Raw genomic sequence first — 72089 nt, 5'->3', positions numbered from 1 at the left:
TCCCAAGTGCTTGGCATTGTTCAGGAAATTGTATGTGTAAAGCAGACCTGCCTGCGTCCAACTTCGACAAGGGAACAGCCGTGCAGGGGTGCTTGAAACTGAAACAGGCTTATGTGTCCTATGATGTGCCCCAGCAAGAGCCATAAATAATTGTGACAAGTTTTTTTTCCCATCCCATGTGACAGTCCTTGACTCTGCCTCCTGTCTCCTCTCCCCTCTGCCTCATAGACTAGACCTGCCAGGCTGTGTGATGATAGATGTTACCGGGCAGCAAATGACAGCTGGATAGATTTTTTAGTTGGTGCTTTAGAGGGAATCAGATATGCTGTATAAAGCAATAAAAAAAGCACACTCACAAGGTGGATTAAAAATAGCTAGCACAGCAGTAACCCACTTTGTTGTTTATCAAAAGTTAAATCTTACATGGTAAGTCCTAGTGATGTGTTAATTTTTCAGGCTTCTGTCAGAGTGACGCTGACGACAGCCCCTAAAAAAAAAAAAAAGAAAAGAAAAGAAAGAGAAAAGAAAAGAGCAGGGATAAAAGCAGTTGACCATTTCTGTATTATATATATAGATATATATCTATATATATCTATATATATAGATATATATATCTATCTATATATATAGATATAGATATATATTTGTCTAATGGGACGAAAATACCTTCTTTTCTTCTTTAAATGGTATCGAAGGAGAGAATTGGGCTCTGGGTGCCGTGCCATATTGCTGCGATTTTTTTTCCATTCTTTTCGATCTTGAATTTAAAACATAAAATTGGAGACGTTGGAGGCCTGGAATTATTCTACCCTTGTTCAATTAAATCATTATTATTATTTTTTAAGCATTGCTCGTCTTCCTCCACACACTCTATTGATCTAGATTCTGTGTAACAAATGGTCTGGTTTCCCAACCACCTTGGAAATGTCATGTAAGCGTCAACAAAACTACTTAGTGTATGTTTTATAAAGAATTACAGCCTCCTCCGGATTACTCAGACTTTCATCTCGGGCAAGCCGGCTTGGCTACCTTGTGTCTCGATGGATGTGCGGAGGTGCTAGGACATGATTCAGTGACCCGCCCCGCTCCCCAGTTCACATTCGTGACAGCCTGTCATGTGCTTAGTCACCGCATTTCTGTCTTCCCCTGCGCTATACGGGGGGTGGCTGTGCTGTAATTTAAGAGTGCCCAGTATATCAGATCATGACTATTTTCCCCCTTGATTTTTCTGATGGATCACGTTAGCAAGGCTATAGCTCTCACCTGGCAGCATGTGGGCATGAGGAGGCTAGGAAGCACAAAATGTTTCTCAGAAAAATATGTCGTTCGGGCTCTGTACCAGGCAAAAGGGATAATTTGAGTTCCGCCTCTCTAATTCAAATTTGGGGATAGTTCAGCACCAGTACGGTCGCATTCCCGGCAATATCAGCGGTGGTGTTTATTATTTTGATTGTTGTAGCATTATCTCTATACAACAATGTCCATAATAAAATGTACATTCTGTGGCTCTATCGCTCAACTGGTTCATTTTTTTCCAGCAGACATGAATTGATGGGATGTAAGAGTGGCACGAAAATATAATGAAATGGTCAACAGGGCAGGTTTGAGGATCCTGTTGCCAGAATTCAAATTCCATGTCATTTTCTTACTTCCTGGGCGGCCTTAGCGAGTTATTCCTGGGCGGCCGAATAACTCCCTGCGCCTTAGTATCTTTATCTGGAGAATGGGGGTGCTAACTACCCCATATAATACCGTTGTTTCGAGGGCTGAATTGTCTTGGTACAATCCCTGACAGCACGTGTTGAATAAATATTATTTTAGTTATTACAATAATTATTACTTAGTATAATCATTACTGGGGTGGTTTCACGCAGGTTACCCGCATCTCTCTGCTCCTCATCTTTCTGATTTGATGACTGTGTGTTCGATGGGTGGATGGAAAGTTACTTTAGGAATGGAGCCCTCTCTGAGCTTAAAGAAACCATAACAATATACACTGATTCTGTGTAAGTAGTCTTTGATAAACCGTCCTAGTGTATGGGAGAATATTCTATAGATCACTGATAATGCTTTTTTGGCAAATATCGTCTGTTCCTTAATGGGAAAGAATCTTAAATGAGATGCTTTGTGTAGACATAGATAGTGGAATACTGAGTTTTTTAAACGTTTATTTATTTTTGAGAGAGAGAGAGAGAGAATGCGAATGCATGGGTGAGGGAGGGGAAAAGAGAGAGGGAGAAAGAGAGTCCCAAGGAGGCTCCACACTCAGCATAGAGCCTGGTGTGGGGCTCAATCTCACAAGCATGACATCATGACTGGAGCTGAAATCAAGAGCTGGCTGCTTAACCACCTGAGCCACCCAGGTGCCCCTACATGAATTTGCTAGTCAGACTTGCTTTTCTACTCTTCCCTGCCCACCATCTAGCTACCTTACGCAATGGTACCAAAGACCTCTTTGAGTTGTAAGCATAAGACATAGGCAGGTTATAATCTGCTTCCAGAATCGTTGAAAAAAAATTTTTGGACTGTGATTCATAGTGAGGGATACAATCATTGTGACCCAGCATGTGCGCACATACGTAATATACGTACATTGTGTTGAAGTGAATGTTCCACAGAATGCTGGTTCTCCTTCCCACATGGGATACAGTCTGGTATTTTCAATTCCTTTCTCTGTCATTAAAAAAATTTTTTTTAATGTTTATTTTTTAGAGAGAGAGAATGAGCAGACTAGGGGCAGAGAGAGAGGGAGACACAGAATTCGAAGCAGGCTCTAGGCTCTGAGCTGTCAGCACAGAGCCTCATGCGGGGCTCAAACCCACGAACCCTGAGATCATGGCCCAGGCCAAAGTCGGCCGCCCAACCGACTGAGCTACCCAGGTGCCCCCTTTCTCTGTCATTTTTAAAAAGTAGTGCCCTAGACCAGAAGTTGGCAAACTTTTTCCTGTAAAAGGCCGGATAGTAAGTATTTTTGGCTTTGAGGACTAACTCCCAACTACCCAACTCTGCCACTGTAGAGTGAAGGGATCATAGACCGCACAATCAGATGAGCATGACTGTGTCCCCCAAAAGACTTTGCTTATGGGCACTGAAATTTGAATTTCATGTGTTTTTCTTGTGTGCGTCACTAAATAGGACTCTTCTTTTGATTTTTTTTCAACCATTGACAAATATAACAATCGTTCTTGAGTGGGGGGGGGACGGGCAAGATGGGTCAAGTAAAATGGGAGACATAGGCTTCCACTTACGGCAAGAACAAGTCAGGGGGAAGAGAGGTAGCTTATGGGGACCAGGGCCAATGGTATCGTAACGGTGTCGTATGGGGACAGATGGCGGCTCCCCTTGTGATGCGTTGTGCACCTGAAACTAATGTAACATTGCATGTCAACCATACTGCAATTGAAAAAAAAATTAATGTAAAAATCCGTGGAAACATGGATGGAAATTAGATTCTATGTTTTCAAAGCATTATTTTTTTTCTGAAATATTCAACATTGTCTACGAAAATTATAAAGCCGATGCAAAAAATTAGCGAGTATTAAAAATACTAAAATTAATGGGCATGAAACATTTTATTTAACTTTTTGAATCTGCGTAAACCTTATTCTATATGTCAATAAAGTTTAAAACGACTGAAAAAATAGCCACCATCCTTAACTTGCAGGCTGTAGGGAACAGAGAGTGGGCTGGATTTGGCCCCTGGGTCGGAGTTCGCTGACCCCTGCGGTAGTCCAGTGAATGGACTTGATGAACCCTAGTTTATAGGACACTCTTCCTGAGTGTTTTCCAACGCGACTTTGAAGAGATAGTTGGGCAGGGGTGTAAATAGTTGCTAATGGAAAGCCAGCATTGTTGTTCAAGTGGATTTGTGAGACCCCAGAGTGAAAGAAGATGTTTACCTTTAGCAGAAGTTCTGTGACCCAGTGGCTTACCCCACACCCCACGACTGTGTAAAAGCGGTCCCATAAGGCTGCCACCTCCTGTTGTTTGACCACCGACCCACTTCACAAAACATCTCTGGGACTTGGGTTCGGAGTGATATCCTTGTGGGAGCCCTATTTCAAAGCAGGAATCTGGGGAGTCACCCTCTTTCACTGGTGGCAAGCGTTATGCGTAGGGATGCATGGCACTCATGAGTAAGAAAGTTCTTTGGCTGTGAGTGGTGTCTCAGTTAAGGAACCCATTTTGGAGGCTCCTCTGTGCACAGTACTGCATAAAGCACAGGGACAAAGTGACAAACCTAATTCTGTATTCTTTTTAAAATTTTTTTTCAACGTTTTTTATTTATTTTTGGGACAGAGAGAGACAGAGCATGAACGGGGGAGGGGCAGAGAGAGAGGGAGACACAGAATCGGAAACAGGCTCCAGGCTCTGAGCCATCAGCCCAGAGCCTGATGCGGGGCTCGAACTCACAGAACGCGAGATCGTGACCTGGCTGAAGTCGGACGCTTAACCGACTGCGCCACCCAGGCGCCCCCCTAATTCTGTATTCTTGGGGGATTTACGGATGAATTTGAACTTGGTTAAAGGCAACAGGTCAACACCTACACACACACACACGCACACACATACACGCAAACATGGTCTCATTCAAACGGGAGCCTCAAGTGTTGCTCATATCACAATAGGGGTAGCAACGAGAATCCCTACAAACATTTTACCATTTTGTAGTTTTCCTGTTGTTTTCACATAGGTCATTTTGTTTGATTCTAACAACAGCTTTGTGAGACGGAGGGACCGGAGGTCGTGAATCCATCTTAAAGCAGGAAAATGGAGTAACTTCTCTGAGGTCCCACCTTCAGTGAGGTGCCAGGCTGAGGATGCAGGTCTTAAGAATTCTTATGGTTTCCACTAACAGTAGTGGAAATACTTTGAAAAGGAGGAAAGTGTCAAGTGGGTTCTAGAAAGTCTCATGGCCATAGATTCTCAAGAGAATCTGGAGATTCTCCAGGTGTACTGCAGGTGTATTTGTGTGTGTGTGTGTGTGTGTGTGTGTGTGTGTGTGTGTGCGCATGCACACCCTTACACAGGTAATGTTGATTTTGGAAAAGAGCACAGGAGTGGAAATATAAGTTCTGTGCAGGAGACAGCAAAGCCCTTTAAAAGGACCACCGATGGTTGCTGAATTAAAACCAACCAAGGAACCAACCCAACAAACCAATCAAATTACTCTTTAAGCCCTGTCGCCCCAAAAAGGCAATTCCAAGTGAGAACCCTGGAGTTAAAATTCACCTCCTGGGGCGCCTGGGTGGCTCAGTCGGTTGAACGTCTGACTTCGGCTCAGGTCACGATCTCACCGTCCGTGAGTTCGAGCCCTGCGTCGGGCTCTGTGCTGACAGCTCAGAGCCCGGAGCCTGCTTCGGATTCTGTGTCTCCCTCTCTCTCTGCCCCTCCCCTGCTCATGTTCTGTCTCTCTCTGTCTCAAAAATAAATAAAAAAACATTAAAAAAAATTAAAAAAAATTCACCTCCCAATAACCACCCTGGCACCAGCTTCCTGTCTCACAACTGTCGGATGGTCTACTGTGAAACCGTTCGAGTAACATAAAAACTACCATCAAATCCTTTGACGTTGTGTCTGAAATTAGCCAGCAAATTAGGAAACGAGGAGAAACGTTGTTCACCTTTGGCCTGTCCCCAAAAGATGAATTGAGTGCCAAGTCCCTTTATGATTCTGTTTTCTCCAGGAGAACTTTCATGAAGATAATTCGTCTCTGTTGAAAAAACATTTTAGCAGCCTTGAAAAAGAAGGTTTGCGTAGTTCAAGAAGATGTAGATAAAGGGGGCCCAGTCACTTCAAGTTTTTGGAAGTCGAGAGGGCACCATGGTTTCAACTCTATGAGTAGTGAAAAGAGGCGACAACTGACCTGAGGTCATGGCACTATTTCCAGTGAGAGAACCCTCCCCCCCACCCCACTTCGAAAAAGGGTGCTGCACATTTAAAACTCCTATCTCCTAGTGCCTGGGGATTAAGTGTTCCGCACAGCCCCTGGAAATCTGTAATGTTAACAGGTTTGATTATTCTTGCCAGCATATGCCTACCTTCCACAATTTTGAAAACAGGGTCGAGTGAGTTGGTTGCTTTGTTTTCTGTTTTCTGTGTTTTGCAGCGTGAGTCTATGAATTGATGGACATCAAGTGCAGCTGACTTAGGGAGTTAGCGGTTTGCTCAGCGATGCCTAGGCGAGCGAGGCGCTTGGTTAGGTCCCAGCGAGGCCTTCCTGCCGGCCCCATCCCAAGTAACCTCCACCTCTCAGACACTCTTCAGTACATCTTCCGGTCTTAATTCCTTCATGTCCCTTACAGGAGCCTGATGTCATCTTGTTGATGCATTCTCTACTGCCTGTGTCCATATTGTCACTTCCGTGAGAGCACACCCCCCCCCCCCAGTTCTGCACGCGGGGTCAGCAAACCATGGCCCGCGGGCCGTATCCGGCCTGCTGCCTGTTTTGTGTGGCCCAGAAGCTAAGAATACGTTTTATATATTTTTAAATGGTTGGAAAAAAAAAAAAACCATCAAAAGGATAGTATTTCGTGACCTGTGAAACTTCTGCGAAATTCAGGTTTCAGTGTCCATATGGAAAGCTTTACTGGCACCCCGCCACGCCCATTCATTTATGGATTGTCTGCAGCTGCTGCAACACACAGACGCAGAGGTGAGGACTTGTGATAGAGACGGTCTGGCTGCCACGGAGCCTAAAATATTTCCTGTCTGGAGCTTTGCAGACAAAGTTTGCACACCCCTGCTGTGTGCCCAGCACCGTGCTGGGTAATGCATAAGCGCCCAATAAACGTGGCAGGCGAATGAACCAAGAGCCGAGTGTGGGGCACGTTATTTCCCCATGTCCCTTCCCTGCCCCTCATAAACAAGGAAAAGGAACAGATGACTTTTGACCGCCCCCAGTTCAGCAAACTTCCCTTCCCCAAAATGTCAGCTCTTAATCCCCTTAATAAAAAGGCCCGTGTAACCGAGAGAATACATTCAGAATCCTCCGCAGTACAAGAAGACGGTCTGAAAATAACAAGGGGAAGAAATGTACTAAACGCATCTGCACACACACAAAGTTGCTAGGGAAACATAGCAGTTCCCTGCGAACACCCAGCACCATCACATTTATAAAGAATTGACAAGGGCTGACCTTTGTCTTCTCTTTTTCTGCCTGCTTTTTACCAGGCACAGAAGAGCCCTGTGGCTTGGATGATGCTTTTGATAGGCAGATTTTTGGATTCTGTGCTGTCTGCCGGATGAGGGGGTCCTGCTTTACGGCTCTGCTAAGACCTAGAAAAATCTTTTATGAGTGTCACCTCCAGAACGACCCAGTGTATGCAATTGAAAGGTGCATTTTCACATTGGGATTTGGCTTCTATAGTCCTGAGGCGAGAAATGACATATTTTGTTGCATTATTTAAATATTCCTGCTGAACACCAAATTAAAAATATCCATTAAAGGTTTATTTGATATCTTCCTAATTATTGCCCATTGCACATTTGACAAATTCTTTACACATTTTAATAATTGCGACTTTCTTTGGAAGTGACACAAAAACAATTACTTTTTCGAAATTCCACTGTGTATATGCTTTTGAAACTACATAGCCATTAAAAACAGTCTGTCGAATTAAAGGTTGGGCAATTAATTAAGTGCAAATTCTGTAAAACTGGACCAAGGAGAAAATTCATCAAACCTATGAAATATGACCTATCTTGTCCAAAAGACAAATATGTTTAAACAAAAGATGAAAATTGATGACAAAATTACGGGTAGCAAAATGCACACAGAGCAAATATAAGACAGCTGTACTTGGTTTCTGCGTGTTGGGTTTACCCTTACAGGATTCATGATTCATTACCTTCGTGGTCTTGTAAAACTTTGCGCAGTTAATCTCCAAAGTACTGTATCTGGAATAATAAAAGTTCTCAGGAAGAGCATGGAAGGCTGTTATATTAGCGACTTGCTGGTCTGTAGAGGAGCCTGATGAAACGCAACCCAGTTTGGGGACCGCAGCCCAAGGGGTGGGCCCCCCGAGGAAATTGAAACCCGGGTTGCCCGCGTGGGCGCTTCCTTCTGTTTCTCTCCTTTCGGACCTTCTGGCGTGGCCTTGCCTTCCTTCCTCACTCACATGAGTTTTCAGTATCAGAAGCACCCACTGCACGTTCATCTAGAAAGGACTCTGCCCATGATAGGGCTTTGGCTCTTACCAAAGTGACAGTGCTTGGCTCTCACCATTGACAACTGCTGGGTGTGTTCGGAGCGTCCATCGGGCCACCAGGAGGCAGAACGGTATTTACACGGGCTGGGTCTGTAAGGGGCCCCGCACTCGCGCATTACAAGTTCTGGGTATTACACTCACTGAGCGTTCAGGGTCAAGAATCCACATCAATCCTTGTGCGAGGTGGACGGAAGAGGGAGGTGGATTTTCGGGCTGTGGGGATTGTTAAGGATACAAGGCTGTTATTTCCATATTAAAATGTAATGGTCTCATTAAAGTTAAAACCACTGTTAAACTTGATTGAGTAAATTAGTTAATTAACCATAGCATCCAGAACATTCCTCCGGGGCATACCTCTATTCTTCAAGATGCTGAACTCAGCTCAGAGTATCTTATCCAGGGTAGTATGATAACACTCATCGTGGACTGACTTATGGCAGAATCTGTTAAAAAAAGAAATCAAAAGCTACAAGGTGAGGGTGTTACTCGGTGTTAAAGGAATATGAAAATAGCCTCCAACGAAAGAATTTTATTTTTATGCTGAAATCTCTCAAGATTTTCTTGATTAAAAAAAAAGCACCTGATAAGCAGTTTGTGGAGTGAGTGTTTTAGCCAGCAGACTAGAGAGCTTTTTTCTTCTTGATTATTCTGCCTCACTTTCCTTCTCTTTGCTTGAATATCCAAAGATATCTCTGTGGGGTCAGACAGAACTTTTCCAAAGCTTTTTTTTTTGGGAGGGGGGCGGTTTGTGTTTAAGTAAGTGGCTTTGAATCAGGGTTGCAGTGAGTTTTTGTGGGTGAATGAATGGACGGGGCAAATTTAGGAGACATCTCAAATTTGCTGTTTCAAGCCTGGTCTTGAAATGTCAGTTCTCATTGGGTTGGCTACCCATGACGCAGACGGCTGAAGGAACCATTGAAAGAAGTTCCTGAAATTTGATAGCAGTCAGCCCAATTCCTGGTATGTCTTCGTTTCTGCAAATATACAATAATAATGATGAGCAACTACCTCCTCAGGGTGTTGTAAGCGTTAAATGCGGGAATACATGTAAAGTGCTTAGAATAGTATCAGGCATATGAAAATTCCCAGTAAGTACTGACTCTTATTAGGGTCACTAGAGTCAGTAGAGATTGGAGGGTGGACAGGGATGAAGAATGGTCCAGAGGCAATGTGGCCAGAACATTTGCTCTGCTCATCACCTCCCAGATAGGCTTTTTCTTGGGTGCTGTGTGCACATAAAGGGGCCAGGGAATCAATCTCCAGACACTGAATGGCCAGGAAACCTGGGTTTTATGTGACCTGTCTTTTTTACCTGCTCTCCTTGAACATAATGAATGGCCTAATCAAAGCCTGGGAGGGAGCGGTATTTGGGGTAGGGTCCTGCAGATGCGGATATAAAGGTTGACTCTCAGAAAGACAAGTCTTGTAAATCCAACGCGTAGAGGGGTCAGAAATAAACAGTAAACCAGAACCTGGACGTGACTGATCTTCTCACTCCATAGATACATATGGTGCCTATTTACAGATTTAAAAAATATTTAAACAATTTTTCATAACTATTAAAAAATAGAATTTTCTATCTCCTACCCATTTAGGTTCCCCTAAAAAGGAGAATTTGAAGGATTTGAAAAGCAATCGTTGATTTTTGCTGTTAGGGCAGGAAACATAGTGAGAGGTTTGAGGAGAGGACACAGAAAAGGGAGGGAAACGTATGAAACGGTTTCCAAAAAGTCAACCAGGTCAGATGAATTATTTTCTAAAACTACAGGTTTGGAACGAAAACCAGGTAGCAGGAAACCTGCCAAGCTAAATGACAGACCTGTAAAATGAATGACGGCATTTACCAGGTGCTACATAACGTCTCTGTAACAACCGTGTGATGAACGGGCTGGTGTTATCCCCACTGTGCAGGTGGCAAAACCAAGGCACAGAGGTTAAAAGACTTGCCCAAGGTCACCAAGCTCCCACGCAGCAGTGTTAGGATTTGAAACGATACAGTCTTGCCTCAGAGCGCATCTGGTTACCCCTCTGCCCCGCTGCCTCGGTTTCAGTGCCCCTCGCCGAAGGTGGGAGAATTCTTAAGTCCCCGTGCCTCGCTTGCCAGTGTGGCTCAGGGGTCAGATGGTCTTGGCTGTTAGCTCCTGCTCTTTAATTATTCTATGTGTGATCTCGGAAAAGAGTATTTATCTTCTCGGAGCTTTCGTTTCTTCACCTGTGACATGAGGATAATAACGGGGACTATCTGTGGGTAGGTAGGAGCTGCCTCCCTGGTGTCTCCAGGGCTCACCTTGGAAGCACTTTGCTGTTGAGAGGAGACTCTCGGGCCCGCTGGTAGCTTCTTCTTTCAAGCATCGGCATCTCTGCTTGGAAGTTCTCTCTGCCCAGCTGGCAGTGCTGGAGGTGATGCCCCCAGGCGCGACCTCTAAATCATGGGGGTGGGAATTGATGGATAAACATCCTACATCCTCACCCCCCCCCCAGGGGGACGACACTTTGTCCCACACATCTCTCGGGGGGGGGGTGGATCCTGAGTTAGATTTGGCTCCAGACACCCCCGGTGGCAACCAGCTTATTATAGCACCCTTTATGGCTTTCCTCCCTTCTGCAAGTCCCCCTCCCAAGCCTTCGCTAGATTCCCGCCCTAACTTCTCAAATAAATGCCTTCTTTCCAAATCCTTCGAGTTCCCCTTCGGGGAGAACCCGAACAAAGGCACCAGGTTTTAGGTGGGTTAGGAGAATTCAGCGAAACAATGCGTGTAAATAGTGGACGGCTGGCATGTTGCAAATGCCCAAGTTAGCCGTCCGTCTCATTATGTATCGATCATGATTTCATTATCGGAAGATATGACTGAATTGAGAAGCTGTCATAAAGAGTCTGGTTCCCTTTTCTGGATGCTTGACGGCTGACAACTTTTAAAACTCACGTAGCCTTTTTCTCCTGCCCCACATCTGGGCAAGCGGATAAGAAAGCCCAGGCGATCCCTACTTGGTTGCCGGCAGGAATCTTAGACCACACATGGAAACCCTCGTGGAGATCACCTCTAAACCACCACAAAAACCCCAAGTCACGCTCCTTTCTTTGTTCTCCCAAGGCCTTTTGGACCTGCTCCGAAGCCTCCCCTGCTCACCCAGAGAGCCTTATTATGCAAGTAGTAAACCTTTTCATACGCGCCTGATACGTATGCGGTGTCGTCAGTCTTGACATTTGAACCAGATTTTAGGTGAGCGTCCATCCTGTTTCTGTGGAGTGGCCACAATACAAGCAAGTCTGGTCCTTACCACAAAATGCACCACAGCACTCCCTAAGATAACAAAGACATCTGGGAGGTTTAAACATTGGTGTTATTTATTCAAGGAGGGGCTCATGGGGGCAGTGGCGAGGGTTCAGGGCAGGGGTCTGGAGCTCAATGGCAGAGACTGAAGGGATGAGTCATGGAAGGCTGATGAAGGTCGAGACATCGATCCGTGGAGAGTGAGCTCACCATTCCCTTCTCAACAGCAAGAATAAACAGATCTGGGATTCATACACAGCTTTTGCTTAAAGGAAGGTGTACCTTTGTGACTGTTGCAACACATTCGTCGGACACGGACACGGACTGGGATTTCCATGAGGAGACTTGGTGTTCCAGGGCGCAATCTGCATTGAACCTTACAGGACAGAAATTTATTTGGGGCTTAGGCCAATGGACAGGGAAGAAATACTGATCCTCAGAATGCAGCAAGACCATAGATGTTCTAAATTCGTATCCCATCGTTTGTAGAAAAAGAACCTCCATTTCGGTTTTCATAATTTCAGACCAGGTTGTCCCAATCCAGGGCACTGAATCAGAATTATATAACTTAGGTCCTCTTAGGTCCTCACCTCTCCAGTCAAGCGTTGGCACGTGTGTGCAAATTTAAGGGAAAGGCTGTTTGCTTCATGATCCTGTGATCTTTAATTTTAACCTTTAAATTTAACAAACATTTCATCCTGATAACTTCTTAATGGACAACGAGGGAGAATTCTTTCCAAGACTGTAAAAATCTTAATTTCACCCTATAGGTTTGTTTTAACTAATAAAAAATTCTGCTTCGTATAAACATTTAAATGTGAATGATGTTAGTAGTCAAGGATACTGTGCAACTAGTTGCTGGAAACATTATACAGATTTATAGATTTCGTACATTTCTGCACATTTAAAACATGAATGAAGTTAGGATGTTACAAGTAGACTTTTTATTTCAAAAATTGCTTTAAAACCAAGGCACTCCTTTATACAAAAATTACAGAGAGAGGGGCGCCTGGGTGGCTCAGTCGGTTGAGCAGCCGACTTCGGCTCAGGTCATGATCTCACGGTCCGTGAGTCTGAGCCCCGCGTCGGGCTCTGTGCTGACAGCTCGGAGCCTGGAGCCTGTTTCAGATTCTGTATCTCCCTGTCTCTCTGCCCCTCCCCGGTTCATGCTCTGTCTCTCTGTCTCAAAAATAAATAAACGTTAAGAAAAAAAATTACAGAGAGATCGCTCATGAGAGAGACACAGGTGACATGTATAGGCTCATGGTTAAAATGCAATCACAACAAAGAAGTATTTGGCAGGAGGAAAAAAATACCAGAATCCCAAGATGTTCGAATTCTGGCAATCCTTGCTGTAATCGACAGTGCTCGCTGGGGAGACAAATTAGAGCGGGTTTTTTGTTTTTAATTGGGAAGAGAGTGGGCATGGACTGAAATAAAAGTAGCAGAATGTCATTCCCTCTGTGACAAGTGGGTGCCTGTGTTCACCCTTGTTCCCTTGGAATTCCCATCTCCTACACGCCGGTGGCTCCCTCTGAGAAGCTTTAAGTCTCAGCCTGAGGGATCACTCTCACCACGGGAATGTGAGCCCGTGCTTGTGGGCACAGTTGGTACATAAATATCTGAGCCTTCTTGCCCTTATGTAGGAGACTTCTGGGTTGTGTGCCTTAAGTCTTCCCAAAGCCCTCAGTAGGAATGAACCCCAGTTGCTCACAGCATCGCTCATTCATTCATCCTTTCTGGAAAGGCTCCTACCCTTTGTTCACTGCCTTATATTCCCCTTCATCATGATCCTGGGATCACCCTCCAGTCCTTGTCTTTCTGGGGGAACCAACCTAAGATAACTTCCAGGAATGCATTTGTCTGGTGTCCGTTTTTTGCATCCATCCCTCCTTTCCTCTTTCTCCCCCTCGTATTTTTATTTATTTTTTAAATGTTTATTTATTTTTTTGGAGAGAGACAGAGAGAGAGAGAGAGAGAGAGAGAGACAAAGACAGCATGAGTGGAGGAGGGGAAGAGAGAGTGGGAGAGAGAGAATCCTAAGTATGCTCCGTGCTGTTGGCACAGAGCCCGATGCAGGGCTTGATCCCACGACCTTGAGATATCACAACCTGAGCTGATATCAAGAGTGGGAGACTTAACCCTCCGGGCCACTCAGGCACCCCTCCCCCTCATATTTTTAGAATTTTTTAAAAATATAATTTATTGTCAAATTGGCTTCCATACAACACCCAGTGCTCATCCCAACAGGTGCCCTCCTCCATGCCCATCACCCACTTTCCCCTCTCCCCCCGCCCCCCATCAACCCTGTTTGTTCTCTGTATTTAAGAGTCTCTTATGGTTCGCCTCCCCCCTTCTCTTTTTGCAGCTGCCCTCCTATTTTTAATACCAGCTGTGTGCACAGTGTTGGTGGAGGCTAGGAAGCTTCCAGTCAAGTAGACGCTAGTGAGAGAGACAGATGGGATAGTAGATACCGAGTTCAACCTTTGGGAATTCAACGAACACGAAGTATGAAAAGTAAGAGACAGAAATAATGATTTCAGTGGCTGTTATTCCACTCAAAAATGCAGACCCTCGCTGGAACATGAGGTGGGAAGAGGAAGCTGGGGTTTTCTCAGGAAGCCTCGGGTTGTGTGTACCTCTCAGAGAACATCTCCTGTTGAGTGCGATTTCTCACATCTAAAGATCCAACATGCTTCTGTTTTTCTTGCAATGTGGTCTTTAAACGCGAGCCAACTACTTTATGAGGGGCCTAACTGAAGGCACAGTGGTTTTTTTCCCACCATGGGGGGGGGGGGAACTAGCTGTGACGGTCTGGGCGAGACTGTCTGTCCCTCTGTATCACGGGACCTTCGTAAGGGATTTTGAAAGCTATTTTCTCCTTACATAATCTTTGCTCCAGGCTGATTTCTCAACCTGATTCTCCGAAGATGTGACTCCACCCTTGTCACAGGGCAGCGTGGTGGATGTTTTCGGGAAGGCCTGTGCTGACACACGCCTGCAGACCCGTGGCCCCTGGTCAGCCTGGGGAAGACGTCTCAGAGCAGGTGGAGTTTGGATGGAGTCTCTGAACCGAGGAGCCATTTGCCCAGGGTTTGGCAGAAGAGTCTAACGCAGCTCTTAAACTTTTACCGCACAGTGTCGGCTTTGCCTTCCTCAGTCCCTCTACCCAGATCTTGTGGATTTCACCGAGATCTTGTGGATTTCACCGCCGTCAACATTGTAGACCGTCTGTGGCGCGTGGCTTGGAGATGATGAGACAGAGGTTCCCCCAACCAGAGATTCATTTCAGACCTCTGATGCGTGGACAGAACAACCCGGTGGGGCACTTTCCTGCCTGGCTGTCGTGTCTCCAAAAGATGTGTTAGGCATGTCAACCTGCGAGCCTGGGTTCTCTGAGAAGCAGACGTGGGGCAGGGTGGACACCCATGAGCTCACTGGGGGAAATACCTACAGAGGACAACAGGAGGGTCCTGGAGAGATGCGGGGAGAGCCACCAGCCTGCGGGAAGGGTCTGATTCAGGTGAAGAGAGGTGGGACGGAGCCTTCTAGTGAGTAGCGCAGTTCTGAGAACGTTCGACAAGGCTGATGAGCCACAGCGGCCTGGTGGGCGAGGACCAGTCTCCTGGCCTCAGTACCCTAGCCTGCGGGAAGCGTGGCCTCTGTGAGAACGTGGTGGCGGGTCGGAGCACAGGGTCTGGGCTTGGTGGTCAGTTGTGCCCCACTGTCTGAGAGGCCCGACTTCACGGCCACCGTGATCGGTGCTCCCCCGGCTGTGGAACACCTACCACAGAGAGTACTTGAAACAGTTTTAGGTAGTGCGTTGAATTGTTTGGTATTCAGATTATTCTTTTGATAATTCTCATTCATTCTGGCACACGCAGGAGAAAGACTCAGGTGGATGTTATCGTTTTTAATCCCCCCCCCCCCCTTTTAGCAATAGGCAAGCCTCAGGCTTATAAACTTTAGCAAGTTACAGTATCCAGATAACACTGAATACTTGTATTCGCTGTTTTGTTTTCATGGGTATTTATCATCCTGGGGGATTTCAGTGCATCTCCATTTATGGCTGATGATACTGATTTTCAATTTCTCCTATTCAAACACATTTTTTTTCTTTAAAAGTAAATCTAAGTAAATAAATGGTAATCAACTTAAATAAAATGGGAAGTAACTCAATGGAGAGCAGGGGGTCTTGGGGAGGGGTGTGGGGGGGGGGAGCTTATGGCGTGTTTTACAGATGCCTGCAGTTTGGATAACCTTGACTTAGGTCGGGGTTAAGACCAAGTAACTTGCTGGGTCCGGCTTCTCTCAAATTTTCGTAGCAAATGCTCCCCGCCTCACCATTTTAAGTTATGCCCTTTTCAGTCTCGATGGGATCACTGAAGGGACTGTCCGGTTTGCCAGTGTTTTCTGCGATCTCGTGGCTGGAGATGTTCACACTACTGCTTATCCTTTAAACAAATCCCCAGAGGACACATCCAGCTTGAATTTAGTTCTAGGGGGATCAAAAGTATTGTCTCTGAACGAAGGTGTATACTTTTTCCTGTCAGAAAAAGACAAGTATACCTGTCAGGATGCTTGCCTTACCTTCTAGAATCCTTAGGGCTGAATTTACTGCTTTTCTGTTCGCATCTGTTTCAATCTGGCATCTGAAAGCACACCCTCTCTCTAGGTCCTTCAGAGGACTCTGTTATTTAAAAAGATCTGCAGAAGTCTCTCACGTCCCCGCGCCCTACCAGATGGTTCCACTCATGGCCACGCGGACTGGCGACCTGCCTGTATCAGCTAGAATAAGCAAGGTAGCACTCCGATCATAAACCAGCCCCCAATGTTAGTGACCTAAGAACAAGAAATGTTGATTTCTTGCTCAAGCCTCATGCCTATTTCTTTTTTTTTTTTTTTTTAACGTTTATTTATTTTTGGGACAGAGAGAGACAGAGCATGAACAGGGGAGGGGCAGAGAGAGAGGGAGACACAGAATCGGAAACAGGCTCCAGGCTCTGAGCCATCAGTCCAGAGCCTGACGCGGGGCTTGAACTCACGGACCTCGAGATCGTGACCTGGCTGAAGTCGGACGCTTAACCGACTGCGCCACCCAGGCGCCCCTCTCATGCCTATTTCAAGTGAGCTGGGGGCTCGTTCTTAAATCTCCTCACTGAGAGAGCCTCCAGACAGAGCCTTTATTACCTGCATGGTTTTTGGTTGTGAGGCCAGGGGAACAAAAGAACACGGGTGTTTATTCATATTATTCAAAAAGCATCACCAGAAGAGGGACGGAGGCCACGTCCGTTCGTATTCCATTGGCAAAAGCGAGTGTTGGGACCATGCTGAACTTGGAGGAGGCGAAAATAGGCAATTCTACCATTTTCCTGAAAGGTGGGGCACTGATGCATTGGTGAGTAGCCCTCGATATTCCCACACTGCCATACCTTTCCGCAGCCCTACGACCACCTCTTGATATCTCCGAGGCTTCCCGAGTCAGCCTTTGCTCCAGTCCATTTGTCTGACACGACCTGTGTTTAGTCATTGCTCTTCCTTCCTGTGATTGTCATCTAATCTTACTGGTGGTATTTTAACTCACATTGGACAACATCTGTGATCCCTTGTTCCCCCAGTGCACCATTCAAGCAACGTTTTTGTTCGTAGCGGAGTTTTATTGCTGGTTTGGGGGGCAGTCAAGGGAAGTTACAACCCAGGGTAGCAAACGGCCTCAAACGGTTGAGTGTATACTTTGGGTAATTTGTTATTTTTATTGACTTAACTGTTGTGTCTCTGGTGCCCAGAACAGGGTATGGCACAGAACAGGGGCTCAATAACCATTCGGTGAATGAAAGCGTTCACATTATCCTGGACGTTAAAAAAAATTTTTTTAATGTTTATTTATTTTTTTTGAGAGAGAGAGAGAGAGAGAGAGAGACAGAGTGTGAGTGGGGGAGGGGCAGAGAGAGAGAGAGGAAGACAGAATCCAAAGCAGGCTCCAGGCTCTGAACTGTCAGCACAGAGCCCAAAGCGGGGCTCGAACTCACAAGCTGTGAGATCATGACCTGAACCGAAGTCAGATGCTTAACTGACGGAGGCACCCAGGTGCCCCTATCCTGGACATTTTTAGATCTTTTCCTGTCGCGTGGAGTTTCCCGCAGGCTGACACCTCCTGAATGCCTCGCGTGTTTTCTGGAATCTCCTTCCATTCTCCTTTTCTTTACATTATATCTTTTCTTTTCATTCCAGACGCCTCACCTCACAGACTCTAGATTTGCCAGCAAAGGGTCATCCTTGTTCATCTTCTTTTTTATATTAAAGTATTTATCCCTTCCTATGGTTTACTCCAGACTTCCATACTATGACCTGAAAGGTCCCAGGTTTATGCTCAAAGTATCCTACCAAAGAAGTTTCCTAGGTTAAAAAAAGAGGGAAGGGACCTTCCAAGGGTGAATTACATCACATGCCTTGAAAGCAGACATGATCGCAGTCAGTGCTTATTTTCAATACTATTTATTGTCTTTCTGTTAAAGTATATTTTAATTTGAATCGCTTGTGCCAAGATTTTTTGTTTTTCAGAGCAGGTGCATGTATCAATAAATAGTTCATTCTTTTTTATTGTATTCTTTCTGCTGTGTGGATAATACCACATTTTGTTTTTCCATTCACCCGTTGATGTGCATTTGGGTTGTTCTCATTTTTTGGCTATTGTAAATCATATCGCCATAGGTTTTCATTTTTCCTTAGAGGGGATTTGCTGGATTATATGATAAGTGTATGTATTCTTAACTTGTTGAGAAACTATAGGTCTGTTTTCTAAAGTGACTGTATCATTTTACCTTTCTACCAGTGGTATTTGAGGGTTCTAGGTGCTCTCCATGCTTACCAATTCTTGGTATTGCCAAACATTTATATTTTAGTTATTTTGGTGGATTTATAGGAGTGTCTATCTCTTTGTGATTTTGATTTGCATTTTGGTAATGACCAAGGATGTTACATACATTTTCGTGTATTCCTTGATTATTTCTATGTATTGTTTTCATGAAGGGTCTGCTCAAATCTTTCACCTGTTTGTTTTTCCACCTGTTTGTTTTCTTTTTATTGAGACATTGTTTGCATATTCTGGACACGGGTCCTTTGCAAGATGTATGTTTTGCGACTATTTTTCTCTAGTACTTTATTTTTTTCTTTCTTGTACTTACTTGGAGTTTAATTTGCTCGGCTTTTTCTAGCTCCTTAAGGCAAAACTTAGGTCACTGATTTTAGACCTTTCTTCTTTTTTGATGTCAGCAGGGAGGACTACAGATTTCCCTCTGAGCCCTGCCATAGCGGCATCCCCCCAATTTTGATATGTTGTGTTTCATTATTGATTTCTGATTTAATTCGGTTACGGTCAGAGTACATATTTTGCGTGGATTTAATTTCTTAAATTTCTTGAGACTTTAAAAAATAGGCTTTTTAAAAATAGTTTTAGATTTACAGAAAAATGGAGATCAGACAGAGAGTTCTCATATCCCTTGCACCCAGTTACCCCTATCCTATTATTACCGTCGTATATTAGTATGGTATGATCGTTACCATCAGTGAACAAATATTGATACGTTATTGTTAACTAAAGTCCTTAGTTTATTTAGATTCCCTTTGTTTTTATCTGTTGTTCCTTTTCTGTTCCAGGACCCCATCCAAGATGCCACATTACACTTAGTTATCCTGTCTGCTAGGCTCTTCTTGGCTGTGCTAGTTTCTTGGACTTTCCTTATTTTTCATGACCTTAAAAATTTTGAGGAGTACTGGTCAGATACTTTGTAGGATGTCCCTTTATTGGAATGTGTCTTGTGTTTTTCTCATGATAAGACTGGGATTATGGGTTACTCAGAGAAAGATGACAGTGACAAAGTATAGTTTTCACAATATATCAAGGGTATATGATACCCATGGTTGACAGCTGTTGATGTCAGTCTTGATCACCTGGTTGGGGTGGTGTTTGTGAGGGTTCTTCACTATAAAGATACCCCTCCGATTCCATACTTTATACTTTGGAAATAAGTCATTGTGCACAGCCTACACCTAAGGAGTGAGGAGCTAGATTTGCTGCATGTAGAAGTCTCGGTTAACTGAGCCTCCCTCCGTATTTTGGATATGTCATTCCAGTATCTTCCGGCTTCCATATTTCTTGTGGGAAGTTAGTAGTTGGTCTCATCTTTGTTCCTTTGGATGTCACATGTTTTTCTCAGGCGCTTTCAAGATTTCCTTACGGTTTTTGGTGAGCCGTTTTCATTAAGCGGGGGAAATGTGTTACTTCTTCCAGAAGCTGAAGTTCCTGTCCCGCTCATGCTAAACAGTGGGATGATGGTAGTGAAAAATGTGTAGCCTCTAAGTCACATTTAGAGGTATCACTAAGACATAACAGTTACTAAATGATGTTGTGGTTTAATTTGGCCACTTATTGATTTAGTTGAGTTCTCTAGAAACTTCTAGCTGAAAAAAAGGTGAAATTGCTACAGGTAAATTTGGGTTCATGTACCTCTAGGATCTCTCCTTTCTCCTTCTACTCCCTAAGTAATTTTGTTGGCATTTTGCAGAAACTTGCTAGAACTTTCACTTTAGTGTCTGGGTTTGGGGCTCTTACAGGTTGGTATATAGCCTTGACATTTCCAGAAGACATGACCATCATGTGAAAACTATTATATATGGTGGGGAGGAGGGGAAGACTTTCTTATTTTGATGAAACAGTTCTGAGAATAATCTTGTTGCCGATTCAAACCCATTGTCACGGTTTTCTTGTTGGGCACAACATCTATTGGCTGTTATTGGATCCCTTCGTTCTTAGAGGCACCATGAACAACCTGCCACTTTGATGACAGCAGAATTGGATAGCAAAAGAATTCTATTAGTATTCAATCTCTGATGGTAGAAAAGTCATAGAGAAAATAACTGATATTGATTGACAACCTACCATCTGTCAGATGTCATAGTAGACCCTTTACATACTTTTCTTCTTTTTAAAAAAATTTTTAATGTTTATTTTTGAGAGAGAGAGAGAGAGAGAGAGACAGCACGAGTGGGGGAGGGGCAGAGAGAGAGGGAGACCCAGAATCCGAAGCAGCTCCAGGTTCTGAGCTGTCAGCACAGAGCCGGCCGCGGGGCTTGAACTCATGAAGTGCGAGATCATGACCTGAGTCAAATTTGGATGTTTAGCCAATTGAGCCACCAGCTGCCCCCTTTTCTTCTTCTTCTTCTTTTTCTTTTTTTTTTTTTTAAGTTAATTTATTTTGAGAGAGAGAGAAAGTGAGCGCAAGTGGGGGAGGGGCAGAGAAAGAAGAAGAGAGAGAATCCCAAGCAGGCTCCATGCCGTCAGCACAGAGCCATTCATGGGGCTCAATCCCATGAACCATGAGATCATGACCTGAGCCGAAATTAAGAGTCAGATGCTTAACGGACTATACTTTGGTTCTTTTTAAATCCTTAACACAATCCTTCCAGGTAAGTATTAATATATCTAGTATTCATTATTTTCATAGAAGTTAAATTTTTTTTTCTATTTTTTTTTCTATGCAACTGATGTATGGCAGCTGGTGTATTTGGCATCGCAGAAGGTTTTCTTATGTTTGAGCCCCAAGTGTCTATTATTCCTCTGGCCACAGTTTTAGTCAGTAGTGGTCACATGACCTAGTCTGATCCCATGAGAGTCAGCCCCAGAACTTTCACCTCAATTGTTGGAGGGAGAGATATTTTATTTTACTGCTGGCTTTGACCATGGGAGAATCTCACCCTATTGATGCTAGTGGCCATGTTGCTACCCCACAAAGCCAGAAGAAGAAAACCTCGCTGACAGCACAGGGATATGGAAAGAGTCAGGTCTGGCTAAAATTGTTTAACTCTTGGGCTAACTCATACCTGAGGACAGCTACATCTCTATCTTTTAGTTACATGAGCCAACAAATTCTTCTTTGGCTTGAATCAATATGAACAGTTTTCTGATGGTTGCAAGTGAAATGGCCCTGATTCGTACAACCTCTTTCTCTCTCCTGCACTGAGCAAAGCTCAGCAAAGGCTTCTTTGGAAAGCAATTGCGCTGAGATAAAAACAAAATATTTAATTTTTAATTTAATTTAATTTAATTTTAATTTAATGTAATTTAATTAATATTTAATTTTTAATGTTTAATCCTGCAGTTTGAGGACTAAGTGTCCTTGGACCAGTCCTGTCCTCTTCCTGGGCTTTGAGCTTCTCTTTTAGGGAATAAATTCATTTCTCTGTAAGTGGATTAAACTCTATCTCTTATGGCCTCCCTTGGTCTAAAATTCTCTGATTCTGGGAAGTACTTATTTCAAAGTGAAGTGTTACTGACTTTAAGATTTAATAGCGGTTATGAGATTGAGGTTTATTATTTTTTTTACACTGGGTTTATTAAAAATGTTTACTTATTTATTTTGAGAGCGAGAGAGGGAGTGAGCCGTGGAGGGGCAGAGGGAGAGGGAGACAGAGAATCCCGAGCAAGCTCTGCACTGTCAGCATGGAGCCCAATGCAGGGCTCAAACTCATGAACTCTGAGATCGTGACCTGAGCCAAAATCAAGAGTCGAACGCTTAGCCAATGGAGCCCCCCAGGTGCCTTGAGGTTTTCCCTTTTTAAGCTTAGTTTTTTGAGAGAGAGAGAGAGAGAGAGAGAGAGAGAGAGAGAGAGAGAGATTGGGGGAGGGGCAGAGAGAGAGGAAGAGGGAGAGAGAGAGAATCCCAAGCAGGCTCCGCACTGTCAGCATAGAACCCCATGTAGGGCTCAGACTCATGAACCGTGAGATCATGATCTGAGCGAAAATCAAGAGTTGGACATTCAACCAACCGAGCCACCGAAGTGCCCCAAGAGATTGAGTTTTAAAGTCAGACAGACAGACACACACACATTTGAAACCTGGATCTGCCTCTTACAGTTATATAACCAAAAGTGGATTTCTTAACCTGTTTACCTGTCAATATTCCTAATTACAAAGGGAGATGTAATTCACAGGGTGGTTGATTAAATGAAATAATGCATGTGTAATCATATACGGTAAGGACTCAATAAATGATAACTATCATTATTTATTACTCCTTCCCAACGGCATCTTTATCTTAAAATAGCATTTCCCAAGATGTGTTTGGTGGGAAACAGTCCTGCAAATGCCTGCACAGAAGGATTCTGTAGTCAAATACATTTAGGAAATGCTTATGCTCTGCTTTCCCTTGTTTTTTCAAGGCACATTAGCATATTAAAAGCTCTAAAAAGTTCTTCAATAAATAAACCTGCTTAAATTTGTTGATCCAGCATCTCAAACCGTATTTGGCTACACAACACTTTCCCCTTCACAGGTGCATACCTATTAACATATATTAACAAGGAAAAGAGTTGAAACCTTGAAGGTGTGATTTCAGGCATCCATCAATGGGTGGGAGCAGTGGAACGGAGCATTTTGGGGGAATCTAGACCTTCCCAGATGTGAGTGCTTACTTTTAAAGTTGATTATTGAAGTGTAGTTGACGTGCAACCTTATATTAGTTTCAGGTGTGCAACATAGTGATTGTGCAATTCTGTACATTATTCAGTGCTCACCGTGCTTTGTGGGGTCACCATCTGTCACCATAGAACACGACTGCAATATTGTTGACTCTGTTCCTTATGCTGTCCTTTTCATCTCCATGACTTAGTTATTTTATACCTGAAGTTTGTAACCCTTCGACCCCTTTACCGGTTTCACACATCCCTCTCCCTCAACCTCCTTTCTGGCAACCACCAATTCTCTATACTTAAGACTCTAGTTTTTGTGTGTGTGTTCTAGATTCTACATGTACGTGAAATCATATAGTGTTTGTCTTTCTCTGTCTGACTTATCTTACTTAGCATAATTCCCTCTAGGCCCATCCATTTTGTTGCAAATGGCAAGATTTCCTTCTTTTTTTTATGGCTGAATAATATTCTGTTGTGTATACAGACCACATCTCCTTTATCCATTCATCTATGGATGGATACTTGGGCTGCCTCCATACCTTGACCTTTGTAAATAATGCTACAATAAATATAGGGGTGCATATATCTTTTGGAATTAGTGTTTTCATTTTCTTTGGGCAAATACTCAACAGGAATTGTTGGATCACGTGCTATTTTTATTTTTAACGTTTGCAGTTCCTATTCCTTACTAGAAAACATGGCTTTATCCAAAAATGTAGCCCACAACGGAGGTTGGCAAACTGTGGCCCCTGGGCCAGCCACCTGGTTTTAGAAATAAAGCTTTATTAGCACCTAGTTGGATCTGTTTGTTTATGGATTGTCTGTACCTCCTTCAATGTTACCAGGGCAGAATTGAGCAGTTGTGACAGACACTGAATGGCCTGCAAAGGCTAAAAAATAGTTAGTATCTGGCTCTTAAAAAAAAAAAATGTGTTGACCCCTAACCTGATGACAAGATTACATCCGTAAGAACTACAGGAACTCAGAGTAGTTTTTTTTTTTTTTTGTCCATCTTGGTAAGTTCTTCTTTTTTCCAATTCATAAGGTGACATACTATATCTTTACATTAATAATACTATTGAAAAGATGTCAAAAGAGTTCACCAGCTGTTTTATTCAAAGGGAGCAGAAAAAGCAGGAAATTTCCTGAAAATAGAGGAATTTGTAGCTCACAGAAATTTAATTGGCCTTCAGCTTTCTTGGCCCTTAAATGAGTAGTTCTTGTGGAAATGACGTAGTGGCCCCATTTTCTTATGAAAATTTGTCACGTTCTCTTCACGGAGTATCCAGTTGTCCTCCTAGGAATAAATGACACATTATGGGATGTTACTGTATCTTTTGTCATGTCTAGTGAGTCGCGCGGTTGAATCAGTTTTGGGGTAGCAGTGCCACTGAGGGGGAAAAGAAACAGCGTTTAAAACCAGGCTCCTTTGGCCCCGTAGGTTTGAATGCGTGGCCAGGACCCCATCAGGGGCTGTCGAATGAACCTTCTGAGAAGAGTCACCCAACTTCCTAATTTGTATCCTATCATAAGGACTTTGAAGGAGCTCCTAGAAATAGCTGGCTGAAATTTCTCTCTTCCAGTTTTGGGAAGACAGGAAGAAACCGTGCTTTATCCTACAACCTAGGAATCCTTGGTCTCACAGAAGACTTGAGTTTGTGGTTGCAGAAATTAATTTTGAGTTCTGAGTTTTAAGGGTCTCTGTCTATCCATTCACTCAACAATCCACCGAGAACCTTCTCTGTACCTCACACTGAGTATGTAGAGGGGCGGGAAAATTAGACAACATCCCTGACTTCATGGAGATGCAAAATCTAATGGAGAGAGATATACCGCAAAGAAAGTACTCAGGTAACTGTGTAATTGTCACCTGTGATGAATGCTCTGCAGTGATACAGGAGGGATCCCTTAGCTGCACAGAGTGGTCCAGGATGCTGTGTCTGAGGACGTCACCTAAACCCTGAAAAACACCAGAGAACGGGGTCTACCTGGGAGAAGGAACCTACATTCTGGGTAGAGGCAGCAGCATGAGGGGAAGGCTTTTATTTTATTTTAATTTAAGTTTTTTGAGGGGAAAGCTTTGAATCTGGTGGCTGCGATTTGGAAGTAGACCCTGAATTCTGATCTCGACGTATTCTTGAACTGGTTGAATTTCAAATGACTTCGCCGTTCCTGGCCTCAACGTTTCCATCTCCTAAGCGGCAAGGACAACTTTGACGTGAATCCTTTACAGAAAACCGTGGGAAATCCTGTTCATATTTTTGATCAGAATTAATGGGAGAAAAATAGCTTTCATGTTAGTGTCATCTCATCTATGAAAGTCTTGCATAACGGTGCCAAAAGAATCTTAACGGTCACTCAAGCATCCTCAGATTTGTGAAGAGGTAGGGTGGGGCAGAATCGGAATAGAATTAGAATTCCATTCCACGTTTTCCTAATTCCAATCAAATCCGCCAAATCCAAGATCATATTACTTCCTTCTAAGCTGCTGACTGGAAGAAAACTTCCCAGTGAGATTCATGTAATTTATTGTGGAGTTAAAAAAAATAAAAATAAAGTAAAATAAAATAGAATTCCTTATTAAGCAATTTGTCCCAAACTCAACCATACTAATTAAGCCTCCATGGATAAATATATTCATAAATAGTCATGTTTTATCAAAGTCAAATACAGTGCAAATTCTTGTGTTCATGCACTAATAAACCTGAGTTATTAAATAAACTCGGTGCTCTACTCTTTAAATTAAGGTTCCATCCATTAGTAAATGTTTAATAAAAATGTAAAGATGGGATGTTGTTTGACGAAGAAATACATCCCCAGTACTTTCCAGTTGAATCCAGCTCAGTGAAATGCAAATTTCATAAATTCCAATCCATCAAATAGAAATTTTACTATAAAAGGTTTTCATGGCAATAATAGCTGTCAACTATCAATTAAAGCACACGGTCCCATTTTCCTTAAGTACGGTATTGAACTTTAATGAAAGGTTACTTATTCTATCAAATTGCTTTATACTTGGTAAGATTCAACTTAACCAAAAATTAACATCAGTATTCCACAAAGAGAGCATGCAAACAAAATTCACCCAAATGACAGGGGAGCCTAAATGTTTTTGTTGCACACAGAGAAATATGCTTCCAACCCACATTTTAAAAAGTGCCAAGAATTCATCTTTTAAACTGATGTTATCAGGAAATTTAACCCATTCTCGACTGTATGTCTTTCCTGTGTTTGTTTGCCTCCTTACTCTGAGCCACATAGAACACGCGAGCATCATTTTTGTGTATGCCAGGAGGGCAAAAGCTTAACCTCACAGCAGCCAGCCAGTGTGGGATACAGCAGCGAGGCAAGGGACTTGAGTCTAACGTGTCTGGGTTCAAATCCCAGTTCTGTCATTCACTAGCTGTGTAATCCTGACCCGGCGGCTCAGTCCAACTGAGCCCCCGATTTTTCATCTGTAAAATGAGAACAATAAACTTATCTTTGAGGATTGCTCTGAAAACTAAGGAGGAAAGGGTATAGACACAGTTTGGAACACAGGACGTATCTAATAAACGGTAGCTGTATGTGTTATTACAGAATTGGCGTGAGGTAGGGAAGGATGTCAGTATCCTAATGCAGAAAGTCACAGCGCACCCACATTGAGATGTGTGCATGGATGGGACTGTCTTAATGGATGTTGCAGTTTTGCAAAACGACGCTTATTCAGATCTCCTAGAAGTAACAGCGTGCGTGGGCCAAAATGAAGACCGATCAGGATCATGCTAGTGACGCAGGCACACTCTGTCACCTTTGAAATCTCCCTAAACACCAGGATTAAGTTTTTCTTCCGAAAGCCATGCACCTATCAGTGTGGAATGTCACTGAGTGATTCCTACTAAATAAGCAATAAAGTAGAATCAGGAGTCTGGGGTTCTCGTCCCAGCTTTGACACCAACCAAATGCGTGTCCTTGGACTATTCTTCTCCTTTTCTAGACGTCAGTGTCCTCATGTGTCAGATGAGCAATAGGCAGGTGTAAGTGGAATAGTGTAAGTAGCAGGGAGGTGGTGGGGTGGGGTGGGGGGAGCTCTGGCCACATGGCAAGCGGGTGTGTCTTCCACAGGGACGGCCTCAGCTCTGCCCTAGCTGTTGCCTTGTGGGAATCTGGACCAAGTATTGCCGGGTCTGCAAGAAAAGTCAGAAATTCAGACTTGGCAAATAATTAAAAACGATTATTTTAAAGCACTCTGCTAGTCAAAGAGAAACGTTTATAGGAGGATTTTATGCTTGTGGGCTGCCCATGTGTAACTCTGGGCTGGATGTCTCCTGAAAGCTCTGACCAGAGCACATTTCTAATTTTAGGGAAGTCTCAGTTGTGTGTGTGTGTGTGTGTGTGTGTGTGTGTGTGTCTGATTTTTCTACTCTATAATCCTGAAAAATGATTTACAAAACCTAAATAGATTCTGGCATGAACTAAGCTTAAACTGACTGCTTTCTATCACGAATTAATATTAACCAGAGCTTGTCAGATACTAAATATTTGTTTTAGGAATACACACAGCCCCGGCTTTCATCTGGGGTAGGCTCTAATCTTTGGCCTGTCAGTTCTGGGATATAGCACTGGATAAATCATGCTCTCTTGAACAGATAGATGCCAGGGTGGTTGTGTACAAATGGAACAATGTGTCAATGAACACCCGAGTTTGGGTTACATCTACTATAAACATCGACATTCCTTTGCAATGAGCCCATTTGCTGGTTAAGCAGTTACAGCTTTGGAAGGTTTGATGCTTCTGTGCTCGATCAGGTTCTAATGATTTCAGATGTTTGCAATTAATGAACCATTAGATTAATTGGTCGAGTACCATAAGAGGGGTTTAAGAATTGGGTCAGAACCACAGACAAGCTATTACCCACAAGAACAGCAATCACCAGAGGCAAAACGGTGCGAAATTGAATTAATGATTTTATTCACTGTCCCTCATCCCTCCCTCCCAGTGTTTTTTTTTTTTTTTTCTGGACTTAAAAAAAAGATAGCACTGACCAGTCTCTAGGTTGGGCAAACACAGAAAGGGAGGAGAGGGCTGAAAAAGAAAAAAGAAAGAAAAATGGTTGCTTCCTATTTCTCCAGTGAAGACTTGATCTTCTGAAGACTGAGCTCTTCATGGGTACCAAAAAATGACTCCGTTTCTCAGTGTTTGGCTGGATCTCTCTCTCTCTCTCTCTCTCTCTCTCTCTCTCTCTGGGCTTTCTTCCTAAGCTCCTGTGTTTTATTAATTATGTAACACGTCGGCCATCTTAGAAAAATGATTAATGGTGCTTCAGAAACATGGAAATAAATAAGGCAAGCCTCAATATATGATTATGTAGGCTTGATCTAAACCCCAGGGTGGCCATCTTTTAAGAAGTGTGTTAGGAGTTGAACACCAGCCCGTCGCCACAGTACTTAAAAGCTGGCAGCACCTGAGTTATCGCCTGGCAGTGGATGGTGCTTTAGATGAATTTGTAATTTGAAAAGTTAAATTAACCCTGAAATATATTATTTGCTGTCTGTTTCCTACTCAGGAAGGAGATCCTCATGTAAACAGACCCTTACTCGCTGGGGTGAAGAGTGAGCTGTGCTCAGATCCTTGCGAAATTGATGGTGACTGTGCTTTTTCCTAGCACGGAAAGGCAATTTTTGGAAAAGGGCACCACCACCACCACGAAAGCATATTTTCAAAGAGAATTCAGGTGCTTTCTTTATAGTCTGTGTTGCTGTTTGACATTTCGTGATGGTTTACATGCTTACTTGTTCATTTCTGGTCTCACAGCTAGAACGTGAGCTCCGTGAGGCCTGGGTCTTGGTCGTTTCGTTCATGGTTGTATCTTCAGCAAACTGCTAGAATCCCGGCCCACAGCAGGCACTCAATAAATCTGGATTGGGTGAATGCAGAAAAGAGTATTTGTTGTCAAGAGAAAATGACTTTGGAATTCCTGTGATTCTGGAAGATTGGCCAATAGAAGTTGGCCCAGGCAGTGACCTTATTGCTGTGAGGACAGGCTCATTTATTAGTTTATTCAACCAATCTTTGTTGAAGACCTCCTATGTGCCAGACCCTATTCCAAGTGCAGATACAGCAGTTTCTGATGCACAGTTCCCTAACCTCACGGACCTTGCCTTTTCATGGGGAAAACAGAAATCAAACACATAATTATGCGAGGGATGAATTTAATTAAAAGATAACTGTTTTGCAGAAAAAAAAAATCCAAGGACCATGAGAACATGTGATATGGGAGCCCAGTCTAGTTTGGAGGGACCAGGAAGGCTTCCCTGGGGAAGTAACGCATAATCTGAGACCTCTCTGGAGTTGGAGAGCACTGGGAGCAAAGGGAAAGCATGAGCAAAGGTCCTGAGGTAGGAGAAGCTTCATGTGGGAAATACAGCAAGCAAACCAGTGTGGCTGGGGCAGAGCCACAGAGAAGAGAGGGAGCAGTGTGAGACTGGAAAGAAAGAAAGGTCTGGGTGAAGTTAACTGGGTCTGTAAAGCATCCTGAAGGCTTTTTCCTTTATCCTGAGAGGCATGAGATGTCATTAAAGCATTCTGAGTAAGGTAGTAAGGTGATAAAGTTTTAAATTTAAATTTTATTCAAGGGGCAACTGGGTGGCTCAGTCAGTTGAGTGTCCAACTTCAGCTCAGGTCACCATCTCGCAGTTTGTGAGTTCAAGCCCGTTGTCGGGCTCTGTGCTGACAGCTCAAAGCCTCCTTTGGGCCCTCTGTCCCCCTCTCTTTCTGTCCTTACCTGGCTCATGTGCTCTCTCTCAAAAATGAATAAACATGAAAAAAATTAATTCAAGTAAATTAGAAATAAAATTATTCTTAGACGGTGACAGGAGCCCATTTTTAGTTTTTTAGTTATTGTTTTTTTTTTTTTTTTTGTTTTGTTTCTTGTTGTTTGTTTGTTTGGAGTGGACTCCCTTACAAGAGGGAAAGTTAGTTACAGATGCTCCTAGAGTAAAATGATAAAGAGCTAATGGTGTGGAGTGAAAGGCCTTACCTCCCATAATCCATGCACTAATCCAGTCCTGCCCCAGAGACGTTTTAGTCTGAGCCTATTTCTAAAAGTAACTCAAATTTCAGAGATTTAATGAGATTGATTGGTTTCACTTTGGATTCAATAAGAGTTTGCTAGAGTGGAAGGTGTTCAAAATGTATTTTCTCCTTTTGTCAAACTTGCAAAGATACTGTCAATTCATGAAATTATTTGATCAGTTCTTCATTTGTACAAACACATAAGCAGGTCACATATGTCCTGCCTTAGTTGCCAGGGTTAGAAATGAACATAAAAATGTTGTCTGTGAGTCATGTAGATGGTACTCAACAAATGTTCGATGAATGGTGAAATGATAGATAGGGTATTCCCAGTCAGAAGTGGGTATGTAAATAACACAACCTGGTCCTTGTTAGAAGAGATGTAAGAGAAAGTCGGTGCTCTGGGAGAAACTAATCCTCCAGGAGCATAAAAGGAGGAGATCAGCTCAGATCCCTGCACCAACAGTTGCTATGGGCTTTGAAGAATGAATAGGAGTTCCTAAGCAAAGAGCACAGCATAGCCTAAACGATGGCCAACATGTAGCAGTGTCTAAATCTCTGTCATTTTGTAATTTAACCTTTTGTGTACCCTAATTTTTGCCATGACCTTTTCTTACTATTTAATGTTTTTATTTAAATAGTCTTTGTAAAATTAGCCTTATCCTGAGTAATAAGAGCTATGAAGGCATGGTTCAATGTGCTAATGTTAGATTTTCCTAGTACACAAACATGACATAGATTGCTATCCACTGTCCATGTCCCCTCTTCCCTCTCTTTAACAGAACCCCAGTATTTTGGGTTATCCAACCTTCCTCTCCATGCAATAGCATGCTTCAAGGAAAGCTGACCACTTCCAGAAGGTAGAACCTAACCAGTCTAAGCCAGTCATCAAAACTTTATTCCCTTCTTCAGTGATTGGTTTGGGCACAGTCGTATGACCCAGTTCTGGCCAATGAGAGGTAAGGAGAGGTCCACTGGCATATTTCTGGAAAAGGTTTTCTTATTTGGAGGTGATATTTCTACATCTCTGGAGCTAAAGAAACTCATCTTATGACCATGAAAGAAACTAGCCTGTAGGTAAAGCTCACGCTATAAGGATGGATGGCAGTGTGGACACGTGGAAAGAATCTCTGTGTTGATGAATCATAGAATCTCTCTCTCTCTCTCTCTCCCCCCCCCCTTTGTGTGTGTGTATGTGTGTGTGTGTTTATTCATCTTAGAGAGAGGAGGGGGGAGGTGCAGAGAGAGAGGGAGACACAGAATCCGAAGCAGGCTCCTGGCTCTGAGCTGTCAGCACAGAGCCCGACACGGGGCTCAAATCCACGGACCATGAGATCATGACCTGAGCCGAAGTTGGATGCTTAACCAACTGAGCCACCCAGGCGCCTCTAGAACCACTCTCTTAACCAGCGGAGAGTTGCTCTATGTCTGGGCCTCGTGCTCTATGGGACAATAGTGAAGGGCCAGATAGTAAATATTTTAGGCTTTACAGGCCGAGAGGCAAAAATCAAGAATATTATAGACGTACTTACAGATTGACAGGCAAAACAAATTTCTACCAATTATTTGTTAATGAAATTCAAAATATAATTAATAGGGTATAATTTCTTATAGCAAAGCTTTACTAATGAGAAGAATGGGATTCTTTTTTTCCTCTTTTTGTTTTTTTTAGTGTGCATCATCACCAAATTGTTTGCAAATATTCAGAACTGTTCTTGATTTGCAGACCATACAAAAAACAGACGATGGTTCACATTTGACTTGTTTGGCCGATCCTTGTTTTAAGGCAATTTTTATTTTAAAGTTTGTATTGGCTGAAAATGATTATTCACAAATAATCTCTACTTTTCATAGCCAAGGGCATCCTTATTGATACACATTAAATATTAAAATAAAAATTTTGGTATGAATCATGCCAACCCACCTTCTGTCCACCAAAGGCATGAGTAGCAAACTTTAGGAAATAGTAGTTTACATTCATTAAGCACTTATTTTGTGCCCTTTCATCCCCATTTATGTGCAAATGAACCATATACATGAACTTGCTTCTGATTTCAACTTCCCAAACTAACGGGCACATCTCAGGGAAGTCAGATATAGAAACAGATGATGCAGCTTTAAAAAAAATTATCATCACATTTCTTTATGGTTAAAGAGCATCTGGAACAATCTAAGGAATTAGAAGGGGAATAAGATGTTTTACAACATAATATGCCCCAGGATTGCCATACAAGTGGGAAACGTGTTAGTTGAATAATGGCTCTGTGCCTGCATTTTTTGTTTTTTGGTTTTTGGTTTTTTTTTTTTTTTTTTTTTTTTGGTCTGCTTTTTCCAGATCTTGAGAACATTACTGTAGTGAGGTTAGCTCTTTATTTATTTAGTTTTGAAAATTTTTCTTTAATTCTAGCATTCCAGGGAATAATGTAGCACTCCAAATAATAATTTATCCTAAAAATGGAGAAATCCTCCCCTTCACAGGGGAGAGAACAAAGAATAAAAATGTGAATCATTAAAAAGCAGGAAAAAAAAAACCCACAAAGACTGTAAATAAACCCCTGTAATTATGCATTACAAAAGGAAAGTCAACTCCAAATGGTTCAGTAACCTCATCACCAGCCTTACTAATAATCATGGCAATATTCTTTCCCTTAAGATAATGAGCAGCGCACGCTGGAAAGAAAAAAAATGTGTAAACACAAGCAATGATTTCTCATCTAAATACAAAACAAAATGCAGTGACTCACCTTAAGGTTTGCGATCCAGCCCTAGTGCACAGAATTTTAATTTACCGTCTATCTCTTCCTTTAAAAGGTCAACCAAGGGGGGAAATACAACAAAATTATGAAACTCGCCTTTCTGACTCGACAATACATTTCGCCCGGGGCCCTCCTCCGACGGTGGTCCCACCTGAAAGGAACCCAGAGAATGAACACTTCAATCATTAACCGAATTTAAAGACAATAATTAGCAAACAATTTTGTCATCTTTAAAGCTGTGCCGCCGCCACGAACATTTCTATAGTTCTTCAATTACGTTATAAATCAAAAGTAATACAAAAAGACAGCGTAATAATGGGAACGCGGTGGCTGCATCGAACACCCGGATATCAGCTTCTCCTCCCCTCCGCCATCCTTCTGTTAATTTATTTTACTTTCTTAAGCAGTGTAGCCACAAACGCGTCATCGTCATCAAGGCTCCTTCTGTCTCAGAAAATGATTCTTACTGGTTGAGCCAAGTTACAAGATAGAGAATGGGTTGTGTTTTCCTTATTCTCCACACCTGGCCTTTCTTCCCTCGAATTTATTTGGAAAGGTCCAGAAAAAAAAAAAAAAAGAAAAGAAAAAATCTTCGTGGCCAGGGAAGAAAGGACGGAAGAGCATTATGCAAAACAGATGTAAGACAGTCTCTCTAATGTTGCATGCTGCTATCGATTCTTTCTTTCTTTCTTGCCTGTCAAGGCAACTGATAGAATTCCGCCCTGGACTCCTACCTTTATGTTTCCTCTCGATTATGGCTGTTCCCCATAAAATTGGATCATCTCTAACATACCTACCAGGCTATAGGAGGAAAGATAAGTCAGATTTTTTTTTTTGAGGTTTTATCTGTTGGAGTGGGTTCAACTGCCGTACTCTTGGAGCACGTCCTATTTTTTTTTTTGCTCCTTCAAGAAATCATTTGAGGCTCTGCTTCTTGGGTAATGTAACCTACTTCATTGAAAAAAGAGTGGCTCTCAGCCTCGTTGCATAGACATGGGCTCGCGGAGCGCTTGTGTGTTTGGATATCACACGCCCAATTCGAGGCCTCTCTCTGCCTCCCAGCGTTGGCCAGCACAAGCTCCTTCAGGTGTCCCCTCGCCGGCTCCCCCCACGTGCATGTGGGAGGCTGTCACGTAGGGCTAGGTGATGTCAGTCACGAAGGTTGGAAAATTGATTTCAGTTTTTCGGGAATGTTTTGCGCTGCAATCACACATACCCGAATTGGAGAGACGTGTCCGCTGTTTGTACGCCGTCATCTGGTGGATTTTCTTTTCAAAAATGCCACCTCTCTCTCTCTCTCTCTCTCTTTGCCCAAGGCCCCACCCCACTTTATTTGCATCAGTCCTTGAGCTCATTAGCTCATCTGACAAATGTGTCGCAAGTATTAGGCACTGCTCTAGAAACTGGGGACCCGGCGATGGACAAGATGCTGTGCGACTCGCGTTTTTAGAGGCAGTTTCTAGAACAGAAGCTCTCCAAAGCCTATGCCAGTGAAGGTATTTCCCTGAAAGCCTAAAGGAGCCCGTAATTGGAAATGGCAATCCCTCATGGGATCTAGAGCCAGAAACTGCTATTCTGTTACATATAAAGCCACTGTTTTATTCCTTCTGGGGCCACATTGTGTCTAGGCTCTCTTTGTTCCGCACATCTGCTCCAGTGTGCGAGAGGCCCCTTCCCGGGTCATGTGCTGGGGCTGGGGAGGACAGGGGCACACCTCTCATGACTTATTTTATGCCTTATTTTGAGGGCATTTCTAAAAACTTTAAATTCCCCTTATTATCAAATTAATAATATGTTCACTGGAGGAAACTTGAAAATAGAAAAAAAAATCATGAAAAGAAAATCCCAAATATTCTCACCTCTTGGAGACAACTGCCATTAATATTTTCTATGCTCATGTTTGTGTGTGCAAATAAAACTGAGATGTTATTCAACACATTTTCCAAAATAATAGTATTTTTTAAAACCCATGATACATATCCATTGTGTGAAGGAGTATAAAGAATGGAAAATGAAGCTCTTCTCAGAAATGCCCACCCTTCTGGGGCGCCTGGGTAGCTCAGTCGGTTGAGCATCCGACCTCGGGTCAGGTTATGATCTCAACGGTTCGTGTGTTCGAGCCCCCGCGTCAGGCTCTGTGCTGACAGCTCGGAGCCTGGAGCCTGCTTTGCATTCTGTGTCTCCCTCTCTCTCTCTGCCCCTCCCCTGCTCATGCTCTATCTCTCCCTCTCTTAAAAATAAATGTTAAAAAAAAAAAAAAAAAGAAATGCCTACACTTCAGAGATAACCATTGATCCCAGATTGATATATATACTACCAGATTTTCAAGCTATGGATGTGTGGTTATGTATCTTTCTATGTAAATATCAATGCATGCCATTCTATATAGCATTTCATTTTTTTATAGCCTTTCATTTTTTTAACATTTATTTTTGAGAGAGAGAGAGAGACAGAGAGAGAGAGCAAGCAAGCAAGTGGGGGAGGGGCAGAGAGAGGGAGACAGAGGATCTGAAGCTGGCTCCAAGCTGTGAGCACAGAACCCAATTCAGGGCTTGAACTCATGTACTGTGAGATCATGACCTGAGCCGAAATCAAGAGTTGGCCACTTAACCAACTGAGCCATCCAGTCCCCCATTCTGTTATATCCTCTAAACTTTAGCATAATATTCTACTGAATGGATATACCATGATTAAATTAAGATTCCCTTTCAGCGGACATTTGGTACATGTCCACTTTTTTTTTTTTTTGGTAATTATTAGTCAATTTTGCCTAGTTGTCCAAATATTTCCCTAAGATAGACGGCCACATCGGAGCCAAGAGATGCCATTTTTTGACCAGAGAGAAGGGAGACCATCGTGGCTAATTAGGTATCAAAGAAATAAACCAAATAAAGTAAGCGAGCAAACAACAAAACCCCAAGACCTGCAGTATCAGAAAGTTCTCATGTGAGAACGAGAATAAAAAATATAAGAGGCAGTACCTAAAGATGGCAAAAGCAAAGGAAAAAAAAACCCACCACTTCTTTTAAAAGAGGCATCTACAGGGGCGCCTGGGTGGTGCAGTCGGTTAAGCGTCCGACTTCAGCCAGGTCACGATCTCGCGGTCCGTGAGTTCGAGCCCCGCGTCAGGCTCTGGGCTGATGGCTCAGAGCCTGGAGCCTGTTTCCGATTCTGTGTCTCCCTCTCTCTCTGCCCCTCCCCCGTTCATGCTCTGTCTCTCTCTGTCCCAAAAAATAAATAAACGTTGAAAAAAAAATTTAAAAAAAAAAAAATAAAAGAGGCATCTACAAATGCAGAGGTAGAAGCTGATGGCAGATGAGGCAGGCACAGAATTCCCTGTGTATTCACTGCATCGTCTAGACTTCCTGATACAAACTCGTCTTGCATGCCAGCCCACGCACTGGCAGAGGGGTAGTTCCTGGGAGGAACCTGGCATTTGTGTGTTAAGTCTCCACTGGAACACAGGACAAACCCCGCTCCAGAAGGTCAATGCACCTCGAAAAGCGGAGGAGCTGTGCTTCGTGAAAAGTCCAAATACATACTTTGTCATTTGAATAAACTGCACGCATTGGGAAGGGGAGTGATTATGTTATAAAGGGATCCTTCAATTTAAGGACGTTTAAAGTGAGGGCACTTAAAGTTGGGACGAGCACTGGGTGTTGTATGGAAACCAATTTGACAAGAAATTATATTTAATATAACAAAAATAAAGTGGGGCATTCTTGTACTGAGGCAAAACTTCAACGCATCGGAAAGAAGATTTGATTTCAAAATCACTTGAATCATTTATTGCAGGTACTTTCAAAGACGCTACTTGGGGTGGCGGTGGCTCTTGGTCACATGTATTTTCTGTCACAAAAATGGAAGGTAATATTTTGTATGTTGCTTTTCCATCCTGTTTCCATTTATTGCTTGACTTTTCTTCACACAGTGAGGAAAGATATAATCAGAAGTTGGTCCAAACCTGTTGCCCTAGTTTGGTCTTGTGATTCTGTTTAAAGGTTGAACAGAGCAGGGGCTCCTGGGTGGCTCAGTAGGTTGAGTGTTCGGCTTTGGCTCAAGTCATGATCTCTTGGTTTGTGCGTTCAAGCCCCGTATGAGGCTCCCTGCTGTCAGCACAGAGCCCGCCTCGGATCCTCTGTCCCTCTCGCTCTGCCCCGCCCCCACGTGTGCTCTCTCAAAAATAAATAGAACATTTTTTTTTTAAAAAGTTGAGCAAAGTCTACTCAACAAGGGTTGAAAACGGTGTTACTTGATCTTTCCATCCCTCCTGTTTATCCGCACATACCGGAGTGGAATTATTCTAAGCGTGCTGCATCTATATACTGTCTCTGAGTCTCCACTCATTATGGTAAGCTCCACCAAAAAAAAAAAAAAAAAAACTACACACACACACACACACACACACACACCTGGAAAAGCAAAAGTTGTACTTATTAAGAAATCCCTTTTAGCCAGTGGGGCTCCCACAGAATCTGGGGACATCAGTAGTTCCTTAACTGCAAAACTACTTCCTCGTCTTGTGAATTCTAAAAATCTCTGAAGTCCAATATGGATCCCAAACACACTGATAGGGTTAGAAATAGCGTTCTCGATAAAGAATGCGTAACAGTAGGACATGAAATAATGTATTTCTCTTTGAAACCATGAAAGTACACCATATTTGTCTAGAAACGTGTGTGCGAAATTTAAACAACCCCGGAAGACATCCATCGATTTTTTTTTTTTTTTTTTAGTTCTCAATTGAAATTCTACTCTCTCAAAGTTTGTGCGGCCAGCTCCCAATTTCACACTCTCCCTCGCTCCCGTTTCCCTCAATTTCCTTTCCTTTATGACCCCTTTCGGTTGCGTCCCTTGATTTATAGTCATTTGTGGGATTGCTCTCCTTTGCTTTATGGCAGTTTATGTCATACTGGTCTTGTCATAAATGACTACCATAAAGTGAGGTAAAATATCGTAAAACATTAGTGAGTCCCTGATACTCAAGGTTCTTCGGAATAAGCCCTGACAGATTCCAACCGTGAAAAAACAGATTTGGCCCTTCGAAAGGGGCGGCATTTGTAAAAATAATAAAAGCCTAGTAATGGCCACTAAGGTTTACTGAATTCTTTCTGTGTGCTAATCACCAGGTTAAGCCCATGTCACACGTTATCACATATGATCCTCCGTGCTTTTCTGTGCGGCAGATAACAAATTTGTCATCGCCCGTATCGTGCGGACAAAGAAACCGAGGCACGGAGAGGTTCAGCACAGCCAGTAGGTGATAGAACTTCGATAGAGTTCACACTTCACTCCAGAGCCCATGCTCTTAACTGTCAGGTGTGGCGTTGCTACGACTCAGCCTGAGTGTGTGCAGCCGGTTGAGTTGACTGAAATGTGGCGGCTGGCCTTTGGGAGACCGTTTCCGTGCCCTGTGAGTGCTTGTCCCAGTCTCCGGTCCTGCCTGCCCACCTCAGAAGCCCCCCCAACGCGCCGTGACGGGGTTCCCCACACCGCATGCCTCTCCTGACCTTGCCTGACCGCTGCAGCCCCCAAATATTGGCAACGTTGTCCTCTTCCCAGTGTGAACTCCCCAACTTGTGCCTCAGGATCTCAGCTTTGCCAGTGCTTCCTGGAGCCAGAAACCCCAGAGCTGCTTTGGACTGCTCCTCTTGCCACACGACTCCTGTCTTTGCTCCCTGGGAGCAAATACATCTCCTTCGGGCCCACACTTCTTCGCTTTACCTTCTAGGAGCTGGGGAGTGCTGCTGTTATCTCTGTCCCGGATTGCCGGAGAGCCGGTTCCTGCCAACGCTCCCAACACCCTCTCTTCTGCGTTCTGCGTGGGAGCAGACGCCTTCATAAAACACACGCCGCCCCTGTGGGGCTCTTAGCCCCCCTTGTCACTGTCACTGGCTTCCTATTGCACTCTGTCTGACTCCTGCCTCCTCCGTGACCTTGTCTCAGGCCCTTGTCTCTGCCTCACGGGCCTCCCTCTGAACCAGGAGAATTCTCTTCTCATTTAGAACCTTCAGACCAGGGGCGCCTGGGTGGCGCAGTCGGTTAAGTGTCCGACTTCAGCCAGGTCACGATCTCGCGGTCCGTGAGTTCGAGCCCCGCGTCAGGCTCTGGGCTGATGGCTCGGAGCCTGGAGTCTGTTTCCGATTCTGTGTCTCCCTCTCTCTCTGCCCCTCCCCTGTTCATGCTCTGTCTCTCTCTGTCCCAAAAATAAATAAACGTTGAAAAAAAAATTTTTTTTTAGAACCTTCAGACGAGCATTCCTGTCTGCCTAGAACTCCCAGGCCCTGACTCTTACCTGCTTTTGTTCTTTCCTTTTTTTTTTTTTAATTTTTAATGTTTATTTTTGAGAGAGAGAGCACGAGCAGGGGAGGGGCAGAGAGAGAGGGAGACACAGGATCCGAAACAGGCTCCAGGCTCTGAGCTGTCAGCACAGAGCCCGATGCGGGGCTCGAACTCGTGAACCGCGAGATCGTGACCTGAGCTGAAGTCGGATGCTTAACCGACTGAGCCACACAGGTGCCCCTGCCTTTGTTCTTTATGTAGCAAATCCGCTCTTCAGTGTTAGCACCTCAGATAAATTCATCCCCCGTCGTTCTTTAATTCTCTGTTACGACAACTGTCTCCTTCATCTCTCTGCTCACGTTGTTCAGTGGTTTGTCCACTTAGTGCCGATCTATTTCCCCATCGAGATTGTAGGCTCCATGAAGACAAGACAAAATGCCTCTTGGACTCAATAGGCCTAGGGTTCAGCACAACAGCACGCTGGATCTTTGTTGAGTGGGCATGTGTGGCCTTGTAGGTATATCTTCATGCTTTATACTGGATCGCGAAGCCTGGAAGGACGGTTGTGTATCCTCTGTTTCTGGTTAAATATGTTCTAGCGGGAACGTTCGCCTTGTTGGCATAACATGGATGTTAATTTAATACGTAGCAGTTGACTGAAGTATAGCAACTCTCACAAACCTTGGCCCGTAGGATTAAGATGCTGCCCTTGGGGGCGCCTGGATGGCTCAGTCGGTGAAGCGTCTGGCTCCTGGTTTTGGCTCAGGCCATGATCTCAGTTCCGTGAGTCTGATCCCCATGTCGGGCTCGGCACTGACAGTGTGGAGCCTGCTTGGGATTCTCTCTCTCCCTCTCTCTCTCTCCTGCATGTGTCCTCTCTCTCCCTCTCTCAAAATAAATAAATAAACTTAAAAAAAAAAGGAATTAAAAAAATAGTGCCCTTCACTGGGAGGCAGATGGAGAGAGAATAAAAGGCAGGAATGGATCATAAGACAAATTAGGATGATGGCTTCTCTGATCCATTCAATTTTTTAAAAGAAATATTTGAGCATTTGGGCTACAGAAAAAAATAGGAAAAGAGAAGACAAATAAGAAGCAGGAGGAAAAATAGAATCAGTGTGGTTTCTCTCTCTCTCTCTCTTTTTTTTTTTTTTTTTTTTTTTTCCCCCTCATCTGCTGTCTTTTCCAAAAATCATTTTAGGTTTCTTCTGTCACATCCATAGTGAAGTGTAAATTACAGTTTCCAAGATAGATGGCCATTTGCAGTGAATTTTAGCAAGGAACGAAATTTTATTTGAGACTGAAATTTGGCATCCCTCTGCCTCTTCATGCTGGGAACTATTTTTTGTCTTTACAGAATGCAATGAGACATAAATCCTGTTGCTTTCATTTCTAAATGGTGCTACACCAAGCCGAAAATGGACCGGGAGACAGGAGTGTCTCCAAGCTTGGGCCAGCCTTGGCAATCCTAATTTACAGTGCCTGTTGTACTACGAGGGAGAAATCCAATCAGGGTCCTATAAAAACGGGAGGCTATTTTTAATTGTACTCACTTTCAGTCCCCTTCCTCTCCTTGCGAATTTCTTTTCACCCTGGCATTCCTAGCTAAGTGGATTGCCACCCACAGGAGAGCCTGCTACATCCAACAGCTAACATTTGACGTGACACCGTTTGGAAAGCTGGCAGCTCACAGAGCATATGGCGGACTTCAGACGGTTTTGAGGGACATTTGGCTCAGGGTTTCTCATAGTGGGAGCGCGACTGGCACGTGGAGCAGGCCAGCTCTCCTCTCGGTGGGACTGTCCTGTGCACGGCACGATGGTTAGCATCCCCAGGCCCCCAGCATTTCATGCTAAGTGATGCCTCGTCGCAGTGACAAATCAAAGTACCCCCTCCCCAGTTCTAAACATTACCCTCGGGGGACACTTCTGCTTTGGGAGAGAAGCACCAGGAGGATTTTAAAATTTTCCTCAATCGTCTCAAGATGGAAATTCCATATTGTGGTCAGGAAAAAAACGTCAGTAACAAATCCTTGGCTGTTCTTAAGTGGTAGTAAGAAGGACAGCAGTGATTAATATCTCTGGGGCATTTATTATGTGCTAGGAGCCCTCAAAGCATTTTGTATGCATTTCTCCATTTGGTCCTCCATGAAGTAAGTGCCTGTGTTATAGTGAGATCTATTTAATCGTGAGACCCAAACACGTCCAAAGACCCATCCAGGGTTGCTCCCGGAACCCTGAAGACTGGACACGGCTGAGATCGTAGCTGGAAGGATCGATTCTGTGTTGTCTCCCCTGTGCCTCCTCTTTCCACTTCTTTTCCTTTTTTCTTTTCTCTTTCACTTTCTTCCCCTGTATAATTAAACAAAAAATTGTTCTTTCTCAATGGCTTCTTGCTTGGCATCCCAAATCGTTTAATCTGGAGAAAGCAACTGGGGTTTCTATCTGCTGCTTACTACATCAAATAATAATAGATCATCACTAAATTTAGAGGGCAGTTTGGGATATTGGGGTTTCTGCAGAGTCGGTAAAATTCACTTTGTGGTGGTGGCTGGGTGGGGGACTTCAGGAAGAAACCTGGTGATGGTGCAGGGTGGCCACGACAGGTCCAACAGGGGGCTCATGTGACCATCAACTAGGAGAGATGGAGCGTATCAGGATAACACGGTCAGAGTAACCAATGATGCTTTCAGGGTGAGCCCCAACCAGAGGTCACAAGGACAGATGTTTGGACTCCAGGGATTGACCTTCAGTTGAGTTGCTGCACCCTGAGCAACTCCATGCGGCGTCCTCGGGGGGGGAAAGCCAGCAGGAGCTTCTTTGTTCACTAATGTGTCGTGATTCTTCTGTGCAAATGTGTATTGAGACCTGCTCTGTGCCGAGGAATGGGGGTGCAAGGGTGCGTAAGACGTGACCCCAGCTCTCCGGGAGTTCACAGCCTGGTAGGGCAAATCAAAACATGAATCGTGTCACGCCCATTATAACAGAGGATGATTTCTCAACCTCAGCACTAACGCTGGGGGTCAGATCATTTTTGGTTCAGTGGGAGCCGTCTTGCTCATTACAGGACATCCTGTTCCTTTCTTTCTTTCTTTTTAAAATTTTTTTACATTTGAGAGACGGAGAGACAGAGCACAAGTGGGGAGGGGCAGAGAGAGAAGGAGACAGAATCCGAAGCAGGCTCCAGGCTCTGAGCCGTCAGCACAGAACCCGACACAGGGCTCGAACTCATAAACCGTGAGATCATGACCTGAGCTGAAGTCGGACGCTCAACACCCAGGTGCCCCAGGACATCCCGTTTCTTTCTAAGACATGAAATTTTAGCTCTATCTTTTGTTTGACCTACTATGGCCACTCACACCCTTGAATCAGAGCATTTCCTTAAACAAAGTTAGCTACCTCCCTAAGAATATTTCCTCCATGCTACATAGGCTGTTTTAGGCCTATAGCACGTTAGAGTTTCAAAACCTTTGTATTTTGTGTATATACGCATTCTTTATAAAATAAAAATACTTTAAACATCAATATAGAAAGATAGATTGTATTGTGTTAGCATGTTCTTCTAGTTAAGCTCTTCGAGCTGCAAGACTAGAGGTACTCTGAACTTGAATTAGGCCAGCAAATGGGCACAGAGATAAGGGAGCTGGCTGGCGGGTATTATGGTGCTTGGAGGCCTGGAGTTGGTGACTCAAAGGGTAGAAAGTGCAGAGTCGTCTGTAGAGGCTGACAGTAGCCGAGGCATTACGATGTCAGACCACAGGATAGAGCCAGGAGAATGCCAGCTTCAGAGGGCCCAGCTCCCAGAGGCCATGATGGCTTCTGCATGGCTCCTGTTGGATGCACTGTATGTCCTTGGGGCCTGGGTGTGAGGCGAGTCCTGTTTTCCTTAATTCCCTTTGTAGTCTTACGATAAACCCTAACACCTGAGGTAACATGAGCATGAGCCCGTCCCTCCCAACTAGGGAAATAGATACCTTGATAACATCCATGCGCATTATATAATTGTGGGGAGGGCAGAGAGGAAAGAGGGGAGACATTATCTCACCTTTGGGGCAAATCCTTGCTTTGTTGAAGTTGATGAAACATTTGAAAGTTAATCTGTTGAAGGAACTGGGGTTCTCTGGGCGCAGGCCAACCCACCATCGGGAGGTGGTCTTGAATTGTTGAAGAAGTACAATGGCTCATGAGAAAAAGTGTGCCTCTGAGTCAGTAGGTCGATGATTCATGAGCAGATAATCAAGATCTAGCCAAGACAATATTAGAAATATTCAAGCATCGGAAGGGACTCATTTTATACGTCATCTTCTCAAGGAAGGCTGCTTGGATACCCTTCTTTGCCCTTCAAGACTGACTTCCATCCCTACTATCCTTTGCCATCTTCTATCCTCCTTCACACTGCATTGGATTATAATGATCTGTTTACCCATCTGTCACTTTGCTGGGCTCTGGGATCCTGGGAGGCAGGGCCTGTGTCTAATTCATCTTTATATCCCCAGCCTCTAACCAATAACCTCCATATAATAGGCGCTCAATAAATTGTTGAGGGAGTGAATGAAGGAATTCACTCCTAAGACTTACCCACGTACTTTTTAAGGAGGGGAAAAGAATTCATTTTAACTTGAATATAGGTTTTCTTCCCCAAAGAGCATATTGATAAAGAACAGCTACTGATTTCTTCCAAGAGAGAAAAATGAGAGAACAGTCCTCCATGCTATATTTCAAACTTATGTCAACTTTTCTTTAAAAAAAAAAATGTCTGTCCACCAGCACTCATATCATTTTTCAAATTTTATGTCATCCTTTTTCAGATGCTGCCCATCCATCATTTTAGGCAGGGAGTATCCATCATGATAGAAGCTAAATGATTTTCAAAGCTGTCAGGGAGTGGACACCAAAAAGGTCCCCGTTTCATCTGAACAGAGTTATCTGGGGCTGGCAGTGAGGATCCTGCTGGGATAGGAGAGGTGGCATCCTGGGAGCACCTCTCAAATTGGTTTCAAATGGAACAGAGGAAAAAAATTCATTCTAGAAGGTAGATATCAATTCTCCACGTAAAATGTCACACATAACACCCATCAGTATCACAGTTAGGCAATAGCTTCTTTACAGAGCAAGGTTTTAGGTAAAAGTCTGTGTTTCTAATGAATATGGTTTCCTTAAAAATATCTCTCGATGTAGTTTTATCTCATTTTTGAAGGAAATCAGGGGCACTGGGGTGGCTTAGTCGGTTAAGTGTCTGACTTCGGCTCAGGTCATGATCTCACGGTTTGTGGGTTCGAGCCCCACGTCGGGCTCTGTGCTGACAGCTCAGAGCCTGGAGCCTGCTTTGGATTCTGTGTCTCCCTCTCTCTCTGCCCCTCCTCCACTTACTCTCTCTCTCTCTGTCAAAAATAAATAAACATTTTTTTAAAAAAGGAAATCATGTTAACTTGCAAAATATAGAAAAAGGTAAGCAAGAAAATAAAATTTATGAATTATCCCACCATGCAGAGATAGCCAATGTGAATATTATTTTTGGTACATTTTTCTTCCGGACACACAGACACATTGTATATGTGTCATTTGTGTATATATATACATATATGCATATTTATTTGTATATATATGTGTGTGTGTGTGTGTGTGTGTGTATACCGAAATTATTTTTGACAAATTTGGTGTTATATTTTCTTGTGGAAATAAATATGCATATTTGCAAATAACATGCATATATGCAAATAGTGCAAATAAATATGCATATTTATTTGTGTATATATATGTGTGTGTGTGTGTATACTGAAATTATTTTTGACAAATTTGGTGTTATATTTTTTTGTGGAGTTTTCTCTCCTGACTGTCTCACTAAATTATATCCTAAACATTTTCCTCTGTCATTAAATATTCTTTGAAAACATGATTTTTCAAGGCTACAGTCTATTTGATTTTATGGATATACCATAATTTATTTACCTCTTGTTAGCCATGCTGATTGTCCTGGCTTTTGGCAATGCGGTATTTTATTTGTTGCGTTTTCCCTGTCTTTCAGCTTTTTTTTGTGTTTGTCATCTACATAATTCTCAAGGACCATAATCTTATCTTTTTATTAGAATGTCAAAGATAGGTAAATGGATTTTGTTTTTATAACTCACAAAGACGCAACCTACAGGAGGCTTTTTGGTTGTCTCTTAAATCAGAAAGAGCATTATATACGTTCACTTTTATAAGATGGATTAAATTCTGTCAATTAAACGAGTGTGCTTGTATCTCTTTCCCATTTACCGATGTGTTGTGAGGTGATGTACAAGTCCTCGTTGTAGATCAGAGGAGGCTACAAATATGTCCAGAGCACGTACCCAGGAGGTGTCTTTAAAGGAGAGAATAAAATGATGGCTCAGCCCTTGCCAGATTGGAATCTTAGCCCTGCCACTGTCTTGCTGGGTAAACTTGGGCATCTCTCTTGGCCTCTCAGAGTCTCAGCTTTCTTGCCTGTAAATTTTCTAGAGACAGTAGCATCTAAGATTTTGCAGGTTAGATATGAGGATTCTCTGGAACAAAGCATACAGAGTAACTATTGTGGGGTGCCCCAAACAGGGGTTATTGTTAATTGTTTATCCTGGTTTCTACCTGCTTAAATATGAGAGGTTTCTCTTTGGAGAAACATAATCCTTTTTGGGTAACCTGGTATTTGGGATGTCTTTTGAATTTTCACAGCTTTATTGAGGTGAAATTTACCTACCAAAGAATTCACCCATTTAAATGTACAATTCATTGATTTTTTTTTTTAGTAAAGTTGTGGAATCGTACACTTACTTCCACAATCCAAATGTTGGGTAGGCTCTGAGATGCAAGATAAAGGAAGTTTTTCCCAACAAAAATGTGAGCCATCTCATTGCTTAGCCAAAGGAGCTTAAATGGTCATGAGTTATACCCAAGAAGTATCACGCAGAATATATGACCGGTCGTACATGGTGAATATAGGTATTGCTAGTTAAAAGGGAATTAGGTAAGGCTGAGTGTCTTTGTAAAGAACTTATTCTGATGTGATTTCTGACTTAAAGAAATGAAGCAAGAATAGTGCAAAGTATCCCTAGTTATAGGTTACTGAGATTCCCCAAATATTAATATTTTACTGTATTTCCTTCTTTCTTTTCATGTGCTCTAATATATCTTTATATGCATCTATGCCTGAATCCAAATCTGTATTTATATGTTGTAGACATACAGACTATATATATATCTATATTATCAGTCTAGACAAATGTATAGCTAGATATGTGTGTATGCACATATATCATACAAAATTATAAATATATATATATTATAAATTTATGTTATAAACTTATATAATATATATATATTTTTTCCAGAACTATTGAGTAGTAAGGTACAGAGATGATGTCCCTTTATCCCGAAATACTTCAGTGTGTATTTCCAAAAAGCCACATTCTCTTATTCTCTTATAATAATCATCATTAGAAAAGTAAAAGTCACCTACTACTGCTAATATACAGACTTCTCTCAGATCTTCCCAATAATGTTCTTTTTAGTCAAATAAAATCTAAGATCAGGTGTTCTTTATAATAAACTGAAATACAAAATCAAACCTAAGTTTAATGTCTTTATAGGCTCAGTACCTTATAAAAGGATCAAAGGGTGTGCCTACTCTTGGTTATTTTTAGCAACTCACACAAAAGCCATTTAAAAGTCTTTCATGGTCATGTTAGATTTAAAACTACAACTCTTTCTGTTGCACCAGGCAAGGAGAATTTCTTCTTGGTATTCTCAGGAGCTGGCTGTGCCCGGCCTATAGTCAATGATTGGTAAAGGTCTGTTAACCAAACTTGGAAAGAAATCAGGTTTAAAAGTGATTTCTACATCATCGAAGGACAAAGGTATTTTAAGCTTGATTCATCTGGGGATTGTATTTTCTGTTTTTAAATTATATATATATATATATATATATATATATATATATATATTTTAGAGAAAGCGTGAGCTGGGGAGGGGCAGAGGGGATGAAAGGGACAGAGGGTCCCAAGCGGGTCCTCCACACTGACAGCGGCTGACAGCAGAGAGCCCGATGTGGGGTTTGAACTCATGAGCCACAAGATCATGACCTGAGCTGAAGTTGGACACTCAACCGACTGAGCCACCCAGGCACCCCTGTGTTTTCTAATTGAACTTTAGGAATTGAGGAAGAGGTATAGAGACGTCTTTCTCTTATTCGGGTGCCACTGGGCAAATTGTGATGGTATTAACAGTGATCATTACGAAAACCTCTGCAGTGAGACCAGTTCCAGTGCCTATGGCAATAAACTGAACTTTCTGTTTCTCAGAACCAGTCCTTCTAGAACCTGCAAATGGCCTTCGGTCTCAAACTGAGGACACTTTTGAACGGGGCACCTGGGTGGCTCAGTCGGTTAAGCGTCCGACGTCGGCTCAGGTCACGATCTCACGGTTCGTGGGCTCGAGCCCCATGTTGGACTCCGTGCTGCCAGCATGGAGCCTGCTTGGGATTCTCTCTCTCTCCTTCTCTCTCAGCCCCTCCCCCACTCCTTCTCTCTCTCAAAATAAAGAAACAAACTTAAAAAAAAAAAAAACCCTACAGCTTCTCAGACAAGGATTTGAGTGCAAGAAGTTTGTATGGAAGGTGATCCCAAAAAGCACTGGTAGGAGAGTAGAGATAGGACGGGGAAGGGAAGACAACAAATCAAGGGGGGTCATCTGTCTAACAGGCCGTGACTGTGGGTCACCAGCGTTCCTCCACCAGACAACGGGGGGACAGCACAGAGCAGAGTTATTCCAACAGAGGCGCAGCGGAAATGGAGTATTATCCACCAAGCCCATTTGTTATTGGTTGAGAGCTGCTCCCAAGAAGTATTGGGTTGCCAGTATATCCACCCCGCCCCGTGTAAGGGGCTGATAGGTTCTGGTGGCTTCCAAAACCCTGTTGCAAGGAGACCCAGGTGCTTGTAGTTGGAATCTGTCATATATGCTTTTGATTTAGAACCACTTCTGATTTGCAACCAAGTTTAAGGTAACAAGGGAAACATTTTCAAAATTAGATTATTTGTTATTTAAGAAAATTTAATTTATTAAGAGTCAAGCTTTCTTCTTCCCTTCCTCCTTTCCTTCTTCCCTCCCCCCCTTTCTTTCTTTCTTTTTTCTTTTCTTTCTTTCTTTCTTTCTTTCTTTCTTTCTTTCTTTCTTTCCTTTCTTTCTTTCCTTCCTTCCTTCCTTCCTTCCTTCCTTCCTTCCTTCCTTCCTTCCTTCCCTCCCTCCCTCCCTCCCTTCTCTCTTCCTTCCTTCCTTTTCTTCCTTCCTTCCTTCCTTCCTTCCTCTTTTCTTTTCTTTTCTTTCTTTTCTTTCTTCTCTTTGTTTCTTTCTTTTTTGACATGAAAAGGTAAAGATCCTTCTGTGGCTAAGCCATCCCAGCTTCCAGTAGGAAGGGGTAGGAAGAAGTTAATTTCATTACATCTAACTAGTAGTGGAAAGAGGGAAGCTAACTTTAATCACTTAAGGGAAGGAGTAAATTAAATGCTGATGACACTGACCAGACAGCAAACTACATTCATTGATTATTTTAAGTTTCTCTCTTCTGCACTCAGTTAAACACCCATAGCAGTGGATTTCAAGGTAACTAAAAGGTTGTTTAGCACATTTTTAAGAGTCACGAATAAGCAGGAGAAAAAAGATCTCTATCAAACCAAAGAAAGAAGAGCTGCACGGGTGCATGGATTAGGCCCGTAGGGGCACATGGATAATTCCCGCATCGTTGTGTGTGCTCATCAGAAGCGGTACATGTGTGTTCCAACAGAAGGTAAAAAAGACAATGACCAAGTAGAATACTTACATCAAAAGGGAGGGGCGCCTGGGTGGCTCAGTCGGATGAGCGTCCGACTTCGGCTCAGGTCATGATCTCATAGGTCGTGAGTTTGAGCCCCGCGTCGGACCCTGTGCTGACCGCTCGGAGCCTGGAGCCTGCTTGGGATTCTGTGTCTCCTCTCTCTGCCCCTCCTCTGCTCATGCTCTCTCTCTCTCAAAAATAAATAAATGTTAAAAAAAATTAAAAAAGAAAACGGGAGAAATGGCCTGTCCTGGTTGATTGTAGCCTTGTTTAAATTTTCAAGCAATGACACTGTGGTGGGCACGAACGAAAACGTTAGGAGAGGCAGGAAAAGTGAAAGGGAGGAAGTTTATTTCTGTAGTTTCAGCCTCTTACATCTCCACTGGCTTTATCTGAACAAGGAGCTCAGCCTGCTTGGACATTTAGATTGCGTGAACTAAATGGCTGAAAGATATTTCCAAAATGAAAACGGCTGTCGAGCCTTCACGGGGATTACACTGAACCAGACATAATAAGCAAAGTTAAAAAACTAATAACGAAACAGCTTAGGTTGTGATGAAGGGTCTTTCCAAGAGAAAATAAATCCAGCCACGTGCCACCTAAATATACTTTGCTGTTTTCACTGTCTAATAATATGCAGGGATTCATTTGTGGAAGGACTAAGGCCATAGTGTAAAAAAGCAGTTACCGGAACACAAAAGTTTATGCTTCTCGAAGCTCAGTGAAGAATTGGTTGGACCATCATTCTGGTCCCTGAACTTGAAGCAGGAGCGGAAAGATCTAACGAACCCCCGGCACTAAGGGATTCAGGTTACAAAAACGTTGCATGCCAAGAGTTTCAGTGAAAAATGGGAATGCGTTTGTACCAGCATTAAGCGCTTTCATCCCTCTAGAAAGTGCAAACAAATTCCAAGAGGTCATCCGGCTTCTCCGCAGCCATCCGTTTCTTAAGTCCTCTGAACATTCTGGCGAGGTGGAGACAGCACATTTTAAAATATGGGGCTTTCTCCTTCCCTGCGGGAGAGATAAGCCTTGATTGACTTTCCCTGAAGTGCGCCAGACTCAGGGCTGCTGAATCTCAAAACTCCCTGTTGCCTTTGACGCAAACACGTGCCCCGAGCAAGAGAAAGTGACGGGAAGGAGGGATCCTGGAGATACAGCAGGAGCGCCAGCGTGGGCGGCTGACCTCAGAAGAAGAGAGGGGCGGGGGCTGGAGGATGTACAGTTTCCCGTCTGGCCCGAAGTTCGTAGAAACGCGGCAAGTAACCAAAGGCGGCCCCCTGGAGTCTGACCACGCCTGGATCGCCAAGGGAACCCGGCATCACCATTGAGAGTACTGCGTGTCAGGCTTGGATTTGCGTGTTTTCTCTTTGCCAGTGGTTCCCCGGTGTTTCAGTTACTATTTTTTCCATATACTATTAGAACAAAAACAGTGTACTCAATTGGGTTGTCAGGTAAGATCGCGTGCGCATACACACACACACACACACACGCACATGCACCTATCATCCAACATTATGGTAATTTCATTTAAAAATAGGAAAAATGCCTCACTTAAAAAAGCCATTCCCAGGGGCACCTGGGTGGCTCAGTCGGTTAAGTGACCGACTTCGGCTCAGGTCACGATCTCACGGTTCATGAGTTCGAGCCCTGCATCGGGCTCTCTGCTGTCAGCCCACAGCCTGGACCCTGCTTCAGATTCTGTCTCCCTCTCTCTCTGCCCCTGCCCCATTCACTCTCTCTCTCTCCCAAAAATAAATAAAACATTAAGAAAAAAGCCATCCTGAAAAAACAAAATTCTGACAAGGGTACAGGGGAAAAAGCCATTCTGCAAATGTACCACCCTAATTCAAGATGTAGATAGTAGGGAAATTAGATGCACGGAAAGAGGGGAATGTGAGAATTCTCTGTACTTTTCCATCTTTCTATAAACCTAGGACTGGCCTAAGAAAAAATAAAGCCCATTAATTTAAAGCAATGCCGTAAGATAGTGTAGCTGCTTTGTAAAAACAGTTTGGCAGGTACCCAGAATGCTGAGGATAGAATCATATGACCCAGCAATTCCACCCGTAGGTATAAATGCAAACAAATAAATAAATAAAATATTGGAAACAGGTATTCAAACAAATACTTGTGTATTCATAGCAGCGTTATTCACAATAATCCAAAGGTGGAAAACACCCAAATGGTTATTGACAGATGAATAAATAAGGAAAATATGTCATATCCATACCAAGGAGTATTATGCAACCATAAAAAAGAATGAAGTTCTGACACTGGCCATGATCTGGTTGAACCGTGAAAATACTATGCTAACTGAAAGGAGCCAGACATGATGGGTCACATTTTGCATGCTTCTATTTATATGAAATACCCAGGAGAGGCAAATCCATAGAGGCAGAAGGGAGATTAGAGGTTTCCAGAGGCTGGGGGTGGGGGGGGCACCGGGAAATGACTTGCTAATGGGTATGGGTGTCCTTTGGGGATGGTGAAAATTTTTGGAGTAGACAGATATGATGGTTGCACAAATTGGTGAATGTGCTAAATGCCCCTAAACTGAACACTTCACAATGGTTCATTTTAGGTAATGTACATTTTACCTTAAAACTAAAAATAGAGATGCGTCCTACAAAATAGCTGACCCATAGTCCTCAGTATTGTCAAGGTCATCAAAAACAATGGAAGTCCGAGAAACCATCACAGCCAGGAAGCTCCGAAGGAGACATTATAACTAACTGTAATGTGGTATCCTAGACGGGACCTTGGAACACAGAGAGGACGTGAGATAAAAAATAAGAAAATGTGAATTAAGTTCAGACTTTACTCTACAATAACACAGCAATATTGCTTTATTAATCATAACAAATGTAACATACAAACGCGAGATGTTAATAAGAGAGAAAACTGGATGCAAGGTATATGGGAATTCTCTGCAATATCTTTTCAATTTTTCTCTAAACCTCATTAGTTTAAGGTATTAAAAGTTTAGAAAGAGGTGGCTATCTGAGCCTCTTCGCAATCTGCCCCCCTCCTTTTTTCCTGCCTATTTTGCAAACTCATGGCCTTGCAGGAGGAGCAGACAAGGACCAACATCAGGCTACTGAGGGGGGGCGGGGCACAGAGGGAGAGGCCACATCAGCCCGGAGCTGCCTGCCTCCACACTCTTTGCTCCCCTGAGAATAATGGAATAAAATAACCATTTAGAAAGGGCCATTCTTTTAATTTTGTTTAACTAAGAATGCACTGTTATCATATATATTCATTTTCTAGGTTTGCCATAACACGGTAACACAAACCGAGTGGCTTAAAACAACACAACTGTATTGACTCACAGTTCTGGAGGCCAGAAGAGTGAAATCAAGGGGGCAGTGCCGGGGGCCCTCTGAAACTCTGGACAGAATCGTTCCTTGCCTCTTCCTGGCGGTGGTCATTGAGCCTTGGTTCACAGCTGCCTGGCTCCAGTCTCTTTCTCCGACTTTATACAGATCATCACATGGCCCTTGTCTTTCCGCCTCTGTCTTCGCAGTTTTCTCCTCTTCCGGTGATGCCATCATAGTGGATTAGGGCTCGCCCTAGTGACCTCATCTTAACTTGATTATATCTGCAAAGTCCTCATTTCCGAATAAGGTCACATTCATAGACAGCTGTGGGTACAGCCACAACATAATCTTCTGGGGGGACACAGTTCAACCCATGAAACAGGATTCTTCTTGTTCAATGGTGGGCCCATGAAAACATTTTCAGAGACCATCACGGGTCTATTCACTGGTATTTGGGACGAAGGACGCGCGTGTGATCTTTTTTTCTAACGTCACAACTTTATGAGGTAGGACCCTATTTGTGCCCGCTGACGTTCTCTCCCATTTTGCTGGTGATGCAATTAAGGTATAGGAAATTTTAGTTGTCTTTTTTTCGGACTGCACAGCTGAGAAGCGACGGAGCCAGAATTTAAGCCTAAACTAGGTTAGAAGTTTTTGCTCTTTCCACTAGTGACGCTGTACTTCATCACATGGTTTTTGGCCGTCCACGTTCTTAATGAATCAGAGCAGGAGATTGCCAAGAGTTGCTGACTGGAGGTGATTTGGGGCGGCGGGGGGGGAGACATTCTTATGTTCCTCCGTATTGGTTTAGTCTTTCCCTCCTTCGTGTTTCCTGCCACTGTCCTTAGTGAACTGAAGGCTTGCCTCATACCCTGGTGTGCAAGCCTCTCTCCCGCTCCACCATTCTGGCTTTCGAGTCTGATTTACTGATATCTACTTGTCTCCATGATAAAACGGAGAAAGCTTTTACCAAGTAAGTTTATCATAGAAATGTAACTATTATGTGTATTGTGCAAAACGGTCCCCCCCCACCCCCCGCCTTTTTTTTTTAAATCCAGGCAAATACATTGGAGTCATTAATTTGAATACTAAGTACAAGGTGCTGTTTAAAAATCCACAAGATGAATAACAAATCATAATTCTGGCAAGGCGAAGGCATTCTTCAAAGCCATCGTTTTTATAATCCGCAGACGATACTACGATCGTAGTCGTTGATGGCTGATTTAGAGTTTAGCACATGTGCCATTACCTTTCCGGGGGATATATTTCATGCACCCTCACGTTACAAGCAGTTCCTGACTCAAAACGGAGGGGGTCACGCGGCTGTGCGGAGAGCCTCCTCAGGGTGGCTGCTGCCCCTTCACCCTTCACCCTGGGGTTCACACGTGGGTCCCTCCCCCAGCTGCTCCGAGGACCCGCCGCACGACTGCAGCCACCCCCGTCAGCCCGCCGAGGCCCGGGAGAATATTTCCTTGTTGATCAAAGTCTCCGCGCTTTGAGGCTGCGCAGCATCTTTGCAGCCGGAGTTAACATGACAGAGGTGGGCGGAACTCCTACTCTGCGCTGATCGCTGATCGTCCCCAAAGCAGCTCTGTCATTACTGTGGCATGGTGTGGGACACGGGGAACCAGAGCTGATGAGTGCCTTGCTCACTTCCCCTCACCTGTCAGCATTCTGGTACAGGCCCCAGAATTCTGTCAACTCCTCTCCGGAGAGCCTTCTCAGGCAAGAGGCCGGCTGGAAACGGAGGAGGCATTCATTCATGCCCCTAAAAACAGCCTCTCAGCCAGCGATGGATGTGAGTCGGGGGATAAATACTCCAGCTTCCTTGCTTCTTCCTCCCCGTCTCTTAGTTCCCCGGCAGGACTGGGCCCCAGTCGCCCTCGGGGTCAGCACGCGTGATGGCACACAGACCAGCGGCCTTCCCTCCCGTCTTCATTCCTCGCCGACTACCGGCCTTCCTGGGAGCAGGTCCAGAAGGAGGTCCCTGCACTCCTGTCTTTGTCTTAGGGCTTCGTTTTGGGAGAACCCAACCCAAGACAGCCACCGCACTAGAGAGTGGTTGTCTATTTCCATTGCAAGTGACAGAAACCCCAACTTAAACTGGCTCAAGCAGAAAAAGAATTTATTGGCTCATGTAATTGAACAGTCCAGGCTAATAGCTCCAACTTCAGGCACCATTGGACCTACTCCTTTAAACGATGTTACCAGCCCTTGATTTCTCTCTTTCCTTCTCTCTGCTCTGCTCTCCTCTGCATTGACTTCTTTCTCCGGACGGGGAGCTTTGCGGTAGCCACAGATTTAATGCCGGAGGGAAAGGGAGCGACTCCTTTCGGAGAACTCCGGCAAAGTCCTGAGACGAGATCTGATTGGCTGTGGATGGGTCATGTGCCCATCTTGGACTCCAGATCAAATTCTAAGATGCGATCTGATTGGCTCTGACTGGGTCATGTGCTCACCTTGGACTCCAGTCCTAAGATGCGATCTGATTGGCTCTGGTTGGGTCATGTGCCCATCTTTGAGCCAGTCGCTGTGCCCAGACTCCTATATCTGGCTACTCTTGGGCCCCACCGCCACCGGGAAGGCTGCGCCCAGTCAGTGGCTAGGAGGGAAAGCAAACAGGGTGTGGTTGTTCTCCAAGAAAAGCTAATGTTCTTTTACCAACAAATCAGCGCTGTAGAAATCCACACCCATACCTTCTGACTAGTACTGCCTTCCTCTGAGAACAAGTGCTATCTTCCAAGAAAAAATAATCTCGTTCCAGTTCATTTCAAGTAAACTATGTCATGAATGTTTTACTATTATTGGGGATGCTGAGATGCAGAAAGGGAGTGAAGTTCCTAGGAACCATGAAATAATTATTTTATTTATTTATTTATTTTTTATTTTTTTTTTCCATGTGCTTTTTTTTTTTTTTATGAAATTTATTGACAAATTGGTTTCCATACAACACCCAGTGCTCATCCCAAAAGGTGCCCTCCTCAATACCCATCACCCACCCTCCCCTCCCTCCCACCCCCCATCAACCCTCAGTTTGTTCTCAGTTTTTAACAGTCTCTTATGCTTTGGCTCTCTCCCACTCTAACCTCTTTTTTTTTTTTTTTCCTTCCCCTCCCCCATGGGTTCCTGTTAAGTTTCTCAGGATCCACATAAGAGTGAAACCATATGGTATCTGTCTTTCTCTGTATGGCTTATTTCACTTAGCATTACACTCTCCAGTTCCATCCACGTTGCTACAAAGGGCCATATTTCATTTTTTCTCATTGCCACATAGTATTCCATTGTGTATATAAACCACAATTTCTTTATCCATTCATCAGTTGATGGACATTTAGGCTCTTTCCATAATTTGGCTATTGTTGAGAGTGCTGCTATGAACATTGGGGTACAAGTGCCCCTATGCATCAGTACTCCTGTATCCCTTGGATAAATTCCTAGCAGTGCTATTGCTGGGTCATACGGTAGGTCTATTTTTAATTTTCTGAGGAACCTCCACACTGCTTTCCAGAGCGGCTGCACCAATTTGCATTCCCACCAACAGTGCAAGAGGGTTCCCGTTTCTCCACATCCTCTCCAGCATCTATAGTCTCCTGATTTGTTCATTTTGGCCACTCTGACTGGTGTGAGGTGATACCTGAGTGTGGTTTTGATTTGTATTTCCCTGATAAGGAGCGACGCTGAACATCTTTTCATGTGCCTGTTGGCCATCTGGATGTCTTCTTTAGAGAAGTGTCTATTCATGTTTTCTGCCCATTTCTTCACTGGGTTATTTGTTTTTCGGGTGTGGAGTTTGGTGAGCTCTTTATAGATTTTAGATACTAGCCCTTTGTCCGATATGTCATTTGCAAATATCTTTTCCCATTCCGTTGGTTGCCTTTTAGTTTTGTTGGTTGTTTCCTTTGCTGTGCAGAAGCTTTTTATCTTCATAAGGTCCCAGTAATTCACTTTTGCTTTTAATTCCCTTGCCTTTGGGGATGTGTCGAGTAAGAGATTGCTACGGCTGAGGTCAGAGAGGTCTTTTCCTGCTTTCTCCTCTAAGGTTTTGATGGTTTCCTGTCTCACATTTAGGTCCTTTATCCATTTTGAGTTTATTTTTGTAAATGGTGTGAGAAAGTGGTCTAGTTTCAACCTTCTGCATGTTGCTGTCCAGTTCTCCCAGTACCATTTGTTAAAGAGGCTGTCTTTTTTCCATTGGATGTTCTTTCCTGCTTTGTCAAAGATGAGTTGGCCATACGTTTGTGGGTCTAGTTCTGGGGTTTCTATTCTATTCCATTGGTCTGTGTGTCTGTTTTTGTGCCAATACCATGCTGTCTTGATGATGACAGCTTTGTAGTAGAGGCTAAAGTCTGGGATTGTGATGCCTCCTGCTTTGGTCTTCTTCTTCAAAATTCCTTTGGCTATTCGGGGCCTTTTGTGGTTCCATATGAATTTTAGGATTGCTTGTTCTAATTTCGAGAAGAATGCTGGTGCAATTTTGATTGGGATTGCATTGAATGTGTAGATAGCTTTGGGTAGTATTGACATTTTGACAATATTTATTTTTCCAATCCATGAGCAGGGAATGTCTTTCCATTTCTTTAAGTCTTCTTCAATTACCTTCATAAGCTTTCTATAGTTTTCAGCATACAGATCCTTTACATCTTTGGTTAGATTTATTCCTAGGTATTTTATGCTTCTTGGTGCAATTGTGAATGGGATCATTTTCTTTATTTGTCTTTCTGTTGCTTCATTGTTAGTGTATAAGAATGCAACTGATTTCTGGACATTGATTTTGTATCCTGCAACTTTGCTGAATTCATGTATCAGTTCTAGCAGACTTTTGGTGGAGTCTATCGGATTTTCCATGTATAATATCATGTCATCTGCAAAAAGCGAAAGGTTGACTTCATCTTTGCCAATTTTGATGCCTTTGATTTCCTTTTGTTGTCTGATTGCTGATGCTAGAACTTCCAGCACTATGTTAAACAACAGCGGTGAGAGTGGGCATCCCTGTCGTGTTCCTGATCTCAGGGAAAAAGCTCTCAGTTTTTCCCCGTTGAGGATGATGTTAGCTGTGGGCTTTTCATAAATGGCTTTTATGATCTTTAAGTATGTTCCTTCTATCCCGACTTTCTCAAGGGTTTTTATTAAGAAAGGGTGCTGGATTTTGTCAAAGGCCTTTTCTGCATCGATTGACAGGATCATATGGTTCTTCTCTTTTTTTTTGTTAATGTGATGTATCACGTTGATTGATTTGCGAATGTTGAACCAGCCCTGCATCCCAGGAATGAATCCCACTTGATCATGGTGAATAATTCTTTTTATATGCTGTTGAATTCGATTTGCTAGTATCTTATTGAGAATTTTTGCATCCATATTCATCAGGGATATTGGCCTGTAGTTCTCTTTTTTTACTGGGTCTCTGTCTGGTTTAGGAATCAAAGTAATACTGGCTTCATAGAATGAGTCTGGAAGTTTTCCTTCCCTTTCTATTTCTTGGAATAGCTTGAGAAGGATAGGTATTATCTCTGCTTTAAATGTCTGGTAGAACTCCCCTGGGAAGCCATCTGGTCCTGGACTCTTATTTGTTGGGAGATTTTTGATGACCGATTCAATTTCTTCGCTGGTTATGGGTCTGTTCAAGCTTTCTATTTCCTCCTGATTGAGTTTTGGAAGAGTGTGGGTGTTCAGGAATGTGTCCATTTCTTCCAGGTTGTCCAATTTGTTGGCATATAATTTTTCATAGTATTCCCTGATAATTGTTTGTATCTCTGAGGGATTGGTTGTAATAATTCCATTTTCATTCATGATTTTATCTATTTGGGTCATCTCCCTTTTCTTTTTGAGAAGCCTGGCTAGAGGTTTGTCAATTTTGTTTATTTTTTCAAAAAACCAACTCTTGGTTTCGTTGATCTGCTCTACAGTTTTTTTAGATTCTATATTGTTTATTTCTGCTCTGATCTTTATTATTTCTCTTCTTCTGCTGGGTTTAGGCTGCCTTTGCTGTTCTGCTTCTATTTCCTTTAGGTGTGCTGTTAGATTTTGTATTTGGGATTTTTCTTGTTTCTTGAGATAGGCCTGGATTGCAATGTATTTTCCTCTCAGGACTGCCTTCGCTGTGTCCCAAAGCGTTTGGATTGTTGTATTTTCATTTTCGTTTGTTTCCATATATTTTTTGATTTCTTCTCTAATTGCCTGGTTGACCCACTCATTCGTTAGTAGGGTGTTCTTTAACCTCCACGCTTTTGGAGGTTTTCCAGACTTTTTCCTGTGGTTGATCTCAAGCTTCATAGCATTGTGGTCTGAAAGTATGCATGGTATAATTTCAATTCTTGTAAACTTATGAAGGGCTGTTTTGTGACCCAGTATATGATCTATCTTGGAGAATGTTCCATGTGCACTCGAGTGAAATAATTATTTTAAAATGTATTAATCATCTCATCTGCAGTTTTTGGTTTGTTTCCCAGTAGAATTATGGGAGATGACGGAGGGGCACATGATCAGGGTTCAAAGGATAGAAAATATTCTAGAACGGGCACCTGGGTGGCTCAGTCGGTTGGGCGTCCGACTTTGGCTCAGGTCATGATCGCACGGGTTGGTGGGCTCGAGCCCGGGTTGGTGCTGACAGCTCAGAGCCTGGAGCCTGCTTCAGTTCTGTGTCTTCCTCTCTGTCTCTCTGCCCCTACCTCGCTCGTTCTCTCTCTCTCTCTCACTCTCTCTCTCTCTCAAAAATAAACATTAAAAAAAAATATTCTAGAAGAAGACAATGTTTACATGTTGCAGGATGAGGAGAGCTGGGAGGGACTGGGGTGGAGGCTTTTTGGCCCCTCGATTTGGCTCTTCTGATTGAGTTTTCACGTAACAGAAAACTTCAGAAGCTAATATGGTCACATTTCATTTCTGCCCATAAGACAATAATGTGCCACTTACTGTGGCTTTATTTGCACGTTGCAAAAAAAACAAAAACAAAAAAAACCCCAAAATGTAACGGCTTAGGGGTCAGCACTCTGTTTCTATAAAGGGACACGGACCAAATATTTTAGGCTTCATGAGCCAAGAGGCAAAATAGAGGACAGTATGTGGGTACTGAGGTAGCAATAGAGAAAACAAATTTCCACGAAATTTTTATTGATGAAATTGAAAAGACAGTAATAATGCTCGAGTTCAAGGTTTTGTAAAACGGGTCTATTAATGAGAGAAAAAGAATTCTTACTTTGCAGGGGATGGGTCTATTAATGAGAGAAAGAGAATTCTTACTTTGCAGGGGATAACGTTTTCTTCAATTGGGATTCAGAGTTAGTGTGTTCACAATCATGAAAGTGATCGCAAATATTCATTTGTAAAAACCATTCTTCCCTGGCAGGCCATGCAAACACGTATAGCCGGCTGGATCTGACCCACAGCCAGTAGTTTGCTGACCTCTGGCTTAAACAAAAAGAGGATTTATTGACTCACATAGTTGAAAAAATTTAGAGGTAGTGCAGGCTTCAAGCCGAGTGAATTCAGAACTGCAGTTTCTTTTCTTTGAGAGTGTCTTCATTCTACCCTCCTACCTAGGTTGGCTTTCTCCTGAACCTGGATTCCTTCAAGGTTGCCCTTGGAAACTGACACTGCCTGCTTCCTTATTCATATCCAGTGAGGGCTAGAGAATCCCTTCTCTGGGCCACTGAGCAAACGTCCTGAGCTTCCCTCTCGTAGGAGCGAAGCTGAGCCGATCACGTGACAAGGGGGTGGCACCGATAAGAGAATTTCCCTGGGTCCAAATCTCAGCTTCTGTGCGGTGACAGTGACGTGGGGTGAGGGGAGCAACGGCGACACGCCCCCCCCCACAAATAAACTGCGAAGAATTAGGACACCGGGGGCAGGGCAGATGGGCAATTTGTACAAAGTGAACATATTGGGACCTTATCTCTAGGTTTCTGTATCTTGGAGAGGTCTTGTTACCCTGGGATATATTTGTATTATTAGGCTGTGTTTTCTCAGAACGAACAGTAGGAATTATTAAAAAGTAGTTATGGCAGTGGTTCTCGGAGGCTCTGTCCTCAGCACCTAAAGTCTTGCCCCTCGAATTGATTCCTCGTTAACAAGACCTTAACATTCACCGGAGTGTTTCTGTCAGTTCTACGTCCTCTGGCTTTTAATGGATATTTTCTATTACTTTCTCCTTCTTTGAAAGGGATCCCTGAGAAGAGACATTCAGTAGCCTTGACAGAATGATTGAGTCATGGCTCTTTTTAATTTTTTAGGGCGTAAGCCTGATTTTCTCCACGCCTAGCCTGGCACTTCTGATCACATGGAGGAGTCCGGTCTGTGATTTCCTTGGGCAGTTACCACAGGTCCCCGTGCGGATGCAAATTTGTCTTAGGGAATAGATCACGTGTTTTCCCATCGTATATGACTGTTTTTAAATGTAGGTGAAGGCCTTAGTGAGCCATAAACTCATATGATATCATATCTCATATGATCAAAAAACATCGGGAACGCTCTTCTAGGTATGGACAATGGAGTCCTATGGTACAGGACTATAGAAATTACGAGATGAACATGTCACAGCCTAAATTCGTCGGAAATTCATAACATAGTAGGGATAAAGGAATATAGTAGACAGGACGCCTTTGGTTACAAGCAACAGAAATTCAATTCAAACTGCCCAAGAAGGAATGCGCTAGGTTATTTGACCGAAAAGTTCAGAAGTACGAATTTACTTAGCTCACTCGTGTGTGCCTAGGTCCAGAGTCTAAGTTGTCTCATCAAAATTTAGTCTGTCCCCATTTCCTGGTTTTGCTTTCCTCTGTGTTGGATTCACTCTGTGTGTGTGTCACTGCAGTGTAGACAAATACTGTCCAGGATTCCGTGATGGAAGCTCCAAACTCCTACGTCACTCTAGCAGGAAGAGACATTCACCTTCTCCATAGTTCCTTTGAATTAACTCCCAGTGGTTGAATTTTTCATGTGAACCAACCAGCATGGCAACAGGAATGGAAGATACTGACAGGACAGATTTGGGACACGTGTCTCTATGCACCTGGGAAGACGTTAGCGCCAATCAAACCATATGGACTGATGATGGAGTCTGTGGATCTTTGAGGGGAAAAGGAAACGGACGCTCTTGTGAGGAAAAGGGAAAGTAAACTCTGGAAGGGCAAAAAGAACCAACACTCCCTGGAAACAATGGAATCCACACCCCAAGGAAGAGAATAATGAATGACATGAGAGAGACTCAGTTGTTCCTTCAGTGCTTTCTTTAATAGGCATTTACTGAAACTTCTTATTTTAGCAGAGACTGACAATTGCCAATCTCTACCCCCACCGTCTGTTTCTTCTTCCTCACAGAGTCACTGACTTCGTCCAAAGATCCACCCCCTTTAAAGGGCCATGTGTTTGAGAGAAGGCTGCGGTGTCTCCTAACCCAGGGGCAGATCCTGATTGTCATGTTAGCCCTGTCCGTTTTGCTATGTGACTTAAATGTTGCGACGTAAGCAACATTTTGGGCAATGAAATGTGAAGTCTCTAGGAAGCTTCCAGAGAAGCTGTTCTTGCGCTTGGAAAATATATATAATTAGGAGACCTCTTAAAACCTTAAGGAAGCTATCCCGTAGACCTAGCTCATGCGAAAGCAATGTTAAAGTAGCTTGGGTTCTCGCATGCTGTCACAGAGGACATTAATGACTCCAAAAGTGACCCACCTCTAGATTTCTAGCTGTATGGGAAAATTACTTCCCATATTCAAGTTACAGTGGGGTTTCGTGTTACTTGCAGTGAATGCAACTCCTATTTGCCATGGGCCCTGAGCCAGGCCCTCAGGATAAGAAATGAATTGGATATATGCCTTCTGCTCATGTGATGCCTACAGTCTACTAGGGTAGAAGTTGTTATTTTTCTCAGTTTATTCAACTCCTTGCTCTCCGCAAGGTCAAAGCATCTCTGGGGAGTGGATCAAGAAAACCACGAAGACAAAGTCCACCAGCGCGGCCCCTCCCTGGTCACATGCTGTGGCCTTGCCAAGAGAATCATGGAGCCTTTGGAGCCAATAGTTCTCATTGTCGGGAAACAGCATTTAAAGTGCCTGGCCCTCCACTGTTGGGTCGGGACCGCCATCTTCAAAGACAATGGAAAACACTTGCTTCTCTGTTCCCACTTTTAAAACCCCAATTACAGGCACGACGAGGCTCTGTGGAACCCCACCAGCAGCAACAAAAATAAAGCACTTAGCTCATGCCATCTTGTCTCTTTATTTTCAATATCACTTACAATATAAGCTTTTTACAAAATCAAATCCTTTCTCACCAATGATATGATTTTCCCTGAAAAGGCTTTGAAGTACCCTGCCGTTATCACTTCTGTACACAAACATTAGCAGAAGCCCTGCCAGGCAGGAGGGACAAAAATAATTGTTCAGCCTTCATTTTAATTTAACCTTTCGCAAATTCCTACTTTAAAAAAGTTCCCCTTGACTTACTGGCATCATATGGAGATAATTTATGAGGCAGTCCATTCTTGTTAAGACAGCGAATCTCCATGAATCTTTTCCGCCATGAAAGACTGTCCTGGACCCTTCACCCCTTTTAATTTAGGCATCTTGCTCTCTTTCTTTACCATTTGCATGGGTCCTTTTGTCACCTTAACACTCTTGTCTAATGGTTTCTGTACAATTAAGGCATTATGGAGGTGAACGTTAATATGTCTCTGAAAATTTACGGAGTCCATATATCTTGATGTTGCAAAAGGATTTGCCAGAAACTGACTAGGAATGCAGGTGTCCCGCTCTTCTAGCTGGTATGCGAAATGGAGTTCATTATCTGTCATATTGGTAGTGGGACTAAGGGGAGACCGTGGCCAGGAAGGTGTGAAAAGAGAAAGGGTAGCCAGCAAGGTGTAAAGCAAGAGGGACCCACCGGTGGAAACTGTTTTAGCATCAGATTTAGCACAAAAGTGGTTGAAAATGTCGGCTCTGCATTCAAATCTCCCTGCCTTCAGATTCTCGCTCAAACATACATTTGCCATTCACTTTTTTATCATAATGTGTCTAACCTTCAGCTGCTCCCAAAAGGAGGCATATTTAGAACACAACCCTGGGGTGCCTGGCCGGCTCAGTCGGTTAAGTGGCGGACTCGATTTCGGCGTAGGGCATGATCTCACGGTTTGGGAGTTCTAGTCCCGCATGGGGATCTGCACTGACAGCATGCAGCCTGCTTGGGATTCTCTGTCTCCTCTCCCTCTCTGCCCATCCCCCACTTGCACTCTCTCTCTCTCTCTGTCAAAATAAAGAAATAAATAAATAAACTTTTTTTTTTTTTTTTTTTTTTTTACACGGAAGAGCACAATGCTAACTCCTTCTGGCTCACCAGGTTCTGCTTGATCTGGTCTCTGCCTGGGCAGAGTGCCCAGAGTGCCTGGGCTTTGTTTGTGTTGCTGCTTCCTCCTCCGTGAAATACTTTCCCCCCAGATGCTCACAGGGAGGGCTGCTTCTCCTCCCTCATGGACCAGGTGGAAGCTTACCTTCTCGCAGGAGACCCTCATCAAAGCATAGGTTCCCCAGAGGCAGACCTGAGTAGTTTCTTTGGGAGGGGACTCCAGGAATCAGTCCCAGGAGAGGAATAAGGAAAGGGGGGAGTCAATTACAGGTGATATTAATGAGAAATTTACTACTATAGGCAAGTCAATCTGCTGGGGAGTCTCTGGGAGACTGTGTAGGACCTCCTTAAAGTTGCCCCCATAATGGGGCCTGGGGGCCAGGATAGTTATCCACTGGTGCATTCCTCCTCTGCCGAGGGTCACTCCTGGAGGTGTTAATTATCTAGCACTTCTGGCCTCTGCTGCCACGGCGCTGAGCACGAGGCCACCCTGGAGGAAGCCCTACGACAAAGAGAGGCAGGTGCTAGAGGTAGGAAGTCCTTGGTATATGAGGGAATTGCCCACCAGGCTGCAGGCAGCATTATGAGTGGACCAAGAGAATACGGTGGCTGCTGACTGGCCTCTAAATGCCTCACTTTTTCTCTATTCCTTTAACCTGTCTGCTGTGGTCTGAATGTTTGTGTCCCCCTCAAATCCATATGTTGAAGCTTTAATCCCTAAAGTGATGATCTTTGGAGATGAGGCCCTTAGGAGGTGATTAGGTTTAGCTCAGCCCCTATGATAGGATTAGTGCCTTGAGAAGAGGAGGAAGAAACCAGACCCCCCCTCTTCTCTCCATCCTGTGAGGGAACAGCAAGGAAGAGGCCAACTGAATCCAGGAAGAGGGCTCTTACCAGAACCTGCCATGTTGGCACCTTGCTCTTAGACTGTCAGCCTCCAGAACAGTGAGACATAAGATGTGTCATTTAAGCCCCCCCTCCCCAACTGTGGTAATTTGTGAGAGCAGCCTGAGCTGAGTGAGACCCTGTCCGTTGCTTTGACTCTACTTACCGTGATTGGTAATTACACTTTTATTTATTTGTATGTTTACTAAAATTATATGTTATGGGGTCTACGATCACAGGGAATCTGTGTGTTTGTTCTTGAATGTTTCCTGAGTGATCCGCAAAATGAATGATATTCAAAATATTTACAAACCACCATGGCAGGGCTGTTGATCATTCACAAGTTTGCCCACCTCAGAGTTAGAGGAAGTTTCTAGCACTGGAATGGCAATTCTATGACATGAGGTGTTTAAAGTAGATCAGACCTTTGTTGGTAAAAATCCTGAGATTCTTCCTAAAGCCAAACCTTACAGGTTCAAAGTACAGTAAGGGGGGCAAGTTAAAGCCCGAGGACCTCAAACATGAGCGTCTTGGTGATGAACATGAAAGATCTTTTTTTTTAAAGAGTAGAATAAGCAAGATGAATTTTTGCATATTTAAAAATTAAAATGTGCGTGTGTATGTGTGGTGTGTGTGTGTGTGTGTGTGTGTGTGTGTGTGTGTGTGTTTTAGGTTCCACTAAAAGCCCATTTAAAATCTTCTTGAGTGCTTTTTCATTTGGTTTGTAAGTATTCAGAACAGCAGGATAAAAGTTCAACTTTTGGCAAGCCTCTACCTTCTCAAGCCAGGATGTATGACTAAAAAATTGGAAGAGGGAAACAAATCTAACACCTACTTTGGGAATATGCGGACGGGTTTCTCCCTAAAAGGTTAACTAGAGACAATAATTACTTTTTCCAGAAATCGCCCAAGTGACATGCTGCTGTCTTGATTTCATTGCCGTTCAGTGATGTGCATTTCTTGCCACTTATAAAGGAAACAAATGAGGTTAGATGGCAAAGATTATGAAAGGAATTAGCAATAATGAGCCTGGTAACAAAAAACATTATTATAGAAAATCGAGTTGACCTTACTTTCATAATTATTCACCTTAATTGTTTTTTTTGTAGTGTCATTTGAATGAAATTAAATAATACTAATATTCCCCCTGCCACTGACTAGGAATTTTATGTAAAGATTAATAACTTTCAAAACTAAAGATTTGGCTGCTTTCTTTCTAGAGACCACTGTTGCTATCCCGGAAGCTACATGTCCTCAACGTGATTGAAGGTCACCTACGTCAAGACCCATAATTTACTGCTCAAATACCTTGAGTCATGTGGCCCAGTGGCATGGGAATCAGGGCATCTGCTTCTAAACTTGATGGGATCCGATGTTCTCCTGATCTTGGTCCTCAGATCAGCCATGGCTGACACTTCCGTGTAAGGGAGCCAGACTTTTTCAGTTTATTTGCTTGGGCATAATCGGAGTCTGAAACTTAAAGTCTTCTTAGGATACTCCTTTAGAGCATCCCACACGTAAAACAGGGATTTTGAAAGTGGATAAATACGGCGCTTTTTACTTTTTTCATAATTTTGGACAATAGCAATAGAAGATTTGTGCATTTTTCGTGTACCAGGCACTGAGTTGAGTCATTCACATGCACCATGTCACTTAGCCTTTTCTATAACTTAATGACATAGGTGCAATTGTCATCTCTGTTTTGCAGATAAGGAAACTGAGATTTTAAAGGTTGGATGAGTTGCTATGGTCTGAGCAGGGCTGACCCAGGATTTGGACCCTTCCATCGGATCCCTGAGCTCTTAGTTGGTGGGTTGGAATCAAACTGGCAGAAGTATTGGTCTTGGCATTTGGCAGCTTGTGGTCCCTCTCAGCTCTCTCACTTAACTTCTTTACATACAGCTAAGATCTCTCGGTTCGAGTTCACACTTACAAAATTGGAATAACACTAACCTACTGAGTTGCAGTGAATATTAAATGGAGAACATAGTGAATTGCCTTGAACCTCGATGAACAGCAAAGGTACTCAATAAATGATCACTTTTCCTCGTGACTTTTCCCCCCCAAGGTCTGGAAAACATTTAGCACGATGCTCGGCCTATTGGAACCAATCAGTAACATTATTAGCTAACATTTACCGAGAGTCTGCCAAATGCTGGCCCCCTATGCTTTGCAGGTGGCATATCTCTAATCGTCGCAACCACCTTAAGCTATAGATACTATTTTTGTGCCCATTTTAGACAGAGTGGCTGGGCGATATCCACCTGGTAAGCAGTGGAGGTGGGGTTGAGGCTCAGAACCTAAACTCTGAGTCAGTCTCGTAGGGTCAGCTACTGTGGTTCATTATTACATCAACTCTGTGAGTCTATGATTGGCTTGTAATATCTCCTTTCCATCACAGCTGAAGTGATAGCTCTCATTTGAACTCCAGTGGCCTTCACTGTCTGTCTAAACCAGCAGACAATAGATCATGCCCTTGAATTTATTGCGGCCTTTTATGCTTTCTGAAGTGTGTAAATCACTATTGCCTTCGTTCATTCACTGAGTCAGTCACTCAGTCACTCAGCAAACATCATTGTATCTCTATTATATTCCAGATACTGTAGAGGTGCTGAGGGTACAGTGGAGAACAGAAGGGGTATGGTGTCCATTAAGGGGAGAGCCAGATTTTATGGGGATTAAACCCTTCCATTTGGAGGGCTCTCTTTTGGAAGAGAACATTATATTACGTACACAAAATTAAAGACCTCAGAAGGGGCCTGTGTAGGCCCTGGGTCCTGAAACTTAAACTTATGAGCTCAGTAGTGAACGTACTACTGGAATTTGCCATTATGGATTTTAGAATTCTAGGGTCTGTTGAAGGCCAGATATAGGAGGGAAGCCTTGAGACCCCAATAGCCATCAACAGACCAAATCAGAACGAAGCAGAACATAAATATGACTGTAGACCTTGAGGAATTGTGAAAATCCTTGCTTCAGGTGACCTTGAAGGGACTATCTAACAGCTGAATTTACTCAATGTGCCATCCACACAAGTTCCTAAAAGTCCTTTTCCCCAAGGTGGCCCAGTTAGATTAATGTTAATATAGGCCATTTGGAGGTTTGGACTAGAGCAGTGATTCTCAACCTCGAAGACACATGACAATATCTGGAGAGATTTTTTGTTGTCACAATGGGGCGGGGGGGTGCTACTATGGAACAGGAGGGCAGGGATTCTACTAACGTCTTGCAATTCACAGGAGCTGCCCCGTAGCAAAGAGTTATCTGGTCCCCAATATCAGTAGTGCTGAGATTTTTAGAGCCTGAACCAGAAGATACGGAGAAACAAGTCTCCTACAAAGTAATTAATTAGCTAATGAACTAAATAACTAATCAGTTAACTAACCAACCAGCTAATGCTGTGGACCTGTTTTGACTGGATTGGTGGCGACGTTTCCCCCGAATTAATAATCGGTCAATTTGTGGGTGGGAAAGCCTGTTGAGTTGGTTATCGTATAGAACCAGTCTCTCTGTTCAGTTACAGTGGCAATGACAATGTGCATGTGTGTGCACAGGTGTGCGTGTGCGTGTGTGCGTGCGCATGATGTTACCTGGCAAACTAATAACTTTTTCCTTGACCTGAAGTTTCCAGTGTGGTTGTGTATCAGTCACAGCTTTGAAGTCTCTGCACAAATTATCCACTTTATTCCTCACTACGACACTGTGGATGGGATTAGTCCCATTTCGTAGACAAGGGCTCTGAGCCTTGTAGGTAAGAGGAGCCGGTCCCAGCCCAGGCTTCTCAGCCCCAGAGACCTGGCTTTTGGCTGGGATCTCTGAAATGTCCTTGCTCCATACCCTCCTCAATGATTTTTGCTCCCACCAGACATTTGCATTATTATTTTCCTGATTTAAAAAAATTTAAATAAATTTGACCTCAGCCTTTGAGATCCTGGAATTATGAGTTCGGTGCAATAGCATATGTAATTTTTCTAGTAAATTTTGGGGAAACACCGCCTTAAACCCACGATGTGGAATTCCTTCTTGCCAATATCAAAATGGATTTTTAATGATCAAGCACTATATAAGTGGAAATTATTGCAATAATGGATTCATTAATCCATGCGAGGGCCACGGAGCACCCTCTAGAAGAGGTGTGAATGGCCACATTAAGGTAAGATCAGCAAAATAAAGAGTGATGATAAAGTAACAGATTAAAGGAACATGCTTTTAAGGGGCTCCTGTGAATATGTGCAATCAAAGGAGAGCTATTGGGTTAGCTCATTTCTGCCGAGCCCAGTTACATAGCGTTCAATTTGATAAAGGAGTCTGCAGTAACTTTCAAACAGAGAAATGGGAATTAGTGACATTCCCTCTCCAATTACTAATTTTATAGAAACGCAAACAGCTCAGCAAAGGGACATATTGTCTGTTCCGGGGCTTTCCATGAACAAATGCCTTGGATAGTGAGATGACGCCCTGAGTGAAGCAGGTGCTGATTTCTGATGTACCCTGGAGTTCTTTTATTTTGTTGTCAATAGGTTTTGTAATTGATTGGGGGGGAAGACACAATAGGGTAAGAACAATACCAGGGTTATCTCAAGAGTTCTAGAGGAATGATCTGTGTCAAACGAGGTGAGTATTCTGTTTTAATTTATATGTAGTACAGTTCACAAGCTAAATTCTTATTGATTTAGCCTCTCCCCACCACCCCCTCCATTCAGCTGGGATAAGCCCTCGTGGCAAATCTCCTATGAATAAAATTGTCAACATCTCCTAGGAGTGACTCAATCTATGATATCTGTAGACTTCAAATATGAGTGTGGCTGGCATAGTATAAGGAAAATAACTGCCAGAATATAAGAAAAGCAGGTGGATTCCTCCACCTGATTATGATTAACACACTTTCTCAATGATTCTTGACCAAGATTTGTAAATAGTGACTGTCATGGCTAATTGAAGTGTTTCCTGTAATTCCCCATGGACGTTCAGCTTCTATCATGCCAACGTAAAGAATTGCTTTGGTGGAATAGCTTCAGGATAATCTCATCTTTTATAATCCTTGTGATTCCCCCCCCCACCCCAACTAGGCTTGAGAAGTAGGGAGGAGCTTTGTCTTGGATTGCCAGTCCTTAAGATCTTCCTTACGGGGCACTTCCCGAGTTCTACCCAAATGCATTGTTCGTTATCTGCCTTTCCACCTGCATCATGGGCTTATGCAAAGCGACTTTCCATGGGGCTTTAAGTGTAGCAGGTATCTAGCAAACGTCCACTAAATAAATGAATTCCTCTCTCTCTTGAACTCTTTTCTCTAGACCAGTGGTTTTCAACAGGGGGCAGTGTTGCCCCTCAGGGTGTATTTTGCAATGTCTGGAGACATTTTGGGTATCCCAAGTGGGGTGAAGGTAGGGTGCTACCAGGGAAGTAGAGGCCAGGGATACTGCTAAACACCCTACAGTGCACAGAACCACCCCACCCCCCAGCAAAGAATTATCCAGCTCCAAATGTCAATAGTGCCCAAGTAGAAAGGCCCTCCTCTAGAGGTATCTCACACAAACCTAGAAAGGGGGATGCATTTTCTGTGACGCCGATAGACCTAAAGCCTCTCAGAGGTACCATAGCAATACACTCACCATGTATTTTTGTCCAATTTGCAACTGTAGGCGGCTACTGGCAGGTTTTGGATTTGGCTAAGGGAAAGACCTGGGAATTCATTTAATCTGGGTTTAGTGGAATCTGCATGTGTGGTTCTAGGTCACCATCTGTATAGTTAAGTTGCTACTCGCTGTACTGCTCGTAGCTCAACATTCTGGGATGGCTTCCAGAATATTCCTAATGCCCACTTTGCCATCTTCCCCAGGACGGAGACACAAAGGTATAGGCTAGAGGTTCTATAGAGATGTGAGTATTTCCTAGGCACCCAGCACTTGATGTACGTGGGTAGTGGAGAAGATACAGGTTTAAGACATATGGAGCCAGAAACCAGTCGTGCGAAATTTCTGCAGTCATTAAATGTATAAATTGAAGCAGAGGATTAATTTCGTTGTCATGATGCCATGACAAAGCAGAATTTCTTTCCTGCCAGAAATAAACTTGATAGTACATTGTATACAATTTTAAAAGCACCGTAGATTTTTATTATTTTTAAAAAGCGATGTGAAATAAAACTTACCAAGAGTTCTTGAATTGTAAGGCATAAACCTGTACCAGTAGTAAGAAGGCAAGTACATCTTATATGTGGAGTCACATGTGTTGTGTGTCCCAATTATCTAATAACATGCAACCAGTTTCAGTTAACCGGTAGAGACAGGTCTGAATTACGTGACTTTTTAATGGAAAATATTGAAAACTTATTGTCATAAAAAAGGCTATCAAATGGTGGTATACAGTCTAAAATGTGGAAAAGAGATGTATTATAGAGGTATATCAGGCAGTGAATTAATAAGAACTGTTGTGTGTTTTTTCTGGATCTTGTGAGGCATGTGGTATTTTTAGCTTTTGAAAATTTGTGGTTTCTTATTTCATAAATATTCACTTCTGTACCTGATCTTACATTCTTGCATTGTTGTTCGTGGTTAGCATCTCCAAATTGTATAAACTTCAGGCCCCATGTAGGCAGGACCTTCCCATGCCCAGATGACTCATGCACTGATAGCTCTAGACTAGAACTATCCTCCGAGCCCCTTTGAGTGCTAGATTCACATTCAATCACCTTGACCTCAGCTTTGAGGTACGTGGAATGTCAGAGACATCTCCAAACCCAGTATGTCCAAAGTCGGTCTCATAACACGGTGCCCCCTTCCCCATTCCCCCAACATAGAGTTCTGTCCGTGTTTTCTCTCGAGGAAGGGAAATAACCTATTTGAAAACCTGCAAGTCTAGGGCTCATCCTTGGTACGTATCTTTTGGCCACCCCTTTCCCCGGTTCATGGCATCCTGCCTTTTTTAGGTTTTGAATATCTTCGACATCCATTTGTTGTTTCCATTTCTACCGCCTCCATTTGTCTGGTCCAAGGTACCATGACCGACATCTTGAACTCTGAGAACCTCCAGAGGCCCATTCGTTTTACCCCTGGCTCCCTTTGAAACCACTCTCTACAGAGAGTCCAGGGTATTCTTTGTGAAATACAGATCTAATCATGCCAGGTCCCTATGCAAATCCTTGGGTGGCTCCTCAGTGCTCTGAAGGTTATAAACCAAACAACTGAACGACTTTGCAAATGGCTAAGAAGACTTCTCTCTCCGGCTTCATCTTGGGTCTCCCACTGTGCTATCACACACACACACTCCCTCTCTCTCTTTCTCTCTCTCTCTGGGCTTCCTCCTGCAGTAGGATCTTTGCACTACCTCTACCTCTGTCACTTCCATCTGGTGCATTCCTGTCCATTCTGTAGTCCTCTGCACACCATCACTTCCCACACAATTCTTCTCTTGACTTCCCGAGTGCTTCAAATCCCCCACTCTTACTACAGAGGGTCCGTTCGGAGCGATTGTCATGGTTGCCATCTTAAAATTGACATTTGCTACTTTTTAATGAATGTCTCTTCCCTGCTAGATGATAAGTCCAGGAGGGCAGGGACTAAGCCTGGTTCTGCCCATCACTGTGTCCTTAGCACTTACATAATACTTACCCATAGTTGGTGGTTTATAAGTATCTGCTGAACAAGTGAATTAATAAGGGTGTATCAGGGATGTGGGCAGTCAAAG

Source organism: Lynx canadensis, chromosome A3 (assembly GCF_007474595.2).
Source record: "Lynx canadensis isolate LIC74 chromosome A3, mLynCan4.pri.v2, whole genome shotgun sequence".
Classification (NCBI taxonomy): domain Eukaryota; kingdom Metazoa; phylum Chordata; class Mammalia; order Carnivora; family Felidae; genus Lynx; species Lynx canadensis.
Note: the sequence above shows the minus strand (reverse complement) of the source record.